General features: G+C 44.7%; 5 protein-coding genes across 7 annotated transcripts; 2 read left to right on the forward strand and 3 right to left on the reverse strand.

Moving 5' to 3' along the window:
• Positions 1-14,253: 14,253 nt before the first annotated feature.
• arl4aa (ADP-ribosylation factor-like 4aa) lies at positions 14,254-17,799 on the reverse strand. Of its 2 annotated transcripts, none has more exons than XM_034553514.1 (2): positions 17,655-17,799; positions 14,254-15,738 (listed from the first exon to the last, which is right to left on the reverse strand). In XM_034553514.1, exon 2 carries the CDS (start codon positions 15,624-15,626, stop codon positions 15,024-15,026), a length of 603 nt encoding a protein of 200 aa, XP_034409405.1. In that variant the 5' UTR covers positions 15,627-15,738; positions 17,655-17,799; the 3' UTR covers positions 14,254-15,023. The 2 variants fall into 2 exon arrangements, with proteins under 2 accessions (XP_034409405.1, XP_034409406.1); XM_034553515.1 differs by lacking the exon at positions 17,655-17,799 and adding an exon at positions 16,932-17,594.
• Positions 17,800-21,759: 3,960 nt separating this feature from the next.
• On the forward strand, positions 21,760-28,893 carry LOC117745286. 2 transcript variants are annotated; one of them, XM_034553512.1, is made up of 4 exons: positions 21,760-23,298; positions 25,376-25,782; positions 27,367-27,580; positions 28,772-28,893. In XM_034553512.1, exons 2-4 carry the CDS (start codon positions 25,380-25,382, stop codon positions 28,863-28,865), a joined length of 711 nt encoding a protein of 236 aa, XP_034409403.1. In that variant the 5' UTR covers positions 21,760-23,298; positions 25,376-25,379; the 3' UTR covers positions 28,866-28,893. The 2 variants fall into 2 exon arrangements, with proteins under 2 accessions (XP_034409403.1, XP_034409404.1); XM_034553513.1 differs by lacking the exon at positions 28,772-28,893 and having other exon boundaries at positions 23,178-23,298; positions 27,367-27,812.
• LOC117745284 (von Willebrand factor D and EGF domains) lies at positions 27,820-44,024 on the forward strand. Its single transcript, XM_034553511.1, has 29 exons — positions 27,820-29,283; positions 29,885-29,959; positions 30,985-31,211; positions 31,325-31,414; positions 31,559-31,688; positions 31,772-31,986; positions 32,412-32,485; positions 32,647-32,920; positions 33,304-33,500; positions 33,890-34,680; positions 35,058-35,194; positions 35,435-35,599; positions 36,014-36,118; positions 36,608-36,722; positions 37,260-37,516; positions 38,210-38,429; positions 38,819-38,956; positions 39,426-39,617; positions 39,734-40,090; positions 40,252-40,347; positions 40,431-40,526; positions 40,617-40,712; positions 41,373-41,468; positions 41,621-41,716; positions 42,180-42,275; positions 42,369-42,464; positions 43,152-43,247; positions 43,370-43,467; positions 43,920-44,024. Exons 1-29 carry the CDS (start codon positions 29,022-29,024, stop codon positions 43,932-43,934), a joined length of 4,902 nt encoding a protein of 1,633 aa, XP_034409402.1. The 5' UTR covers positions 27,820-29,021; the 3' UTR covers positions 43,935-44,024.
• A 770-nt stretch (positions 44,025-44,794) lies between these two features.
• LOC117745759 (von Willebrand factor D and EGF domains) lies at positions 44,795-46,716 on the reverse strand. Its single transcript, XM_034554288.1, has 5 exons — positions 46,503-46,716; positions 46,127-46,222; positions 45,708-45,809; positions 45,219-45,314; positions 44,795-44,946 (listed from the first exon to the last, which is right to left on the reverse strand). The coding sequence occupies exons 1-5, from the start codon at positions 46,714-46,716 to the stop codon at positions 44,834-44,836; spliced, it is 621 nt and encodes a 206-aa protein (XP_034410179.1). The 3' UTR covers positions 44,795-44,833.
• Positions 46,717-48,289: 1,573 nt separating this feature from the next.
• Positions 48,290-52,884, reverse strand: tmem106ba (transmembrane protein 106Ba). The gene is made up of 8 exons (XM_034553951.1): positions 52,794-52,884; positions 51,643-51,842; positions 50,836-50,899; positions 50,598-50,757; positions 50,361-50,501; positions 50,181-50,230; positions 50,027-50,080; positions 48,290-49,581 (listed from the first exon to the last, which is right to left on the reverse strand). The coding sequence occupies exons 2-8, from the start codon at positions 51,827-51,829 to the stop codon at positions 49,461-49,463; spliced, it is 777 nt and encodes a 258-aa protein (XP_034409842.1). The 5' UTR covers positions 51,830-51,842; positions 52,794-52,884; the 3' UTR covers positions 48,290-49,460.
• Between the last annotated feature and the right edge of the window lie 17,464 nt (positions 52,885-70,348).

Genomic DNA, 70,348 nt, shown 5'->3' on the forward strand with positions numbered 1-70,348 from the left:
AAGGAGAGTGAATACATTCATCAGGTGACCAGAAACACAAATAAATGCTAATATCGCTCTGCATGTGCTGCTGTTTGTTACCTGCAGCAGCTTTGTAAGGTGCAAGGCCATAAACTGATGAATGCAGCTTCAATATTATATTCATGACAAACTAAACACTCTATTGAGGGCTTTCGTGTTTTTATATATTACTTCAAGGCCACCGTAGTTCTTCGAGGGATTAGAGGAGAGGTATTCAGTTGGTTGCAGTGGACAGAAAAACAGGAAAGCCTCCCAACATTGAAATACATTTAAAACTGCCCTTAGGTAAATTCCTGTGTAAGCATAAAAGGAATCTAATATACACCGTGTTATTTTTCACTGAAGCCGTCAGGAAGTAATACGTTCATATCCCGGAGACATTTTCAACCCTTTATTACCTTTTCTAGCGCCGTGTTTTACGACCCATTCCTCTCTCCTGCGCTGCGAGTAATGACTGAATTTCCTCATTCTTCTCGTGTTTCAGGTTATCAGTCCTCGGGGGTGTTTTAGCACAAAAAAAAACGTGCTGTCAGCTCGCAAATGTAGTTGTCAAAATAAGGCTTCGCTCTGAATTTTAAAATAGCCTTATCGGCCCCGGCGAAGGAACGCCAACATGCGACGAGACAAAAAGGAGTCGAAACAGATGAGATTTAATTTTTATCGGCATTCCCAGATTGTTTTTGTTTTTTTAAAGAGAAAGCCCTTTAAAAAAAAATGTCACATTCGGTGTCACGCCACAACATGTTGCGTGAAATTATCCCGGCAGCGCCATTGAGTTAAGAGGTTTAAAAGAAAAAAAAAGATGAATAAAAAACGCTGAAATGCAGATGTTGACAATAGCTGATGAGGGATTGTTTTTCCCTTGCAAGGTTTTCCTTCCCCGGGAGTGCTTGTGTCCACGTGTTTGGCCAGCGGCGAAGGCTTCCTGCGGGACGAGGATACACCGGCTATGTTGAACCTGGCGTCATGGAGGGGGGGGGGGGGGGGCAAGGGGGGGTCGGCATTGTGCTTAAAGCTGCTGGACTTGTAGAACGACATCCAGACGTCAAGAAACACCGTCACATGCTGCTCTCTGCGTCCACGACGCACTTTTTCCTCTTCTCTCTTTGCATGTTTTGCTCTCCCAACATTTCATGCCATTTATTCCCCCCCTTGATGAATTCCCATTTGCTGAATACGTCAACGCAGTCATGATTCATATACATAGGAACCATAATCCAGATGTTGCTAGACATAAAACAGGAAGTGGGCGCTGCATCTTTCTCTCTTTCATAACCTGATGATCCCAATTTGCGTCTTCACGTTTGCTCCTAAGATGTGTCCTAACGAGTCGCTAGAGTGACATCACCGTCCTGCCGATGCTACTAAGAGGACGTGTTCAATGTGTGCAATGTTCACGACGACGGACCTTTTGTTTGTGAGCGATCCAGTCGGTCGGGGGGTTGACGTTGAAATAACAGCACAGTAAATCATATCTGTAACCCGTCTTCTTTTTCCTCCCTCTTCTTGTTTTCAATGTCCTGTTTCTGCGTCATCCACTTTTCCTCCCATTCAAGTTTTCTCGGTTTTTTTTCCCCCCAACGTCAATATGCAACGACACGCGCTGAAAACGCAGCTGGAGGAAAGGAGGAAAGAAAAACTTCCCCTGTAATCTCCAGACGAAAACTTCCTGCAGCATGTTTGACGTGCAAATAATTTAAAAAAAGGAAAAAGAAGCTTTGGACTCGTGCCATTAAACAAATGAGGTTTTCAAAATAAAAGGATTTAATAGCTTGAGATGCTCGGGGTAATCGGCGAAGTGATTTAAGGGGGGGGGGGGGGCAGGGGGGGGGTACTGATTGTTGCTGATGCTGCACAAGGCATGGTCTGTCTTCAGGTGGAGGTGGACACGGGCTACTTTTGAAGTCTCTGCTTTCAGCCCTCGCTGTGTCTCTGAGCCCCGCCGCAGCATATCAAACGCTGCCCAAAGACAAAGATACTTTGTGGGGATTTTTTTTTTTTCATGGCCGCAAAGAGAGATTGCTAATGAGGCTCCAGTCTCTGAGCTTTAGATCTGGCTTTGGGACTCTTCTCTCAGGTTTCAGAGAGAGACTTTATCAGTCTGCTCTCGTTTCTGCAACTCAAGTAGAGCTCAAAGGGACTTTAAACCTCTTTTTCTGTGATTTATGGTTTCTCGGAATATATTTAAAAAAGACGTTAGCTGACTTTTATCAACTTTAATTCAGATCTAAATTGTTATTTTTACAGACGTGATGGAAAGTGGACGATCATTTTTATGCTGCGAGTCAAATTTGTGTTGTTGAATATTGATGAGGCTTTAATTAGTTATAATGCTGGTGTTTTATTTATTAAAGATGGCTGCTGGTGTTTTCGTTTTTTTTTTCCATTTTGTATTGTATTTCAGAATAAAATGCATTGCTATTAATTAGTATTACCATAAACCATCATCACGATTCATCTAAATGTAGATTTGTGGATGTAAATTTAAACACGTTATGCCGGAATGAGTTTAAACGTGGAAACAAAAAAAAATTAAAAAAATCTGAGCGTCATCTGTTCACCTGCAAAAAGGAGACATTGTTTCCAACAGAGAGCTAAACAAAGGATTCAATGAGGGAAGGAATGTGTCTCTAAATGCAGACGGAGGAGACTAACTAGTTTGCAGAGTTGCTCGTCGGAGATCTGTCTCCAACAGACGAGAGCCGAGCGCGATAATGTGAATACCTGAGCGGTGAAGCACGATCAATACTGCAGAGAATAGCTCACACCTGGTCAAACTGTTGGTTTGACTCTGAGAATCCAATCATGTTCAGTTCAGTTTAGATTGTTCACACAAAGTACAAAAAAGGGTCCAAAAGTCTCTCAAGTTCTTATAATTATTTTATTTTTATAGTTATATAGTGTAAGAGTTCAAAGAATCTCGAGCTACCTTGTGCTTGGAAGAAGAAGCTCCGAAGCCAGAGATATATAATAATCATTATTTAATCGTAACAAACAAGAGTCATCTGTATACATACATGGTCCAGGCCCGGACGCGCTCACATGGCTTCGCTTCCACAGTCTCCTGACTTAGCCAACAGTTTCTGTCTGGCGTCACCACGTAAGAGACCAAATTCACGTCTCACAATTAGTTTTATTCGCAGTCCATTCGCTGAGCTAAGCTCCCATTGGTTAGTGGAGGTATTCATGCAAATACCTTTCAGAGACACAGCATGCTACGCTGACCAGCGAATAAGACATAAGGTTCACACCTGAAGGTTAGTTCCATTGGCCACTTCAAAGAATGCCTCAAATCGATAATCTAGCGGGGTCAAAGATCACACTTCCGGTCAAGGACAGGAAGTTCCCCTTCAGAATAAAACCCTATTATCCTGCCTACAGAATAAAAGCAACATCTCAGGTTTCAATCGGCATCCCTTTAACTACTGTCTAAACAATAAAACATCCATTCATTCCCATGCATCATACAATGAATCATTACATTTGTCATTAACAAACAGAATAATAAAACAGTGATCCTCTCTTATGCTTCATAATACATTCCTCAGAATATTCCTCAAATTAATGATCATATCTTTCTTTATGTATTAATTTAAAACATAACCTCTCTTATCTACATGTGCAAGTGTATATAAAATCCACTACAACCTAACAATAGTATTTTATATTATATTATATTTTATAGTATTAGCCTGGTTTTATAAAAATGACATACCTTTCTGTCATTTACATTTTATTTTCTCAGAATAATCTACAGAAGTCCATTTAGGGCTGAGATTGGAGGGGATCGAAGGTTCAACACAGGACTTTCACCCAGGAGACCGCTGTCTGTGTCCCGTGAGAAAACCAAAATGCAATGTTGACTTTATATATAAAATGGACATAAAAAAACGACGTATTTCAAGTCAAGCTGCCTAAACTATGAACAAAGTGGTGTTTTGTTTCCTCTCCGGCTTCAAAACTATAATCACAGGTTTAAAACTGCAACTAAGATAATACGTTTTCCCCTCCGAGCTAATTAAGAACGCAGTTAAGCTGCATGGGAACAAAACTCTGCAAACGTCAACCGTCTGTGTCCGAAATGGAAGACGGCGACGCATCCACGTGGGTCACTCGGCGTCACGAAGGACATGGCTAATTCCGCGAGAACGATAATAGAAGATTACTCCGCTTTAACTTGTCTTTTCCAAGGAGATCAGATGAATGTTCGAGGAAGACCCTTCAGCGGAGCCGCAGACTCACTTAGCGGTCCCAGTTTAACGAAGGAGGATCCGTTTGAACGCTGCACTGCAAGAAAAACTCCAATCATCTGTCCTATCAATTGATGATAACACATGACTCCAATGTGAGAGCATATCATACTCTATTTATCATACAAAGGCCTTTTTTACATGTTGAGATTGTATCTACTTCAAGCGGGGGAAATGAGAGTAACAGGAACAAAGGAGCTCTGTGGGAGAGAAAGTGATAAGAAGCTTAGCGCCGGCTCAGTGACAGTGTGGGCTACAGTGAATGTACTGCCATGTGAGACCGACTAAGGAAAAGGGAGGAGGTGCAGACAGCACTTTCTGTACTTTAACCTGATAACAATCGGTTGTTGGTGAATTGGTGCATAGCTCTCTGAAAGTACAACTGTGTAGGTACTCGATTTAGTCAAATGTGTGCAGAAATACTAATTACTCTAACGCATATTTCTCCAAGTGTGCACAGTTGCTTCCATTTTAAGGATTGTCAGTTAAGTTAAATACATGGTTTCGCCCCTTAGAAATTAAAAAAAACATTGTAAACTCATGTTACAGCTCTTGATGCTGCAGGGATTTTTTTTATAGGACATTGCTTCTGATTGGCTGTTGCTACGCAGCCTTGGTTCTAGTCAAATACCCGTGTTTTGACTGAAGCCAATGGAAAGTCGAAATTTATGCATCAAGGTACTCAACGAATCGTCATGCAATAATTTGTATCATATCTTACGAAACGGTAAACTCTTAATTTTCCGTGCTTTTTCCATGAAGGCTAGCAAAACGTGTCAATTTCCCCTCATTACATCGACAACGCCGTCTTTACGAAATATACGTCGGCCTTTACAGGAAACAACTTAGTTAGATTAAGCAATAAAACTACTTAGTTTGATTTAGGCAATACAACTACTTAGTTAGATTAAGGCAATACAACTACTTAGTTAGATTGAGGTAATACAACTACTTAGTTAGATTTAGGCAATAAAACTACTTAGTTTTATTTAGGCAATACAACTACTTAGTTAGATTAAGGCAATAAAACTACTTAGCTAGATTGAGGTAATACAAATACTTAGTTAAAAGGTTAAAATAACTACAAAAACTGTTGTTTGGACACATCCACCGTCCCACCTGTCCGCCCTGTGTGGGCTTTTGCGATATTTACACGTCCTTGTTCATTACCACGTAAATGAGTATTATTCGTAGGTGTAGCTGCGAATGGCGAACAAGAACCGCCCGAAATACTAAGTGGCAGATTATGATGAGTTAGGGATAAGATAATGTTGCACTACTAATGTTTCCTTCCAACAGAATACACATGAGGGAAGTCTTTAGTAACTACGGTACTAGTTACTTAGAACTTCACAAATACCTTGTGCGTCCCAGTCCTGGTTCAGGAAAATACTGTCGTTAAAGGGCACCATATGTGCTGTGGGGGAGCCTGACTTTAATTTATTTTTGATTTATGGCTCTGAGGGCTAAGGGGACGTAACCCAGTCCACCCCTGCACCCACTTTTCCCTCCCCATCCCCCAAAGGTTTTACACCGTGTCGAATTGGGAGTCTGGTTCTCGTAGAAAAACCTGCAACCATGATTGTACCACTCCAAGCTCAGCCTTTGATACGGCAGCAGGAGACAGACGATAAGATTTTCCTGATGGACTCAAATGTTAACTTTTTGGGGTCTTTTTTAAGATACCGGTCTAATCTTGGCAACAAGTTCTGACACCCTGCGGGTGACAAGACATAGGGCAACCTCTCCACCTTCAGAGGTGAGTGAGACGCCAACCCCCCACCCCACCCCCCCCCCCCGCCCGCCCCAGGCACCCCAGAGACTCTGATGCAGATAAGGAGTGTCCCAGGCTCCGTTAAAAAACCCAATCAATCCTCTCTTATCTGCAACTTCTGCTCCGCTGTGGGGCAGAAGGTCCAGCGCACCACCCTTAAAAAAAAATAAAAAATCTCTAATCAGTGTAACCAGGCAGAAAACTTCAGCTTCGAAAATGCTACGGGCTCCTGCGGTGAAAAGGCCAGAGCTGATTGCCATGGAAATCAAGGCAGATTGGGAAGCTCTGACCAGCGAGTCAGGGGTGTTAATCATTGAGGAGCGTCAATATAACCCCCACCCCGACCCGCCCCGCTCCTTCATCATCCCCTGCTAAAAAAAAAGGGCCCAGTTCATTATTCAGCCGCTCCTTTCTTTGCAGTTAATGAACTCCTTGTTGAGACTCCTCAAGGTTTAAATACCTCCGTCAGTGTTATTGCCAATGTCAGGGGAGTCGTGCTGCTTACACCACGAGGAGGTCAGCGGCGTCTAGCTCCGTTACTCCAGGAGATGGAGAAGAAAAACAACAACACACTAGCTGAGACATCAGATTAGATTACGGGGTCCAGTGTGATTCCAATGAGAACAATTAGATTTTGATTTAATCGATTAAAAGCAAAGTGGGTCATTGAGAGCGGCTACGTTTGGTGTCAAGGGGACAGGAACTCTTTTCAAACAAGTAACGTGAGGCTGAATGTGTAAATCCTGGAGCTGCTCATGACCTCAAGTTTAGCCCTGTTATAAATGGAGATTCACACCGTTTGGTTTAATACCGTCTGTCACACCGTTAGCTAACACCGTTAACACCGTTAGCTAACACCGTTAGCTAAACAACTGTTGGCCCAGCGGACTCAGCTGACTAAATACTGCTAGCTTGTAAATATGACCGTCTGGATGTGGGTTGACACGGTGGAGACATCAAAAAGCAATAACAAGACTCAAATAACACATCTTTATTCCAGTTACTTTAGTCTAAAGGACCACATTCAGTAGATTAGATGGTCCTAAATGGCATGAAAGTACTAACTCTACACATATTTCTTCACACATGCATATAGAAACAAATTTACACATGGTTGAATATTGTCTGACTTTTGTTTTCAGTTTTAACCCACTTTAGTAAGAGAACTAAATTAAATGTTATACCACAATATACCTTGAAATGTACAAAATGGGAAGCTTGTGAATGTAGAGAAAAGGACGACGTTACACAGATTAGGTCAGAATGTTTGGATATTTCCAACTCAATCTAAAATGCAGAAATAATTAATAAGCACGCTTGTATTTCCCCACACTTGCATCTCCAAAATACAACTACGTTTAATGTTCTTTTTACTGCACCAGGGTTAGTTTAAATATGTTATATAAGTGGTATTAATGGAAGTTATGTAACGACTCGTCTTTAGCTGAGACATTTTGTATGTAAATCACAAGTTTGAAGCTAGCTAGTAGTTATTAAGTCCTTAACACATAAACAAAACACATCCAAATGACTCAGAAGACGAGGCCCACGCTATCTACGTGCTTATGAGATGATTGAATCCCACGTTTGACCTCGGCCCGAGTTTCATCGCTCTCCCCCTCCCGACTGGACGCTATCTCTTGAGGCAGACGTGCAATTAAAATATCTAAAGAGAGAAGACATGTGTACGACCTCGGCGTGAACCCAGGCAAAGACGTCTCTCTTTCTGGTTTGGGAGTCTTTATTCACTAAAAGGCCTCTGACAAGTGCATCAACCTGCAGCAGATGCACTGATGAACGGACTCCAGAGACATTTCAACTCAAGATCTCGTTAATCATGAAAATCCCCATTAAACCTTTTTTTCCATGATGGGCTTTTATTTCCCAAAACTTTTTGTTTTGCCACGTTTAAGAGGTTTCTTGTCGCAAATGTATTGTTCCTGCAAATTGTGTTATTTTATTCCTTTTTTTTTACTGTCAGGCTGCAGCCAAACCACATGACATAACTTTCCGGTTGCGCACAGCTCTGAATCAAGGATCCTAAATCTTGAAACTATTTCGGGGGCCTCTCATCTGCTGAATGATGAAACTGCACCGAGCCCACGGCTCGCCATGACTCCCCCCCCCCCACACCACCACCACCATCAGTCAGTTGCGCTAACATAAAGCTTTGGAGACCGCAGCCTAAACTCGCCGTAATCCCTCATGCCCAAACAAGACCAAAGACAGATTTCACAGGCTTGTGCCTCCTCACAATACCCAGTCTGGAGGGGACGCGGCTCTTTGTGGACCTCATTTGTGTCTGGACATGGACAGCGCTGTGGACGTGGCGGGGGCGTAACTGCGTGGCACACAGTTCAAGGTCAAAAAACCTTGAACTGGAGAGAATGAAAAAGTAATTTCCTCATCATTTTGCACACATACAGATCCCCCCCCCCCCCTCGTCCTCGTTCCAGCTGCCGACAATCATGCTCCTCTGAGAGGTGAAAGAGCAATCATCACCTCCGAAATGAGGCTTTCACACAGGCCGAGCCGAGGAATGTCGCCGCATGAGCGCCGTCGCCCGTCCGTCCATCGCAGGAAACACTGTCGCAGACCCACAAGTGTTAACAGGCTGAACATAACAACATTTAGCTGTGCAGGTTGGTTTTGCTTGAAGGCCAAACGGTATGGTTTATCAAATGGTGGTGCCTTGTCTAATATTCAATAGTCCTGCAGACAGCGTTTCGCATGTCGACCCTGTCTTTGACACACACGCGCGTTCTGGCACTGAAAGTGTATTAAAGTGCCAGTGCAACTCTTTATCTTGAAAAGCTGAAACTTTTAGTGCTCGTGACTTTTCGCGACTCGAATCCAAAACCCTGTGAACGGACAAAGATGAGATTCAGATGCAATGTTTACCGTTGGCATGATTCCCTGTCCACCAGGTGGGCATCAGCTGGGTAGTTTAAGTCAAACGCGATGCTTTCAAAAACAGGTGCCGATGTTCCCATGTTTTTTTTTTTTGTGGCTTAAACATAACAACGCACGGGGAGACCGGACTCTGGTGTCCTGGATCGGTACTTTATACAAAAAACAACATTCCAACCTTCTCCTTGTGACTGAATAAAGAAATCATATTTCCTACTTTGAATACCTTTGAGGATATTATAACAATGGCTGTTCTTTCCACCCAACCGTTGAGACTTAATGTATTAATAGTAAGGGTACTGTAGCAGAATGGGGTCGGCGGTATGGCAAAAATATCATATCCAATCTTACCATATTTATTTTTTCAATTTTATTTCTATTTTGTAAGTTACTGACCAGTATAAACAAACTAACTTCCTCATTTCTTAAAAACAGCCCACCGGTTTCTTTAAATATTCATAATTTCAAAAACTAAATTACGACTTGTGGGTTTAACCACATGGCACGTTTATCAGCGTAACAATGTAAATGGACCTGTACTTGTAGAGCGCTTTTCTATTCTTTCGACCACTCGAAGCGCTTTAACACTACATGACATCATTCACACACTAATGGGAGGAGCTAAGGTTCCACGTGCACATCAGGAGTAACTAACATTCACACATTCACACACCGTAGGCACAGCTACGGGAGCAATTTGGGGTGAAGTGTCTTCCCCGAGGACACGTCGACATCCGAGCCGGGGATCGAACCGCCGATCCTCCGGCTGAAGGACGACCCTCACCCCCACCCACACTGAGCCACAGTCGCCCTTGTAACATTTTTAAATGGAGTCTGGCGCAGTGCTCTCTCCAGATGAAGAACAAAAAAACACACACCCTGGCTTAATCATGGAGATCAATGAGGAAACAAAACTCAAAAACCCCTGAACCCGTCAGCGTGTTGTTCAGGGCCGAACCCGTTCGCTATCTCTCCTCCGCTCCCCCGAGCGCAGAGACTAAACAGTGGCGATGTCTTGGCTGAAAGTAACGAGTTTATTGCGTTTTATAAGCTAATCGTTTAGCACGCGCTGCTGTGTGAAGGGGGGGAAACCACTGGAGCAGAAGCCATCCTACACACTTCCACGTGGACACACTTCATGAATGCGAGTGCTCGTCTTTCATGGAAATACGGTCGTTCATGTTCACATAAACTCTGCTATTTGTCATATTTCCGTGGCCAGAATATGAAATCGGTGATTGGAAAAAGGAAAAAAAAAAAGTCCCGCCGTCTCACGGCACTAGCAGCTGATGGAGGATCAGTATTCAGGTGAAGAGGGAAGGGGGGGGGGGGGCAGAAACGTCTGTTCGTGTTGCCACGGCTCACTCTCTGTCTCCATGGATCCTGAGGGATTAATGAAACCGCAGCACAGAAAACAGGAGTGCACTTCTCTAGCTCCTCAAACAGCGTCTCCCTCCTCTCTCCCCCCCCCCCCCCCCCCTCCTTCTCTCCTTGCAGGTGGCCCCGTTTGCCTGCTTTGAGCGAGGCTGCAGGGCTAAAGGGAGGAATTCACATGTAAATAGGCCACTCGCTCTTAATAGACTCGGGAGAAGAACAAATTAATCCCGTCACGATAACCTACGCATAGTAAACAGGCCAGGAGTGTGCATAGTATTGCGAAGGTCTTCTTTTTTTTTTTTTAAACCAACACAATGGGATTAATCTACAAACTCAGGAGAATAGGAGACCCCCCCCCCCCTTCTGGAGGGGGGGATTCATGGGAAAGTGAAGTCGTGCAGTTTGACACAACATTACTGTGCGTCGTGTGGCCGTGCAGTAAAAAAGAGCTTTATGGTGTGCTTTTTAAAAATTATTATTATTATGCCTCCCTTTTACAGCAGAACTTGCCTCTAACCGTTTCGAGGAAAGACTTCAGATTTCCGAGAATTCTGGCGTCTGAGCGTGCACGTGAGCGTCGGCAGTGTAGCCCGGGATGTCAAGGTCAAGAAAAGGCATGCACGCGTCGCCTCGCACGTACAAAACACACATGCATTTAGTTTCACTTTCATCTCGTACTTATTTTGAGGATCTTTTGCACGCCGCACAAATGTATTTATCTTCACAGCTTCAACATTGTACAATCCAGTACAATACTGCTGCTCGTTTATCTTTAAATAAGGACCGATTTAGGATGCCAAATACCTCGTCTGGGTAAGGCTCAGGGAACAAAGGATGCTTTGGCTACTCGCGAGACGTGGATATCAACATTCTTCGGCTTCTACTTCACAATTAGTCGCAGTTCCCCACATTACATCTGAGCGGATTGGCTTTCTAACTCCTGGCAGACAAAAAAATACACTTTAACCAGGTATTCCCTGTTAAGAGTAAGAGTCTGACCTGCTGTCTCCACACACACATCGAGGCTTTGCCTTGGAAATCCAATCTTATTCCACCTATTAGCATTTATTCATACTTGTGTCACTTTGGCTGGAAAGGGTGCTCGAGTGTGATTTGAAGGAGTGCCTTGAGTCGTTATTTTGGGCATCCAGGATTCACTCAGTTGCTTCCAAGGCATGTCTGAACATGAGATTCTCCTGGTTGAGTCACCAACACCGTGATTAAAATGTCAAAAGCCTTTGCCCTTAAAGGGCAAGTTCATCTGCGTTTCTTTTCTGGGTTGTTTTCTTTAACCCCAAATGGAAACGCCAACTCAGCCGTGTGTCGGAGCTCGTCAATAAGGTTCTGAATAATTTTCGAGTCGAAGTTAGCGGTGTTAAGATTGGAAATAACTCAAATGGTTCATTTGGATTTGGTACCCCGTCGGAAAGGACTGGAGAAAAAAAGGATTTTAGCCATAAAAAAACTGTACTTTTGACCAGATTTTCTTTAAATAATAGACCCGACCTTTAAACACAGAAGTTAACTACGACTCCCAAGAAGCATTTCCAAAAGAAACATCCAGTTAAACAACTTAAACCCCGGCAACTGGAAGCTTAACGTTATGGATTGTATCAATGTTGGTTAGATTCAGCAAATATACTGTTAAATATACTGTGTTTTATTTATTTTAACACTTATATTTGCAACATCTTGTCAGGCAACAATGGCTGAGGCTCATGGGTAATGTAGTATTTCCAGCCGTCGGTCATATGGCAAACACATTTCCTTCTAATTTAAGTTGAACCAATTGAGAGGAATAAAACGTGTGTTTTGCGTTCTCTAGGGGCGTGTCTGTGTGGACGATCACCGAGGATGTCGTTAAGCGAAAACTCCTGACGTGGGAATTTAAAGCGTCGAGAGAAATCCCCTGAGCTCTGTGAAACGTTGCACGCACGCGCGCGCGGTAGAACATTTTGTACAGTATTCAGCTTCGCGCCGCCCTTGAAAAACCTGGAAAACAACTGCCAAACTTGGTCGTGCCTGAGGCGCAACGCAGCACACTGCGATGGCAGCAATGGGAAGGAATTCCTGCGTGGATGAGCTCCTCCAAATAAGACACGGAGCATTCATGTGGGCCGGAGCGCACCGACCCCGAGGTTAGCGGGTTAATGCGTGGCCCCTGGAAACGAGATTCATGCGTCCCGAATCCACGTCTCACTGAGGACTTTGCAAGAACGAGGCCTAAAGGCCGAGAGAGAGAGGATTGGACATGAGGGAGCTCTCTCTCTCTCTCTCTCTGCATGCGAGAAATGTGATTATGTGACCCGGGGAAGTGATTTTGGTGGTTTTAGACATATTAAAAATGAGTCAGCGAGAAACAGGTAACATGCTTTTTGATTTACAGAGCCAATAAACAACAGTAAACCCCCCCTCCTGTTGAGTGCCTCAGCAGATCAAAAGACATGGCCCGAAGTACAAACAAGGGCCGAGCAGGAAATGACATATTAATTGATGTGTACACAAACACACACACACACACACACACACACACACACACACACACACACACACACACACAGAGAGAAAGCTGACATGGCTTTCTGAGAAAAAGGAAGTGTAATCTGGAAAAGGGTGAATGTGCCTTTGGCCTTGGAGTTTCCTTCCTTGGAAAATAAAAAGTTGGGAAGAAGCGACCGGGCTTCAAAAACACGAAAAAAAGAACAAAAGAAATAAAACAAAAAAAAAAGGGGGCATTCTGGAAATCAATACGCTTGGTTCGAATATCCAGCCGGGGCCCTTTGGTGTCATCTGCCTCACTCTCTTGCCATAACTCATGCCGCAACCTTTTAACTAGTCGATGAGGTCGTAAAAAAAAATAAGCCACAAGACATTCTGTTAAATTCTGCGGGAGCTACAAAGTCATACACATGTGTGAAGATTAATGCCAATGACGTGCATTTTTCTATTTTAAAAAAACGAGACACGGCATCAAAAATCCCCAAATTAAGGTCACAATTATCACATCTAACTGGAGCGGATATTTATATGGCCACAGAGTTATTTTAGAAAGCCAGCTGCGACACCGGGCTTTACGGTCATTAATTGTTCCAAAAGAAGGGAGCGGGAGGCCAAATGGCGCTGCAGACCCACCCCAGCTTAGTCCAGAGATACTGGGCGAGGCCCCCGCCGGCCTGTTGCACTGGAACCGGCCTCCAGACCGCCCCGACAACATTTTTTGAAGTCCTGATGACGGCCGGTCTGCGCTGCATCAGTGCATCTCTTAACCCTTTACACCGCAGCGGAAAGACGTTGTTGTTGTTTGTTGTTTTTTTGTTTGTTTATTTTATAAACTGCAGAGAGCGTTGTTATTTTTCTCGTTTTAGTCCTCATTGACGTGCACCAGCTTTGCCTTTTTTCTTTTAATGCCGCAAGTCGGCGCGCGTATGCTTTTCGCGAGAAATGAAAAGCTACAGTCTGATAATGAAAAAAGAGCATGTTTCAGTTTCCATTCCAAACAAGTCAGCGTCTCCTCGACTGGCACACGATCATTTAAAAGGTTTTGGGCGTGTTGCTGTGTCAACACCATGATCATTGTGCAGGTTGCCAAGAATTGAAAACGGAGGACATTTTTCAAAGTGATAATTAGAGCAAAAGGTTGACGCTTCGTTTTCAGTTTTCTTTTTCGGGAAGCCCTCGTTTCGCATTCACATGCAGAACAACTGGTTCCGTGTCGTGTGCTGTGCGGTGCGGCTCCACTGGGGGAACCGGCAGCAGAGCGGCGCCTTAACAAGACATGATTGACAGATGTTTTTACAGAACTGCTCGTCTCCACGGACCTTTAACCAGACGGCGAACAACCAAATTACAAGGTTACAAACCCGGACGACAACTTTTTAGGAAATACAAAGTGGACATAATAACACCCTCCAAACCACCATCGACATTGCTCTAACTATGTTTTATTAAGCAAAACACAATGCATAACCTGTCTCATGACAATGTGGCCAATGTGGACCAACTACAGTAGTATCTTGTATTTTTGCCCAAACAGGTCTGTAAAATACACAATATGCTCTATTTAGAAACTTTAAACTTCATACGAAGAGATACTCTAAAGTGCTTTAAAAAAAGAAAAAGATATATATATCGTAAAAAGACAGCAAGCAATTTGATAATGCAACAATGCATGTTAATACTTTTCTTTCACAGAGAAAGTCCAGTGTAAAAAAAATTAACGAGATATAACAACGTATGAAACGGTAAAGTTAAAACGGATGTATGTATGTATGTATGTATGTATGTATATATATTGTTGCTCCTCCGGTGTAACAATGATCAATCATTTATTCACCAAATAAACCTTCAACTAGTTCTCTTAAATCATGTTTTCTTGGTAATGTTGTGAAACATCCTTAACTTCCATCGCCCGTCCAGACCCCCAAACCCTCAAGTGCTTTTAAATCCATACGAACTCTTTCTAGCAGGACCACACATGTCTGAAACTTTCTCATCTTCATACTGCATTCCTTTAAAAACGTCACTTCCTGATCAACAGCATCGTCACAAGACCAAGAACCCCGGAACTGATAAAACTCAGCATTTTGTAATCTGGACCTGCAGTGGACACGCGTCCGTATCCACCCAGGAGAATATCCTTTTTGTTTCCTTCACATATAACAGCCGGCGAGTCTTTTTGTCGCCACCGAGTTTTATCTCTTTTTTTTCTGCTGCCGCATCGCCTTCCTCCTTTTCAGGATCATGTCGTGGAGTCTGTCCAGGCCCTCCCGGAGGCCATCGCCTATGATGGCGCAGGTCGGCTGCAGGTGCCAGGGAGTTGCCGGGCCCAGTTCTTTAAGCGCCAGCAATTTCTCAATCTCAGCGAGGCCCAAAGAGTTTCTCAAGTCCTGCTTGTTGGCCACCACCAGCAGGGGCACCCCTTGGTTTTCAGAGGTCTTGGCGATCTTGTGGAGCTCCGTCTTGGCCTCCTCCATGCGCTCCGCGTCCACGGAGTCCACCACGAATATGATGCCGTCCGTGCATCGCGTGTACGACTTCCACAGGGGCCGCAGCTTCTCCTGGCCCCCTACGTCCCAGAAGTGGAAGGTGGCGGTCCGGTGGCCGCCCAGGGACACTTTCACCTTCTCTGCGTTGAAGCCTCGGGTGGGCACCGTGTTCACGAACTCATTGAACTGCAGCCGGTACAGAACGGTGGTCTTCCCCGCAGAGTCCAGGCCCAGGATGGCGATGTGAAACGACTGGAAGAACGGGACGTTCGAGAGGAAGCCGGGTTGTTCAGATAATCCATTCCCCATCTTTCCTCATGGAGGAAGGATTGGCGGGTTTTTGGGGAGACGCGATCCAATTCCAGTCCGGTTGATAATCCTCAAGAGCTGCTGATATTCCAAAAATGGCTGCAGCGATTACCTGAAAGCAAACGGGTAACGAGTGTTACTCTGAAACACGGATGGCATTTAAAACAAGACTATGGAACAGCCACACGTGGCAATTACCAGATAAGAGTTGATTATTTCCTGTTTGCTTTAAAGATATGATCATCGGGAGAACAAAGGTAGAGTTACGCAACAGCACATATCTAAAGTTTGTGAACGCCGTAAAACTGCCGGTCAACTCCAAGTGCTTTAAACTTTGCATTTGTCGGAGAAAGATTGTATAACTTTTAAGAAAGGTAAACAATCTCCCTTTAAAAGCGGCACCTATTGATAGTTTTTCAAATCACTATGTGGAATGTGTCTCCATCATAAAATCTGCAACGCTAAGAGCGTGCAAAGAATAAATATAAACTTATCTTTTTATCGGAATATGTTGATTGTGAAAGTGTTGGGGTGGGGGGGGGCTTTTTTTAAGGTTGTTTACTTTATCGGACAATTTTCTAACCTAACAGTTTTTTATTTGAGGAATGAGTATTCGTGTGGGGGCGATGACCGAAACATATGGGCGTATTCATTTTTGCATGTCACTCAAATTCCACAGTAGTGCGTCACTTGCTACAAAACATCCTTTATGACCTAATAGTATACCTAGTGTGATATCACAATTAAAATATATATATATATATATATATATATATATATATATATATATATATATATATATATATATATATATATATATATATACATACACACACCAGCTGTAACAGAGCCAACCCATAATCCAATGTACCATGACAGAACATGTACTTTCATTCCAGACTTAAAGTTACACAATACTTAAAGCCACCTTAAATCCAAAATACAGTTTTCCAGCCACCGTAGTGTTTAATGAGTTTAAGTTAAATGAATTCCTCTCACAGGATGTCACCTAACATTCCTCGAGGGGGCCTATCTGCTATTTTGCAGTGTTTTACTGTCATCGTGTTAAATCCTTAATTGTAATTTAAAAAAAAAAAAGAGTTTAGTCTCCAATGGCTCAGGATATAATCTTACATTGCACTACATGGCAGGTGCATTTTTGTTTTTTAATGACCAGTCAAAAAATGTGTCTACCTACCAGTCTGAGCCATCTGTAGAGAAAACATACAACCTATTCGTCTATGAACACACACACACACGCGCACGGTCCTCTCCTGCGTCTAAACACCATGAAATGCAACTCACGGTGTATTTTCCACCCTCGTGTGTCGCAACGACGACCGGAAAAAAATAAAATCCTTCCTGAGATGCGGAGACACCCTCCCTTGTCTGTCCTCGGTGTCCCAGTGTGGCTCTGCCCGCTGATGACACTGCTGTCAGTCTGGATCAACGCCCACACGAACACTGCGGAAGCGGCGCGATTGGCGCGCGCGCTCCGTTCCCTGCCAGCCGATTGGCCGAGGCGGCTGTCCGTCACGCCGTCTTGCCCGAGAACCAGGATCACCTGTTGCTCCGTCTGTCCGTCACACCATTTTTTAATTTTATTTATTTAGCTTTTGGCATCAATCATTTATCGGTATTGATCCGAAAATAGATTTTTAAGCTATTCGATGTGTTTAAAAAAAATAAATAATAATAATAATAATTTCATTTAAAAAAGTTGCGTAATGTAAAATTTCACTTTTTACGGTTTCTTGACCGTTGGATAAGAAAAATGTGTCATAGCGCCCAAGTTTTGACCCAAAATGTCGTTCATGTCCTCGTCCACATCACCGCGCCGGTCGACAATGTCGAGGCTTCCGCATCGCGACTATAGTATTTTGTAGCCCGCATTAAAACCCCGCACACACGGACATTCCGATAGCGTTAAAAAGATTTTAAAACACACATTGAACCATTGAACGCGAGCGGACAAGCTAGCGCGCGCCGCGACCGTTGGGAACCGTTAAAGGTGAAACGTTAACATACCGTGGATTCAGCGCGGTGAGTCGGCGTGTTTTCCCTTTTCTGCCCGTTTGTGTGTGTAGAGGGGGGGTAAGAAAGTGTGTGTGTGTGTAGAGGGGGGGTAAGAAAGTGTGTGTGTGTAGAGGGGGGAAGAAAGTGTGTGTGTGTGTGTGTGTGTGTGTGCAGAAACAGCGCCGCCCCATAACATCCTCGTGTTTTTAGCTAGTTTGAAACGATTGGCCCGGAGAGGCAGGAAGAGCACCGGCTCTCTCCGCCGCCCATGACGGCTCACCGCGACCCGCCGTGCGTGAAGGATAACAAACGGGCATAAACTGGCTTTATTTCTTATCTTTTGTGGGTCGCAACCGTTTGGGTTGTTTTTCGTTTACCTTTTAACTAAAACACGAGGAAGAGGTTGTTACTAAACAGTGTAAAAATACAGCTTTTTACAGGTCTTGCACTCAAAGTGTTAGCATCAAAATGTACTTCAATAAGAGTTCTCATTATGCATAACGGCCCCAGATTAAGAATAATATTATTGTAATTGAATTATAGATGCTTTAATATGTAAATTGATTCAATATGGCAGCTATTATAGGTGGGGCTTGTTTTGTTTTTTTCTGTACTGTCAGGTAGCGAGGGATCAATAAAGTTATATCTTGATTTATTTGTTCAATATAATGTGTATTATTGATATGAAGCTGCAAAGTAATAGTAAGTAGTAGCAACATTTCGCTCCCGAGTTGTGGTGGAAGTATAAATGGAAATACTGAAAATACAAGTACCTCAATACTGTATTTAAGTGTAAATGTATTTAGTTACTTTCCACCTCTGCAAATACTACAAATACTCCATTACAAGTAAAAGTCCTAAATTCAAAAATGTCAAGTAGGAAAACAATAATAATGAAGTATTATGAGCAAAATGTACTTTCAGTATTAAAAGTATAAACCAAAATGTAAAAGTTATTATTTAGAGCATTTTATGTTATAGTTCGCAAATGTGGAGCCACATTAAAAAAATCTTTGTATACTACTGGCTAGATTAGGATACTGCATCATACCATATAAGCGTATCATTTGCTTTTATATGCAAAGAAAGTGTAGAATAATTGTAGCAGAGTAAAAAAGTACACATTTGCCTCTGAAATATAAGGGATTAGAAGTAGATACTATTAAACAAATATATAAAACAAACAATGATACAATAAAATGACCATAAAAGTAAATCTACAATAAAAACAAAACAGCTAGGCCTGTGCTAAAGTCGTATCGCTTTCTTTAAAGGGGATTTATTTGACAGACTCAGATTAAAATGATTGTTTTCCTATATATTTCTTCAATAACTCTTCTATAAATAACTTTTTGTGTCTTTCCTGTGTAGATTCTTCCCCGCTCCCACGCCACTGCAGAGAACAACACCACACCAGTAAGTAGCACCTCTATTCACCGCGCACGAGATGGAAGCTTTCATTCATTCCATTGTTTGGTATAGAGAGCAAAGGATCACATGGGATTAAAAAACACACGGCGGCCTGTGGGGGTCATGGTGGTACTCTGCAACGACTGATATTCTTTTCATTTTATATTTAGTCTGCGAAGTTATGCGCGTCGTCGTCGTCACAGATGACTGGTTGAACACATGTGTGCAGCTATTTCAGATATGCTTCCAAACACGCGCAGGCTTCACGTGTTTATAGTTCTTGGGGGTCGGGATGAGCAGCTGTCAGCGGACCAGTGGGCTTCGTGATGCGGCGCGCCGACCTCCACGACCCCCATCATCTGAATATTTAGTCCTTCTATTTAGTCCTTTTCACAACTTCACACCTTTTGTTACAACTCCACGTTAACACACTGTAACTTCTACAGTAGAGACAATGTTCATATATATATATATATATATATATATATATATATATTTAATTTCAACTGGATTGAACCCAAACCTTTTCGTGCAAGATAGTAAAAAATATAAAACACAATATGCGTCGAGAAATGTCTTTAAGTTAATATTTTGTAGATCTGAAATGTGGTAAATTGTCTAAAACATGCATTATTAATAACAACAAAAACGAAAGAGAAAAAAATGTATACAGTATATATATTTGCTGTGTCCTAAAATTCAAAACTTAAAGTTTATTTCATTCTACATCCCAACTATAGTATGTATGTTAAAATAGTATATGCTTGATGCACCGTTTGAAAGAAAGCACCAGTAAAAAAAATCTTGCTTTAAAGAGTTTAAAAAGAGAAAGTCATGATCTATTTTTCCACGATCTGGAGAGTTTCTCCTGCACGCCGTGCGCATCTCTTCTTTGACGATGTCTCTGTGAAACAGACATTGAGTGTGAGTATGGTTATATGTAATATAAACTCTAACAGATAAATAGTAGTAGTAGTTATTTAGCTCCATATAGATTTGAGAGACAAACTTATGCGTGTATAATATTATGATCTTCCTGCGTAGTTTTAAAGCATTGTACAGTAGAAGTAGCAATACCGCATTATTAAAGTATACATTCCTACATTCAACTTTGAATTGAAGTAAAAGGTTATGAATATTAGTAACACAATGTACTTGTACAGTATGTTATTGAATCATTAGATGTATCAATATGTGAGCAGTACTTTAACTACTTCATAGCGAGGTGGGGAGTTTGATCCATAACAATGCATCATAGTTCATAACACATCACCTGCTTTCTTTGTGGACAGTCTTAATTAGAAAGTAAATATATCTGTCAGATAAATATAGTGGAGTGTTCATCCAGTTAGTCATTTGTCCTCCTCCAACAAATCTTCTCTCAGCGCAGTTATTATTTTCTGTGCATGCATTTAACACAAAATGCATTTGTTTCTATAAGATTGAAACCATTCAGAATGGTAAAGTTTCAGCCAAAACAAATAAATAAAGGTTTAAGTTAACTCACTTACTTATGATCTCTTTTTTCATTTTGAAACTCCGGATCCCAGGATCTCTTTCTATGTGGTAATCATGTCTGGGAGTTCCTCATTGAGCTGCAACCAGTGATAAAAGAACATTAGGACACATCAGAAGGTTTCACTTGTGTGTTTATCGCCACCTTGTGGTCAAATCCCATATTACAACAACAGATGTTTGACATCCTCACAGCTAACGAATGAATGAGACCCTCCTCGCCTTTCAATCATCACCATGTGGTGTCCAACACACATACATATACACATATATACATATATACACATATACAGCGCGCTTTGTGTTTCTCGGACCCTTACCGGTCTGAAGTCATGTGGTCTGGGGTTCACGTAAGGACCAGGAAGGAACTTCCCGGCCTTGACGAACATCCGCTGAGAGTCCAGAGCATCGGGAGGCCGGTACGACGTCATGAACTTTGGAGACTCTTCCCTCACGCGTGCCACATTGGAGAGGAATGTTGCGGTCCTCTTCTTCGTCTCACAGAGTCCAGGCGCCTGGAGCTCTGAACGCGTCTTCCTCTCTCTCCTCCGAGGACCCGACGGGGACCTGTACGGTTTGAGAGAGGAGTCCGGTGGCTCGATGCTGCGTCTCTCGGTCTCGGGCACAGTGAACCGTTTGCTTCTTGCCAAAGAGAGACGCTGACTCGCTGAGAATCTGATTTTGTCTTCAAAGCCGACTGAGGACAGCGGCTGCAACAAATTGTACATTGTATCTCCTGATCCATACGCGTGAATCCATAGAGCGTGATCTCGTCCTGTTTGTTGATTACGGACACAATGTGTAAACAAAAAGTGCTGCTTGGCAACGAGCGGCTTCATTCTCCTTCACAACAACAATGAAGTGGGCTGAGCTCGGTGGGGACACTCAAACAAAAACAAAAACTCAGCAACTGTGCAAACAAAGTGCCCTCTAGGAGAAGAAGTCTTTGTGATCCGTGTTGTTGCAGGTGGAGAGGGCGGCCCAGGTGTGTGTGTCAGTGTTGGTGCAGGTAGAACCCTCATAATCATTCTCTCTGTCCTAAAGAAAGACATCTTTTAACATTTAGATTCATCTTTTGGATACTCTTGTATCAGAGAGACCAATCAACGGTGGAACGAGCTCCCCACTGACATCAGGACAGCAGAAAGTCTTCTGACGGAAACTAAAAACACAGACTATACCTTGAATAAAAACTGATTAGCACTTCAGTGGCACTTGAATGGCGCTTACTTGTGGTATTTTATGGTATATATGTATAGTATATGCTGGTTGTATATTTCCCACCACTGTCAGAGAAACACTTGTGAATTAATATGTAATGTCACTGGACTTCCACTAGATGGCAGCAGATCACTCTGCTAATGGTAGTCAAAGAAAAGTACTTTCTTTTTTACGGAAGCAGACTTTACTTTAGTTTCTTCCTCTATAATAAAGTTCAGACTCTAAGGAATGTCAGTTAATTAGTCTGGAGAGGAGCTTAGCTTATTGATTAGAATACAACATTTGACCTCCACAAATGGCTAAATATCTATATATACAATAAAGCATACTTATTGATAGTATAATACATTTATTCTTAAATACAGGCTACAGACAAATAGATGAGCAGACAGTACAACACAATACATAGTCCGGCAAAATAAACAGATTGTGAGCAACATGTGTTCAAAAGCACAATGTCATATGGAGTAAAAACATCTTTTACAAGTTGTTGATTGCTGTAAACTGTATTGTTCTGAGTCATTCCAGAGGTCATCAGAGGTCATGGCTGTGGTCTAGAGGAGCTCTCCTCTGCGTCCAGACAGTTGTTGCAGCGCTCACTTTGTTTGTGCCGACTCGGACAGCTGACGCACAAGACGAGGGGAACCGGAGCCGAGACCAAACGGCTCCTGTGGAGGCGCTGACCTCGTCGCCCCCTCTTCAAGTCCAGGAGGCTCCTCTCAGAACCTCTGGCCCCTCGGCTCGGTGCCTGAAGCTCCTTCCATTGTATCCAGTGACGTTCACAGTCAGTGGCTCGGCCCAAACAAGTACGGGTTTGTTGTGCCGTCGCCTCTGAAGCTCTCCCTTCCCTCTTCCTCTTCCCTTTCATGTCGGCTCAGACGCAGCAGAAGCTTTCCCGTAAATCAATGAAATGTGATGAATCAGGAAATGGATCATTTTAATGGCGCGGCGCCTTTTTTCTTTTTCCTTTTTTACAGTGGAGCTTTTCTCTGAACCTCGTCAGCTTCCTGTTTCCAGAACAAGAACATCAATGTAAACGTCCTGAAAAGACGAAAGCACATGTCATCATTTAGTCCAGTGAAATGTAGTCTACTCATATATCTCATTTTCTTCCTATGTACGTATATATCTATCCGGTGACACTGGAGGCTTGGGAGGAGAGATCTCCTCTGAGCGTCTCCTCTTAATCTTCTGCGGTTCTGCTTGTTAAAAAAAGGGTTCGGCACTAAAAAGAAAACTGCCGTTTATCGCCACTGTTTTTAGTTCCTGTAACATTTAAGACTCTCAGATTTCACGGTAAGCTCACCACTTCTCTTATGACCCTTAAAGTGAACGGTTGATATCTAGGTCTTGGGGATCTAGTTTGGGACCTGGATCAGAGACGATGATGGGAAGCTGGAGGTCGCAGGGGGGGTCAAAGCAGAAGGAGCTTGTGTCGTGACCCAGCTGCTCCGAGGTCTCCTCTGAACAAACAAACGCACACTCGGCATTTGCAGGAAGGAGCCATCAGGTACATTTATCTGAGCTACAGTACTGCAGTTCTGAGGCCCTTTTTTTTACTTTGCTTCACATTTCCTTTCCCTCTAAATGCTTCGACTCTTTCTTCTGGTCATGCTCCTCCGCTCCACCTTTCATGTTTATTTCCTCCATCAGCTGATCAGAAAGCCGAATGATTTACGTGAGCTTTTACTGGCACCTTCAGCACTTCTTCCATCACCGCTGTGGCCAAAAACCCTCCTTCACGAGCTCGCCGAGGAATGACTACGCGTCGCTGTCCAAAACCTTCTCCACAGGGTTTCCAACAGTGGCGGTGGTTAAGCCCATCGCTCCAACAAAAGCACTTTCACCCTCTGCTGATCACGAGTAGCCTCAGGTGGGCTGTAAATCAGAGGCCTGTGCACATATATTCAATTTCATCTGGTGCTTTGTTTGATTTTTGTGCAAAAAAAAAAAAAGTTCAAACTGCGAAGGGCTTTTAGAACGTTGTACTATTAGAGATGTACAATCAGCTTTCCTTCCCACGGTGGAGGGTTAAGGTGGTTTATATACATTTTGCATTTTCTGGCACCGTTTAGCCAAAAATCCCATTCCCCAGTTCTCCCCCGTCTGATTATAATGAGGCCATAATGTCCCCATTTATTTACCACAGGCGTTTTTTCTCCCTGGATGCAGCTTGAGGCCCCAGACTCATAGCTCTCATGTATTGTTCACACGGCCTCTCGACGTAGATGTTTTCCATCCGGGAGGCCGATGGAGAAGTAACTGCCAGTTGTGTAAGAGGAGGCATGAGCCAGGTTGATGGTCCAGGAGATTTACGAGGGAGGGGTTACATGTGTGTGTGTGTGTGTGTGTGTGTACCAAGACGTGTGTGTACGACCTGCACAGCTGTCGGCTTCCCATTGGTTCTCCCTCGACCTGCGGCAATGACGGCCCAAATGTTTATTCATCGTAAATCACAGAATATCGTCTTACTGACTTTATTGAAACTTAAAAGGTCCACTTTATTTCTAAACAACAACAACAACACTACAGTAGAGTTTTTACTTCTACATCAGAGTTCATTTTCTCAGCTCAAAACAGCTCTTAGATTAAGGACTCTCCTCTTCTGCAGCTGAAGCGTGAGGATGGAAAAAGAGCAGGTCGGAAAAAATAGGACCCGACGATCTGGCCGGTCCAGAGCTCCACTCCATGAAACATGGAGCATGTGGGCCATCTGTTTTATGAAATATAACTGTGGACTTCCATGATTAGACCATCAGTCTTCCTGTCCTCCTTCAGACACGGGGAGAACATGCCGATGGCTTTAGGGGCCGGAGTCCATGCAGATGAGAGTAATTAGATTCATGAGGTTGTGTCAAATCTCTAATGATTCAAGGTGATACAGAAAACAGAAGCATATTACTCATGTCAAATGTGAGCGTTTGCAGTTCAGTCAAAGTGATGCTTTTTCCCAGTGAATCAGGATTCCACAGGACATTTTGAATTTCCCAAATTGGTCATGTGACCGCGTGAAAGCAAACAAAATCACCAATGTACATCGTTTCCACTACATTACCCAGAATGATCACATTTAAGATTCAGCAATCAGTTGATTCACTCATCATCGGTAAGAGTCTAAAAGTAGCCATTAAAATAAAAGTATGAAGTATTGAAAGTAAAAGTGCTCATTATGCAGACCTGTGTTATAATGTTGTATTATTCTGTTTTCATAACTAACAAATTACATGTAAGAATGTATTTTACATGAAAGTAATACGTTTTAGATGTAGTTCAACAATGTGAAGCCATCTCTAGATACACATATACTACTAGTTTTATAGTACTGCATCGCATCAGAAAAAGCACATGTTTGTATTATGTAAAAAGTAATGTGTCATTTTTTATTATAAACATATTTCAATTAGAAATGTAATGGAGTAGCATCACATGGAAATAGACAAGTAAAGTACCCAAAAGTGTAAGTGTACAAGTTTGTGAACACGAGGCCATGTTTCAGTATTTATCAAAACATTTAATCAATTCCGTTTTTTCAGCCCTATTTTCTGATTAAAAAAACAAACAAATAAACACATGTTGATCTTTCCCAGTCAGATGCGCGGAGGTCCTGGTTCACCAGAAGCCGCACCACCGACGCCCCTCCTAACAGCCGCCGCCGCCGCCGCTGCAGTCTGCGGTCAGTCGCTGCGGTCAGTCGCTGCAGTCCGGCGTCTCGGTTCAGCCAGAGGAGGCTCTTCACTCACCGGACTCACTCCTGTCTCCGCACCTTTTTGTTTTCTTCTCTCCCCCCGGCTCGGCTCAAGGAAAAGAGGGGTACAAAAAAAAGAGACGTCTGCGCTCCGGTCGACGGAAAGAGGACCGTTCGGTACAAACGGCGCTCGTGCCCGCGCCCTGGACGCGCGCCCTGGACGCCGTAGGACCATGAGACTTGAAACCGTTTTGAAACTTGTCCCGTGCGTTGTGTTTTTACTCCCTCACGTAATGCACGCTCAGACAGGTAAGCCCCCCCCCCTCACACACACACACACACACACACACACACACACACACAAACAAACAACATATTTGTTGTTTTGCATTTGAGTCACTGTCTACCAAAGAGCTCCAAAGCAGCTGACACCTCATCATCCATCATGTGGCTGTCATCCAAGGCCTCATACCTCCAGGTCTCATGGTCTGCAGGGGGGTCTTCTCTCTCAGGGGGTCTTGATCTTGTGGTCTTATCGTTATGCTTTTATCATTGTGTTACGACTTCAGTGTTCACACACTATAAACCTTGAGCCCCCCCCCCCCCTCTCTCTCTCTCTCCACCTCCTTTCAGTCACCTGAGTTCTTTTCCTGATGGCGACCGGGGGTTTCAGGGCCGGTTCTTATCGAGTGCAACAGGCTGCCGTGTCACTACCGGCTCTTGAAAAGCGCCCCGAATTCTCTGTCTTTTGCTCCATTCATCCAGCCTCAAACAACCAGAGTGACGACTTTAAACTTGACTTCGAAGACTTCGCATGGGAAAAAAAGTTGGAAAGATGTTCTGGTTTTATTTTTATTGTCCGCTTTAATGATCCCCGAGTGCTTAACACCCACTTGTTTAAGAGTCCTCCTTTAACCTTTTGACCTGCCGACCTTTCCTTTCTTTGTAGCAGTTTTAGGACGACCTTTAGGACTCCGGCAAGGTTTTAACGTTAAGAGAATTTCTTTTATTTAGATTCAATTGCTTTTTTTTCTTCTTTTTTTTTTCCCTGAAACACACTGAGGATTTACTTTGGAACGATGCACAGAAATAGTTTGACCGGCCTTTCTGCTTTATACCAACTCTGGGAAAACCTAAAATTCTCTCTGGCTTTGAACTAATTACCATTTAGTGTCACTCCGGTCCGCCTACAGCAGATTGACCAGCTGTCACTCTTTTCCCATCAGGGCAGGTGTCTCCATTGTCGTCCATCGTCGGTATCGAGACCCAGACTGACCTTTTTCCAGGTTTCTTCCGTCACGTAAAAACACGATTTATTTTAGACGCCGTCGACTCGAGAGGAGGCTCATGGCAGGAGGTGACGGCAGTTATTTCTGTGGAGCAACATCATCACACGTGATGAGTGTTTTCATGAGGTGGCAACAGCTGGAATTTGAAGCATCGAAAACATTAAAAGTGAACGCACGTTTATTTACAGCCTCAAGTTTGTCATTTTGTCCATCACGTCTTGTGTTTTGGGAGGTAGCCATCTTGGTATTTGTCCATCTCTATCTTGTTTTTTTTTGGGCCTCATAGCCATCTTATGTTTTGGACGTGGCCATCTTGGTTTTTGGAACCAGAAGTTATCCTAGAGGTTGAAGCTAAGACATTTTTAGGCGACCAAAATGCGTCTCTGCTCCTGTTCTCGTCATATTTCCCTCTGACTGAAACCGACCCGTTGCAGCAAAGGGAAATGTATTCACAGATACAATCTAACTCCGTCTCTCTCATGCATTTCAAAGTCTGTTTTGAAAAGCTTTAAAATTCAATTTGAAATGTTTACCTTGAAAGCCGAGCCACCATGCGTCCCGTGCGTCGGCTCAATGGTATTGACCGTCTCGGTGTCCCATGCAGTGCCCCCTCCAGAGTGTGCGCCGGGCGGCCACTCCGTCCTCCAGGAGCCCTACCGCAGCGCCACCTTCAGCTCCAGCTGGCTGCAGCAGTCGGGCCTGCAGGACTTCATCTGCGACCACTCCCTCGCTCCGGGCTGGTACCAGTTCCAGATCTTTGAGAAGCCGGCCAGCATGCCCACCCAGTGTGTGGAGGTAGACGATCGGCATGCCACACGGTATCTTAACTGGTATTTGGTAAACATGGTAAAGGTCCTTTTGAGGCTCACATGCCTGATATGGTCCTTTTTAATATTATCTTTTACTAACATTGTGATCATTGTGAGTCTTCAAAGTAGTTTGACAATTTGGGAAATCCACGTATTTGCTTTTTGTGCCAAAGAGTTAAAAGAGAAGATTAAGAACACTCTCGTGTCTGAGAGTATGAACATAGAGCCAGCGGGCTATTAGATTAATTTAGCATAAGCTTCTTCGTTTTATTTGTACAGGAAATGAAGAATAAAAAGAACACGTTGGTAGTATTAACGGGGATTCATGCCAGAACTTCGTATCAGATATTCATTATTCACAACTTCACCCTCCTCCTCCTCCACGTCAGCCAAAATCTATTGTAGAATATACCGTCATACTGCCCTGAATAAGGATATTAATGCCAAACATGGATCATTCAGTCAGTTTCTTTTTCTGCAGGCTGCTTAAAGACACTTAGTCAGGGACTTCAAACTCTGACCTCCAAGGTCACCCTCTGACCTCAGATGCTTCCTGATTTAGGATGTGCTCAATGTTCAAACTAAAAGTCTATATTTTATGATGTGACCCCTGCAAACAATTTTTTTTATCACCGGTGCTTTGGAGAGAGATTTGGGAATTTCTTTTGCAGAAAACCTTTTATTTACATGACATAAAAAAAAAGATTTGGCAGCCGAGTCACACTTCAGGTGTCCCAGTGTTTGAAGGTCGTAAAATCCACATGATTCCCCCCCCACCCCCCACACATTTAAATTAGTATCACATCAGTCACTTTTTTACTTTCTATTTCACATATGTTGAGGGCGTGTTGATATATTTCAAATGTTGGATTTAGCTTCTTTTTTTTTTTTATCACAAACATTAGTCTCTCAATTCTCTCGCCACCCCATCTGTGAGCTCATGTGGAGAAGCTCCGAGGTGGCCTCTCTTTCCGAACCCCGACTCTTTTATTTCAAAACATAACAAATATGAACTTGTGGACACAGTTATCAGTCTGTGTGTGTGTGTGTGTGTGTGTGTGTGTGTGTGTGTGTGTGTGTGTGCGAGTACATATTTATAAAGGAGAGGAGAGCAGGAACAGGCCTCATTTCCTGCGGGCGTCATGCTGCGCGGAGCCTGCAGGATCCATCTGAAGTGTCACCCTCCCTCTGCCTTCCCAGGGCATCGCGCTCTCCCTGGGGTGAAAGATATCCACAGGAGTGGGCGGTGGAAGGAAGAGAGGATGCGTTACGTAATAAGGCGACGTCTCTATGATGATGGCGGATGAATGGCTGGATTTATCAAACCAAGGGGAATAAGCTGTGACAACTAGTGTTAAAGTTACTGCGAGGAACTTTTAACTGCTTATGAGACTCAATGTGATACTGATGCCTCTGTATGACCCTTTATGAGTAAACAAGACCATCGGCGATGTTCTCCTCCCTCTTTCCAAACATCCAGGTGAACCACTGTGGGACCCAGGCTCCCGTGTGGCTGTCCCTGGGGGACGGGGAGTCCCTGCCGGGGCCCCTGGAGGTGAGGCCGCTGACGGCCTGCGCCGCCTGGCAGCTCTTCTCGGGCACCGGCGTCGACTGCTGCATGTTCCGCATCCCGGTCACCGTGCGCAACTGTGGAGACTTCTACGTCTACCTGCTGCAGCCCACGCAGGGATGCATGGGATACTGCGCTCAGGGTAAGTCACAGCGGAAAGATCCATATTCCTAATAATCCTCATTTAATTATGTTACACGGCTGAAGGTCAGATGCACTTTTTCTAAACGACGTGCTGTTAACCGTTAAAAGCCACAGTTAATTACCAGCAGGGAAAAAAAATAGTTCAGAGTGTGTGTTCACCCCTGAGCTTGTAAACATAATACAGCTCAAAGCAGAATCACTGTTGCCATGGCTACCTGCGGTTTAATGTACAATTAAACTGCTGATTGGAGAGTCCTGTCATGCGACTCTAAAAGACGAATGGAGACGTTTTGCTCACATCTGCTTCATGTAAACACGAGGATGTGGAACAAAATGTCACTCTTTAGAACAAGACTGCAACACAGTAGTGAACCTGAGGCTTCCCACTACTTTCTCGGGTACACGTTAACACTTTGTTTAGATATAGATATTCAGAGACGTCCTCCTCTGCGTATGCGTACGCGTACATCAGGTGCCTTTAGGGTTTGTTTGAAAAGAGTCTCTCTCTCTCTCTCTCTCTCTCTCTCTGCTGTGCAATAGTATCTGTTGTTATGTGAATGAATAGTGATGTGTAACCGCTCTCCCGTCTGTCTTAACAGAGATGTCGGACGCTTCTCCAGCCGCGCCGCCGCGCTGCGGCCCCGACGGGGTGGCCGTCGACGGCACGTGTAAAAGTGAGGACCCCGCTCACGCTCGTCTCCTCGTGTCAGGTCAAAAACGCCGCGACTATCAGGAGGTCGGGGAGCTGCCATGCGGTTCAGGAATGCACCGTCGGCCCCCTCGCCGCTCCCCTTAATGAGCTGAGCATATGTCCCTTCGGGCGTCCGCTGGGCCTCGTCTCCATGGCGATGGCCCTCGGCCAGGTCGTGAATTACGCTTTAGGAAGCTGGCAGAGGTGGAGAGGAAGCAGGGAGGACGTTGACATATCTCTGAACAACAACAACTAGAATTCAGTTTCATTTTGTATTCTTTTTTTTTAATGCCTTGCTGAACATTTTGTGGCTAAACTGCTCACACACACATGAATTCATGTTACCCAGTATAAGAGATCTGTTGCCAGTGAAGTTAGGGTTACAGTGCACAGGGCCACTGTGGTGGAAACAGGGAAGGGCCTTTCCCAAACTGATGTCGCAAAGGTTTCCATTAATCGGAAGTAAGAGTCCTCGCCTGAACCACAAAGAAACAGCTGTAGATGGAAAGTACAAGGAGTAGGGAGACATCATTTTACAGCTGAGGACCCTGATTTCTTAAAGGGCCGGTACGTACGATTTGGCGGCATCTAGCAGGGAGGTTGCAGATTGCAACCGACCCGAAACTTCTCCCGCGTGCCGAGCGTGTAGAAGAACTACGGAGGAACACGTGAAAGCCCCTCTGGTTTGTCCTTCCTGGGCTACTGTAGAAACATGGCAGCCGGCTCTGTGAAGATACCCAATGAAGATGAAGGCTTTTCGCAAGCTAACAAAAACTTCTTATTTTTAGATGACAAATTAAAGAAAATGCATTCCATTTCTGCCAATAGGACCCCCTAAATGCTACACATTGACTCAAAAACTGCTGTATTGGCTTCCTTTTCCTCCTCTGTTTTGGTTCCTCCGCCACCAACATGCGGAGAATTAATCGCACAAATATCATCTCATCTGAAAATACGCGTCAGCCTCCACTAATCTAGCCACTCCTCCTGCTTCTCACCTGTCAGCAGCGCCGCCTCCCACTCCACCTGCACCGGTGATTGTCCCGCAGGTGACGGGGAACTCCGTCTACCTGAAGTGCAGCTTCGGGAGCGGCACCAACAGCTCTCTGGGTTACGTGGTGGCCTGGTCCCGCCTCTCTCTGGAGGGCAGGAAGGAGGAGCTCAAACAGGAGACCACCATCCAGACCTCCGCCTACATCGAGCTGGACGGCTTCAACCTCCGTCTGGGGGACAAGGTGTGTCCTTCTTTCTTTCTCTCTCTCTCTCTCTCTTTTCAATTTCGGCAAAACTATTTATATTTGTACTTTTCCTTAAAAAGAAGTTCAACCCATCTCTCTCCCTCTCTCAGATTTACTGCTCCACCTCCAGCTTCTTGTTGGACTCGCCCAACGTTCATGGTGCTTCAGTGCAAAGTCCCGAGTTCTTTGCTGGGATTATGGTATGTCACAGCAATTTTGAAGTTGTATAACTATTTCTATGTGTCTTCGTGAACAGCATGCGTGTAACCGTCGTTGGTGGCGTTCTATGTTCCATGCAATAAAGGGGCTCACCCTTTGTTATGTCACATGTCATCTTCGTGCAGCTGAGACCGGAGGAGAGCAGCATATCCGAGGACGGGAGGCTGTATGAGCTGGTGGTCGAGAGCACAGTTCCCGTCCCGTGTCTGGAGGCGCCGTGCACTCTGTCTCTGCAGCTCAGCACCAGCGGTCCAGGTGAGGCCTCGCGGCTCCGTCATCACGGCCCGTGTGCCGCCGACCAGACGTTCACGGTGCCTCGTTCCTTCCTGTGTTCACAGAGGAGGATTTGTTGGGTGCAGATCTGTCTCTGTCCTCCTGCGTGGTGGATCTGCCCCGGGGTCCCTGTAGGGATGGGGTTTGCAGCCGAGCCCTGATCCACTTCAGCCCCGTCACTGACTTTGTGACCGATGGCAACAGGACCACCCGGATCTCCGTGAAATCCATCGTCACGCAGGATTCTCTCTGGAACGGATACTCACCAGAACCAGTCGAGGTAAACGGGTTATTATTCATATTTAACCCTCTTTTTCTTAAAAACACTTTTTAATAGCTTGTTTCAAACTATATCATCATTGTTGTTGTTTTTTAAAGAGTAGGATTCGTAAGCACAACATTAAAGTTGGCATTAAGAGGGTTATGGTGCTCGCCGACCCGAGATTCACTACGTCTGGATTCGTTTGGCACCGTGTCCGCCATTTTTGTAGTTTCCTGGGATTTGGGTGGGACCTTTTTTTCGAGAGGTTGACGTTCCGAACACAGCAAAATAATAGAAAACGGGAGCAGATACAAACACTTTGAGAGGGATTACTTGTCTATACTTTTAATTAGAAACTTTTTAAAAATGAAAATCCTCAGGACACGTGATTGCAGTCCAGTATACACTAATATATTTGAATAGGAATGAAACTGTCATTCCAGATAACAGTGAAAGATGTCCCCTCCGCCTACTGCTACTCCTTCACTGATCCTCACATCATCACATTTGATGGCAGGTACTTATTCAGTTCATCAGGAAACATGCTTTATATGTCTCATTTTTTTATGCGTGGTCATTTAAAAGGTTTTTTTCTGCCATATGATAATGTCTAATGGTCTATAAAAAAAAAAAAAAGGCGAACAATTCTGTGAATGCGTTTCCTTTGTTTTCGAACAGGCACTACGACAACTACCAAGTGGGCACCTTTGTTCTCTATAAGAGCACCGGGAGGCCGTTCGAGGTCCACGTTCGTCAGTGGGAGTGCGGCAGCGTGGTGCACGCCGCCTCGTGCGCGTGCGGCTTCGTGGCGAAGGACGCCGGCGACGTCATCGCTTTCGACATGTGCAACGGGGAGATGGGTGAGGCCAAACCTCACCTGTCTGTGAGGAACGGAGACCCGAGCCGCGGCGGCGTCCGCATCACCGAGTCCTACCAGGGACGCAAAGTCACGGTGAGAATGCACTTAGACTCTTTATAATACACACTGCAGCATTACAGTACATTATTTAGAACAAACGACACCAATGTATCATTCAGTTAATTCACTTCATTCAGCATGTTTTTATTACATCTTCACCAACACATACAAAAATCTAAAATATTCCACGTTTAGGAGGAAAAACAATAATATTTCAATGGATTATGAGAGTTTGTTTTTCATACATCACACACTATAAAACATACAACTTAAAGTCAAAAAGACAGAGGTTGTTGAGCGATGATTTGACAAATGTGCCCATAATTGGATAAAAGACCTCCTCGGTATCTGAACGTGACATTTAAACGTGCTCAGCTGCTCTCGGTCTTCACGCGATCGTCTTTGGCCGTTCGCAGGTGACCTTCTCGTCGGGAGCGTTCGTTCGCGCCGACGTGTCCGACTGGGGAATGAGTCTGACGCTGAGAGCTCCCGGGTCAGACCGGGGCCGCACCGAGGGCCTCTGCGGGACCTTCGACGGCCGGCCGGACAACGACTTCCACTCGGCAGGGGGCGCCACACTGGAGCACCTGCACGCTTTCATCTCTGAATGGAGGTCAGTGGGCGTCAACGTGTCTCTTGTCCCGCCAAAGGAGGAGCCTTTGGTCACATGTCAGACCAACAGCGTCCCTCGGTTAAGAACAATTTGATGGGTAACTCTCTTGTAGGCCTATAAAAGGGGTCTTTCTAGATCCCAGGCATCTTCTCCAAAGCTTTGTTATAGTTTACACAAACGCCAAAGAGGAACCAGATCCCAGCGGCCATAAAGGTTCACTATGTCAATTGGATGTATGTAATAATTCATTTATTTCTTTAGGAATTTACTCCGCTATTCACAATACCAACTCCGGTAGCACAGGGCCCCCTACCAGGCCATGCAAAGACCCTCCTGTCAAACCCTGGTTCCTCCTCACTGACGCCTCCTCCCCTCCTCTCCTCTGTCAGGCTCCCTCCAGGCAGCAGCCTGTTTGACACCGTGCCGTCCCACCTGAGCGCGCCGAGCCCCCGCAAGTACTGCAACTGTCAGGCCGGGCCCCGCCTCGCACCCCCCAGAGCCCGCTCTGAACCCGACTCCGCCTGCTCCCATCACGGCAACGTGCGCCTGCCCAGCGTCATCCCCACTCTGGACGTCACGGCGGAGTACGTCGGCTCGGTGGAGCTGCTCAAAGGCGAGGGAGGCGTCGGGCGGCCGCTGCCTCCGGGTCGAGGCGGGGATGGCGCTTCCACCTCGGCTCACAGCCAGCGTCAGAACCGCCGCTTCATTTCTAACTCTCCGCATCGAAGCCTCAGCCAGTCGGATCTGGAGGGCTTCACCTACTTTTTCCCAGAGGACCACGAAGCCACCGTCCCACCGGACTCCTCCCCCAAGTGGCCCACACCGTCTGGCCTGACCGAGCAGCAGGCCAGGGCCCGGTGCCAGCAGGCCGTGGCGGACTCCAGCGTGGCGCTGGGTTGCAGGCGGCTGTTAGCGGAGTCGATCATCGGCGGCGCGGCGGCTATGTGCGTCGCCGACCTGCAGCTGAAGGACGAGCAGTCGTGGCTGAACGCGACCGTCCCGCTGCTGGAAAACGAGTGCGAGAGGAGACTCGCGGAGGAGAGGAGGAGTGAAAAGGAGTACCGGGATGTTCTGGCCGTCCTCAAGTGTCCCAATCTGTGCAACGGGAACGGCCAGTGCTCAGACTGGGGCTGCGTCTGCTTCCCAGGATTTGGGTCCTATGACTGCAGCGTGCTTTCTGGTAACACACCTAATAAACACACGCCCGCACAGACGGACCGTATTCACTTATTGCGGACACATCGGTAGAAATGCACAGAGTTTGTCCAACGGCGTGCACTGACAACTTTATTTTTTAACTGTAAAATATCAAAAAATCTTTAAAAAAACGATAACAAAAGTGACAACACAAAGAAAAACTACTTATAATGTCATTAAAACACAACAAAAGAGCATTCTCTGTGCTGTCAATTCTAATTGTCGCACATCAAGCGGTCACTTACACACCGGACCTTTATGAAGACAGATGGGGGGGCGGAGGGGGGGGGACACGTGCAATAAATCCTCAGGTCCTAACAGTCAAATGCTCTTTTTGTTGTTGTTGTGGACATTGTGAAGACCAGATCCCAGAGATCACGGAGCTGGAGAAGGAGGGTCTGTGTGATGTCCGACAGGGAGACTGCTCCGCCGTCCAGGTCCACGGTCAGGGCTTCAAGGACTCCTACGAGCTCAAGTGTGAGTTTGTGAAAGAAAAGGTACTTTGGTTCTGCTTCTTGTTTGTGCTCCTTTTATGTTTCTTCTCGGCATGACGTCTTGGTGACAGGAAAGAGAGGGCACAGGTAGAGGGAGTGCATGCAGGTCTCACCCAGACCAAAAACTGGACGGGTAGCGCACCAGCGTGGGTCGGTTCTGTTGGAAGTGTTTTTTAGGTTTTGTCCATGTCTCCCTCTCTCCCTCTCTCTCTCTCTCTCTCTCCCTCTGTGTCTCTCGCCAAGTTCGAGGATGGGGACTGGGTCCTGGACGAGCCCCACTTCATCCTGGCCGTCTTTCTGTCCGTGACGGCTCTGGAGTGCCAGCTCCCCCTGGTGGACAGCCGTGCACCTGCGGGCCTGGACCCGGAGACGGAGACCAACAGGCCGCTGGCTCGCTGGCAGATCAAAGTTAGTCACGTCTCCAAGATAGATTGTCATCATCAAGCCTTCTTTAAAAAAATAAGTGATTGAATATAAGATCATACAGCAAATCCGCACTGACGTAATGAAAAGCAGACGCGTGCTATGTTTACAGATGTTTTTTCTCCAGCCGCGACGGGGTTTAGGAGAACAAATTAATTTAGTAGTTTGAAATATTAAAGATGTGTTTATGTACTCGACTGCAAAGTGTAGGAATACTTGTTCACAGCAGTTAGATTTGGAAGTTTATCACTGAGGAGAAACCAGCATGTTGTCCACAGGTGAGATTGTACACAAGTTAACATTGTCAGATTGTACAATGAGCTGTGACCCTCCAGTTCACCTCGCTGCTGCACAGTTCAGTGTCTTGAGTCACAGTAACGGAGCTTCTGCTCATGGCAGGTTTCCAATGACGGCTACAGCTTCAGCAACGCCAAGGTTCTGACTCTGTACGACGGAGCCTGCCAGCTCTGCAGCCTCGACGCTGAAGTCCTCTGCACCCTGAGGGTAAGGCGGCTTATTAATGACGGTGGTATTAATTTACTACGGGGATCCAAGAGGAGCAAACGTCTCCGGCGTCCCTTCGTCCTCTCACTGTCACGTCTCTTCAGCCTCTCAGCCCCCAAAACTCTGCAGCATGTTTCAGAGTCTTTATTTCTGTTTCAGGTTATTCACAACACAGTTAAAATACAATTTTAATTTTGCTTAATGTTATGCTTTTCTCTCTCTCGTTCATCAGACAAATCTTTTCAGCTCTTCTCTGAGTGAGAAAGACCATGTTTTCTCCAGTAAACATTCATCATGCGACTGTAACTCATAACGGTGCATAACACCCCCTGATGTTAGTGTTGCTGAATGACGGAGGGCCTGAAACACAGGAAACTATTAGGTTATGTTTTACATAAACCGACGTGCCTCGCTGAGGCCGGTCGGGGTGGAGCTGGTTTTGTTTCAAAGAGAAAATATTTCATATTTATTGTCCTTTTTGCTTCCCAGGAGAAAACCTGCAGCATCGACGGCGTGTGTTACAGCGAGGGCTCGTCCAATCCCAGCAGCCCTTGCCTCACGTGTCGCCCGGACTCGTCCAAACACACGTGGGCCATCGCGGAGAGTACGTGGACGGTCGAGTTCTCCTGGTCGGGCTCAGGAGGTCGAGACGAGACGATCTTTTTTTAAGGCCCAAAAGTTAAACATGAAATAAACATTTCAAGCGAGAAACGGCAAATAACTTAAATTATAAACACTCGAGATCAAAGGAAATGAGTAATCAGGTTGTTGTTGAGGACGATATGCTCGTCATATCCTCTCTGTCGTATCATTTCCAATAGTAGTATCAATAAAAACTATAAACAACAACAACAAATACTATAAATAAGTTTCTAAGCTCCAGACTACAAATAAATCAAAACAATTTAGCTATTATAAAAGTGAAGTAACCTTGTGGAGTAAGAAAGGACATTAAATTCCTTTTTTTTAATATTTCAAATATTTGTAATCTTTTTGTTTGCATTTCTTGTCATTTCTTGGCCAATAAGAGCCGATACAGACACGTTATTGATAGGCTATAATCAATGACTCACTCGTTGGTTGTTGTTGTTGTTGTTGTTGTTGTTGTTCTCTCACTGACCTCCTTCGTGTCTCACGCCAGAGAACGAGCCTCCGGAGCTCCGGTCGTTGCCGTTCCGTCTCCGGTCCTTCCAGGGAGAGAGTTTCACCTACCAGCTACAGGCCCGGGACCCCGAGGGCTCAGCGGTGCTCTTCACCCTTGAATCGGGTCCCGAGGGTGCGTCTCTGTCTCCGGCCGGCCTGCTGACGTGGAAGGCGTCGGCTGAAGCTACGGACACGCCCACTTTCAGGTTTACCGTGACGGACGACTGTCACGAGGAAACCGGAGCCTCCGTACAGGTAATAATGGGTGTAATAAACATAAACAGTCAAATCTAAATACACTAAATGAATACATAAATAGCTATTGTATGTTTGCAAAGGAGTAGGCACTTCAAAGGTCCTACCGCTCTCAATAACTGAAATAATACGGTTACATTATTGATTATTATAATCATATATGTACACAATAACAATATATCTCTTTTTAAATATTTCTCTTGATAGTTTTACTTTTACGCACCAATGTTTGTTTGTTTTTATATTTTGTCAAGTTTGAACAGACTCTTTTACAGTTTCACTGCAACCCTAATATCTTGTTAAACAGCAACTTATTAGTGTATCTAGAGGGAGTCATTACATAAGCCTTGGCTTCTTCCTCCCACTAGAGGGCGCTACTGTGGCGAGGTTCTCTGCTCACACTGATCCACTCCAGCATTTCTAAACAGGTTGTGTAAAATGAAATTAACCAAGTAAATTTGCTTGTCGATTAAATTGGTTTTATGCTGTTTTTTCTCCCCCACAATGCAATGCACACAGGAAATAAAAGAGCTGCAAAACTGTTCCAGATTCAGTTGCAGAAAGAAACAAACAAAAAATTAAATCCCATATTTGTATCTAATCATCCAATGTGTCGCTGTGCACTCACTTTCTCGTGTATATTTTCCTAAACCTCCTCGAGTGAGAATAAAGAACGTCTAAAGCCTCCTGCAGGTGTCGGTGCTCTCCTGTGAATGTCTGAACGGAGCGTCCTGTGTGACCAACGCCAACCTGCCCCCCGGCAGCGGAGAATACCTGTGTGCGTGTCCCGGGGGCTTCAAAGGGGAAAGGTGCGAGGTGGACGTCGACGACTGCAAGCCGAACCCCTGCAGGCTGGGCCGCTGCATCGACGGAGCCGACTCCTTCTCCTGTGTCTGCCCGCCTGGAATGACGGGTAGGGGTCCACCTGCAGAGCTGCAGTGTGAACAAGATGTGTGACCTTATTGACCTTTATCGATGGCCAGAGGCATTTTAAAAAAACATTGATTCCTCTTCACCCTACAGAGGGTTTTTTATCTTCTTCTTTTTTAACACAACAATTCCATCGTGGTCCTTGTTGTAGTTTCGATGTTGTGTGCGTGTGCATGCACGTACATAAATAAATGGCATGTAAAAGCAGAAAAAGGTCAAGTGAGGTCAAACTCACCGCTTGTGCCACGTATCCTCTTTCAACAATCCTTCTTAACAACAAGCACAGAGCCAAACATGCAGTGTCAGTGGTACTTAAATGGTGGCCTTTCCCCTCCAAGCCCCTCTCATGCCCGGCGCTTCACGTGCTTTCAGGCCCCACGTGTCGAGAAGACATCGACGAGTGTGTCTCTCGGCCTTGTTTCCCCGGAGTCGGCTGCAACAACACGCTTGGCTCCTTCGTCTGTGGATTCTGCCTCCGAGGGTACAGAGGCGACGGGAAGGTCTGCTCACGTAAGTCCTCCTCTCAGGAAAACACTGTTTTAAGGGACGAGGTCGGAGATATTTAATTCAATGTGTTTTTTCTTGTCTTTTTATGGTATTCGTCATTAGTAAGACGAAATATAGAATGTCAACAATGTCTAATCCTTCAAAGGGTTCTTTGCGTTATCTTACGGCCACCGTAGTTCTCCGAGTGCGTGGAGCAACCTGCAACCTGCAACCTGCAACCTGCAACCTGCAACCTGCAACAACATCACGATGCCACAAAATCATAAACACTGTCTCTTTAAATATTGCTTATCAAACGCTAATTCACCTTCAGAGGCAGTGAGAGCAGCTTAAAATATATTATTATATTATTGTCTCTTTTATAGGCCACATCTTAAGAAGTACATCTGTCTAGTGTTCCTCTTGGTTTCGTGAATTCTTACATTAAAGAAAACTAATAGTTCATCCCAAACCCACGACCCTCCGGTCAAAGCAATGGCCGCCGCACCAGCACGAGTCCCGCAGGTTTCCCCGAGGCTCAAACCCTCGGGCTCGTCGGCGTGCACCAGGCGGCCGTGTCACACGGGGGTTCATTGTTTCGAGAGCGCCCACGTCTCCGCGGGCTTCATCTGCGGACCCTGTCCAGCCGGTCTCCATGGAAACGGACGAACGTGCACAGCGACAGGTGAGAGGGAGGCGACGCAATCCGCAATTAATTCGTTAATTACTGTTGTTTTAAAAACATTGTGTGGTCATCTAAGATGTTTTAAGTCATGTCCTCTAACTTCCAGTATTTTACAGGTCAGGAGAAAGTCGCCGGTGGAGCAGAGGGTCATATTTACGTCCCCAAATCAAACACCAGTAAGGAAACGACTCCCACCTCCTCTTCATCGTCTTCATCGTCTCCCAGGCGACCGGCTGACAGGCGGACGAGACTAGAAGCCACCGTCCCCAGTGTGAGGAGAGCTCTGTCCACAGACGTCCCGGCGGGGGCGGAGCTGCACCCCGACCTCGCCACCGGGGTCAAGCGGGGGTCGCACTTGACCTGCGCCCACTCACCTTGCTTTCCAGGCGTTCCCTGCGAGCCTGCCGCCGCCGGGTCCTTCAGGTGTGGACGCTGCCCGTACGGCTACACCGGAGACGGAGTCACATGTAAAGGTACCGAAAAAACCCACTTCCTGTTTAGGTTTGATTAGATCAATCCTTCATTACCTTTAAGCCAATCCATCTATGCTCTCTTCAAATGTGTTTTTATTGCAGGATACATTACATGATGCGTCTGGGGGGATTTTTCTCCAAGTAAACTGGTGATTTTTCAGCTGTGTGCAGGCACCAGTGTGGGAGGAACATGGAGTGCACCGCGCCCAACGCCTGCGCCTGCAAGGAAGGCTACACCGGATACGGCTGTCATATCGGTGAGAGGGGAAACAATTGTTTACTTTTCCACGTTTGTTACATTGAATCGTTCTCGATATCCCGCTTTTCTCCCCCTTCTCAGCCGTGTGTCGACCCGACTGCAGGAACCAGGGGAAGTGTGTGAGACCGGATGTGTGTGAGTGTACCGCGGGCTACAGCGGGCCCACCTGTGAGGAAGGTAACCCAAGCTCTTATTCACACCTGTCTAACACACACACACACACACACACACGCAGAATACTGATGACTGTGTTGTCGGCGTGTGTAGCGAGCTGCGAGCCGCCCTGTGAACACGGAGGCACCTGCCTGGACAGAAACCTGTGCACCTGCCCGTACGGCTACGTGGGACCGCGATGTGAAATCAGTGAGATGTCGCCGAACTACTTTGACCGGGTGAAACCGTTTCTGATGTGTTTTTACGATTTTGTGTCAACGTCTGTGAGGTTTACAGCGCTGTGTGTGTGTGTGTGTGAGTGAGTAGGAGGACAGTGACACGGACTCTGAGGTGAAAGTGCTGACTTCAAAGGAATCGTTGAACATTTATTTGGACATAACGATTAGACGAGAAGCTCGATTAGCTTAGCTTAGCATACGGAATCTGGGGGAAATAGCTGGCCTAGCAAAGACCTCCGAAAACTCACTAATTATCACAATGGATCGTGTTGGTGTTGATTTATTTGTTGTGCTATCTGAAGCTATATTTGCAAGCTTCAGACATGCTGGTCAGCTGACTTGCAGTTTCCCTTTTGGGCGCAAAAAGAGACACTTTGAACTAATATGACAAATGTTTTTTCTTTTTTTACTTAATGTTACCGACTGTAGCTCCGAGGCTGAATTTCAGCACCCAAACCCCAGTCACTGTTCTATTTCTAATTAAAAGTAGCCAAAATAATGAAATGTGTCCCTCGCCTCCGAGACCTTTCGACTGCCCTGTGCATCCTCACGTCTGTCCTGGTTCAAATCATCTTCGATGTCGTTCTCTACACATTAAGAAGTGTGCGTGACGACTAATGATCCGTTTCAGTGGTGTGTAACCGGCACTGTGAACACGGAGGCGAATGCCTTTCCCCCGACGTCTGCGAATGCAAAGCCGGCTGGTACGGACCGACGTGCAACTCGGGTACGTCACAACGCCCGGAATCACACACGTGATGTTTCCACCTAAACGGTTTTTTCTTCACATCTAATATTTCACGCTGCGTGTCACAACATTTGCATACAAACGTGAAACGTGTGAGATGTATAAACGTGGCTCCCGTTGTCTTCCCGCAGCTCTCTGCAGCCCCGTGTGTCTGAATGGAGGAACGTGCACGAAGCCCAACGTCTGCGCCTGTCCCGGAGGCTTCTACGGCTCTCAGTGTCAAATCGGTAACAACTGGGATGGATATTTATTTATATTTATTCGTGAATGCGATGTCTCAGGAGCGACCAGGAGGGAATTCAGATGGGCCTTTCTTTGTTGGGGCTAAATGGGGGGGGTCAAACTTCCTCTGGTGAATTACTTAACCATTTAAAAGCATCATGTTCCCTTTAACATTTATTCAATTAAGAGTTTTATGGAGAGAATAAGAGGCAAGATTCATTGATCCCACATTTCACTGGAGCCCAGAGTCGGCTACACAGACCTCGCCGAGGGGCTTTCGGTCTTATCCAACGCACCAGTTTTAAAGATTGGAGATGCATTTTCACATTTGCGTCCCGACTTCCAGATGTGTGACATAAAACATGCCCAGAGGTTGGAGGTTCCGTCCGTGTTCATACGTCTGATAAACGTTTTCTCGGATGCCTCCTGACGTTCTCTCACAGCGTTGCGTACCGTTGTGTTTTCCAGCCGTGTGCAGCCCTCCTTGTAAGAACGGAGGTCGGTGCAGGAGGAACAACGTGTGCTCCTGCCCCGAAGGCTACACAGGAAAGAGGTGTCAGAAGAGTGAGTCCACACACACACACACACACTGACTTATCTCAAGTGAACACCCACGACCCCATGTGTTAATGTGACGCGTCACCCAACGTGTTCCAGGTGTGTGTGAGCCCACGTGCATGAACAGAGGCAAGTGCGTGGGACCCAACGCGTGCTCCTGTGCGTCGGGATGGAGAGGCAAGAGGTGCAACATACGTGAGTGGCTCCCATGCGTTAACGCACTAATACATCTCAGGTCATGCGGAGATAGATCTCTAGAGTCATAGGGTTGTGTCAGCGGAGGATGGGGGTTCACACACTTTGCATTCCCAAGAATAGGATGTGAGATGGGAAAAGCATCTCGTGCTCCACAGATTCAAAACACATTCAGTAAGAAACCACAGGAAGTAGTTCCTCAGATGCACTTGAAGCTAAAATGATTTTTGGCACATGCTTTTCTTTCTCCTCCCCGGCTACCATTGAATCAATCGCTCGACAGATTCGTCTCGACAACGGCCCGAAAAAAGAGTCAAACATTATGTCATCGTAATCTCCCACACAGCTCAAGGAAAACGTGATCGTACGGCTTGTTTTATTCAAACATTGCCAGTGGATTTTCTGTCAATCAACCAGTTGTTGCACGTGTAATCATGTAATTATAAAGGCCCAACACTCAACTATCTATAAAGTGGAGCATTTGACTGGTAGAGCTCGGAGTGGGTCATTTAACATTAGTCTCCTTTCCACTTTGGTGAATTAGGCCTCAATAATTATCTTTAAGCTAATATTTCTTGTCACAAAGAGTCCAGGGATGCAGTTGTGGGCAGATGTTGTTGTTGTTGTTGTTGTTGTTGTTTTTGCCCGCCGTACTCATCACCTCCCTCTCCGTTTCCTCTCCGTTAGCCGTCTGTCTGCAGAAGTGTAAAAATGGCGGCGAGTGTTTGGGACCAAACACCTGCCACTGTCCCTCCGGCTGGGAGGGGCTGCAGTGTCAAACGCGTGAGTTCATTCGTGATGAGTAGAGACACACACACACACACACACACACACACACACCACGATGAATGTACTGTGTATCACTCGGTAACGTTTCCATGTGTTTGTGACGGCGACTCCCTCAGCGGTCTGTCAGCAGCGGTGCCTGAACGGAGGGAGGTGTGTCCTCCCTGACTACTGCCACTGCCGGAGGGGCTACAACGGCCTCACCTGCGCCACTAAGGTCAGCATAGTCTAGCATTTCTTACACCTTCAGTGGGCGTAATCACTCGTTGTGTTTCTTGAATCTTCCCGGTGTATTTAGTGTGTGCGCCCTCTGGTGTTTCTGGAGAGCACTGCAGCGTATGACCGCCTCTGTTTCGTAGAAACTTAAGTTTTAAAGATGCACGATCTGAGATTTGGAGCATTTCCACTCTCAACATGTCGACGGCTGTGTTTACCTGAACTCGACGTTATTACGCGCACGCTCACGTGCACGCTCACGTGCACTAAAGCTGTGCACGTCCAGCTCGGCCGAGAGCAACTTCCTGCTCAGACAGACGTCACCTTAACGATACCTTTTAAGTTGTTTGCTGCTGTGTTATTGTAGAGAATGAAAAATACAGCATCATATTGGATAGAATGCAAAGTATATGATGTTTTATTTTGAATTAATTAATGTTTGCACTTTCACAGGCGTCGCAAGGTTGAAGAAAATGAGAAATGGGATGCTCCGACATGCAAGAAGAGAGCATCGTGTGTGTGTGTGTGTGTGTGTGTGTGTGTGTGTGTGTGTGTGTGTGTGTGTGTGTGTGTGTGTGTGTGTGTGTGTGTGTGTGTGTGTGTGTGTGTGTGTGTGTGTGTGTGTGTGTGTGTGTGTGTGTGTGTGTGTGTGTGTGTGTGTGTGTGTGTGTGTGTGTGTGTGTGTGTGTGTGTGTGTGTGTGTGTGTGACTACCTCAAGGCTCACAGTAACACACATCTGGTAAATGCATCAGACTTTCCACAGATGTGAATGTTACTGCAGTTTTATGTGAAATAAGTCAAATGACAACTTAATCTGTTTCAGGTTATGTCATGTATTACATCGAGCTTTTAGTTTTAGTCTTTTCACAATTAAGCCAAATTATAGCCTTTTTACCAAACTGATGCGCACTGTTTGTTGATTTATGGGAAAAATAATGCAAGGACGCTATATTAGTTATGCCTGGACTAGATGTTACACGTGTCTTAGATTAAATACATTGACAAATGTTGCTATTCAACAAAATCGTAATTTCTTTCTTTCTTTCTTTCGTTAATATATTTTTTGGATTGGGTAAAGTAATTAACAGAATAAAGAAAATGTACTATCTATATGCTTTTGCTTTGGTTAAATGAGCTTTAATAATTAATGCAATTCACTCTTTTATTCATTTATTGACATTATAAAACAGTACATGTTTACACAGTCACATGGGAACGATACACTGGTTCAAGGTTTAAAAAAACAAACAAACATAAAAACTGTAAAAGCTACAAAATGTTTCAGCTTTAAAAGAAGAAGAAATGTCCTCGTCGGCATGACGTCCCTTATTGCTCCTCATTGACCTCTGACCCCAGCGGGGTCGCATTAGTCGTACCTCGTTATCCGCTCGCACAGAGGGCCGGAGAACGCGGCGCGACATCGGCATTTGTCTGGAGAAATGCACTTCCCCCCGTTCCAGCAGGACTTGGTGCACACGGCTGCAGGCGAGAAAAACAAGACGGCGTTAATCTCACCGTCGGGGGAACCCGAGAAGCGAGTTAATGACTCCGAAGAGCTCGCGAAGCAGAGCGCCACAAATCCACGAACGGAGGTGAAAAGTGTTTCCACGTGTGTCACATCTGGAAAAATACGCATCATCCGATACGCATCACCTCAGCGGTTTTTGGCAGATATCTGCATTGAGCCTGAGGAAAGCGCCGACTGCGTGGAAGTGCTCGGCCTCTCGGGGGTTGCCAGTTTGAAAACTCACCGACGTGGCAGGCGCCGCCCAGCCATCCCTCCGGACAGCTGCAGACCCCCGGAGCCACGCAGGTTCCCCCGTTCGTACAGCCTTGGGGACAGATCGCTGCGGGGAGAAGACGTCGTTAGCCGGAGGCGGAAATAACTACGACTGAAAGGGAAGCAGACAATTAGCTTAGCTTAGCATAAAGACTGGAAATGGCTAGCTCGGCCCAGAGGTTCCAAAAACTAAAGCTCAACGATTTAACATATTATACCACTATTTCTTGTGGCTCGCCGTTTTATTTGTTATGCTAAGCTACGAGGCGGCTAGCTGTAGCTCCACGTTAAGCGTACAGACACGAGAGTGGTGTCGATCTTCTCTTCCAACGCTGTCGTCCTGCACACGAAGAAAGCCTTTTTAAATGTCTTTAGCGTGCCGAGAGGCCGGCTTCCATTTGCCGACTTTGACCTCTGGGGTCAAGACGCGGGCCATAAACCATAAACCATAAAAGCTCACCCTCCTGGCACTTTGAGCCGGTCCAGCTCGAGGAGCAGATACACTTGGCCACTCCGTTGACGGCGACGCATTCCCCGTTCCAGCATCCGCCGTCACACGTCACTGCCAAAAGACAAGACACCCGTCAGCAGTGGAGAGATGCTCTGACCCGTCGGGCCTGATTACCAACAATGCATTTATTAAATCAACCGTTTAGTTATATAGTCTGTGTATGGTATCGCTCTGCAACAAGTACATCGTCTAAATCAGAGCTTCCCAACCTTTTAAAATAGCTGCTCTAGTTTAACTGGAGGTTGGAAGGAATCTGGTGTGTGTCTGATAAGAGAGAGACAGCTGTGTGGACATAGATATATTTCTACTGCAATGAAAATACAGGACACGTACTGTATTATATTTAACACACACTTCAACCCGCTCACCTTTTTGACAAAATCTTCCTCCAAATCCCGCAGGACATCTGCATTTCCCAGGGCGAAGGCACGTCCCTCCATTCTTACACTTGGGATAACAGTGGGCTGCAGTTTGGACACACACACATTTTGACATTACTCTTAATAAAAAGACACGTTTTGAACAAGGGAAATAAGTTATTACGGAGAAGAATGGGGTCTTTTGTGGCGTTTAAAACAAAAATAAGATGCACGTTAATGTAAACTATTCATTGTATTATCCATATGTAGAGGCATTGGTTCCTCTACAGGAGGACACATACTATACTGACAGGTTACAACTAAATACATGTTACACTTTAAATGCATTAAATACTAATTAATATTAAAGGGTGTGTGACATCACCATACTGGCAGCTCTCTCCTTCGTAGCCCTTGGAGCAGTAGCACGTGTCGTTGCGGATGCAGATCCCTCCGTGGGTGCACTGCGGCTCGCACCTCGCCTTCGGGTCAAACACGAATCCGACCGCGACTCCCCGGGGCGCGTCCGAGCGCGCCGCCGAGCACAGCGCGACCAGGGCGGCCACGAGCGCGGCTGAAGCGAGACCCGCGACACCCATGTTCGCTTGTTGTTGTTGTTGTTGTTGTTGTTGTTGTTTGTGTCTCAAGCGGGGAAGAGTTCGGAAGCAGCAGCCGGTGCAAGGTCGACGGAGATGGAGGAGAAAGTACCGGGACCTCCCTCTCAAGTCGTGGCCGCGGACGCACACCGGGGGCCCGGTTAGTGTCGGGGAAGGGGGCGGGGCGACTTGGAAGACTCTTACACTTTGTATTATACCTCAAACATTGCAGATAGATTTTATGTTTTTGTGTGTCTGGGGCAAATTACACTAATGGAAAGTGAGAAAATATTCAGATTATGGTCTGTTTCTAATCTGACCATCCAAAGAAGTTAATCGTTCATCATGTGAACACACAGTCATGATGTCATCCGCCTCCAATGGACCAGGTTTTCGAGGTTATTGTGTGTGTGTGTGTGTGTGTGTGTGTGTGCGTGTGTGTGTGTGTGTGTGTGTGTGTGTGTGTGTGTGTGTGTTCTCGTGCAGACGACATGTGGGGAAGCCATCTCCTTGTACCTGGTGAGATGAAGTGCTGGGGGAAGGTTTGCTGTAATGGCAAAAACACAACCACATCCGTCTCTGTCGGGCCTTTTTGGACATTGGAGCCCCGAGCGAAGGCTCGCAGGAAGGAAGGAGATTTCCATATGAAAAATAACTTTTTACCATTTACCCAATTGAAAGGCCGTGTGACCTTCATGACCAAAGCTGTGACCTTTTTGTCGACTAATCGATTAGTTGATTCTGTAAAACGGTGTTTGAATCTTGTGTTTGCCATGAGTTTCCTGGAAATAAGTCATTCAGCATGAAAAAGCATCAACAAAATAACTAGTCGACTAAATAAATCTTAATCGACCTAAATAAAACATCAATTTAGGTACTGTACTTTATTTTATGGCCCACTAACATACCGGCTCAGTACAGGGAGGAAACTGAAAGTGTGTGTGTGTGTGTGTGTGTGTGTTTGTTGGCGACATGCATCCCAGTAAAGCTCTGGTCCAAACCAGTGACCCGGATCTCACAGAGGAAGTGAGCTGATGTTTGCAACAGATGTGAACACAGCGCGAGACGCTGTTGGAGTCCGAGAGCCTCAAACTGAGCAACGTGCTCACGGGCGCCCTCTGGTGGCGGCGCCAATGAATGACGTAAGATTTAGGTGTCTGAAAATGTTTTAATTAGTTCTCAATACATACAACAAATTGAATGATTTAAATTGCTTTGAAGTCTGATAATCATATTTATGCTCTCAAATAATTTAAACTAGTTCCCTATCATAAATACGAATGCATTTTAACCGACTAACAATTAGTAAGAGAAATAAATGACCAACTATTTTGAAAGTTTGACGAAATACAATATAAAATACTTTTTTTGTCTTCCATTATCCTCAAAATGAATATCACTATTGTTTTGTTGCCATTTCACAAATGTTTACACGTTCATTTTTCATAATTTAAAAGTATTTTTAATTCAAACAGTGAAATAACAGCATGGTGAGAGATGAGCGGACCACTCGGCGCCACCCGGTGTGTACAGAGAATATTACAAGCCTACAAAAAAACAAAATAAATCAAAGAACTTTCAAAATAAAACAGGATATTTTTATTTCCAGCTTCATGCACGAGAAACAGAAAATCTGGAAGAAGAATTATGGAAGAGTTGTATGAGGAGGAGCAGAATTAATACGCTTGGTTGTTGTTGTTGGACGAGGATGTGAGAAACTCTCGTCCAATCAAACTTCAAATGAGGCATAACGGCAACAGAACGGCGTTCAAATCCTCAACTATCACGAAGGGTCGGAGCTCAGATCTGTTTCCCTTATGACGACGTTAAAAATTGTATAAATGGTCCCACCAAAAAAAAGATTTTTTAAATGCAACAATGTAATATTGTAGTGTTTGGACAATTTGAGGCGTTTTGATGTCTCAAAGAGGAAGTTTATATTTATTTTTAAAACCCAAGAACACCAGTTACCTCGTGGCACGAGCTCTAGATGCAGAGTGGGTTAAAATAGACCCAAAAAAAACTGTTATTGCAAATGACCCCGAAGAGGAGAACGTTTTGAAGCGAGCCGTAAAGTGTTACATTCACACACACACGTCTGCATCTTAAATCCTTCTTTTTTTTTTTTTTAAACGTCGTCACGTCTGCTTTAAAACCACTCGAGCTAAACATGAGAAAAGACCTAAACTACCGGAACTCAAAAATACAAATAAAAAGACAAATAAAGAGATAAAACTCTCCATTGCTCTAATATCAAGAATCATATTTTCGATGAAACAAAAATCAAAAGAGAGAGAGAGGAAAGAGCAGGACGGGGGTTTTTTTTTTCTCCCCCTCGTGAACTTTAGCCGTCGTAGTTTTTTTATTTAAAAAGTGGCATCGAGTAGTACTCGACTGTCATCTTTAATATCTGTGGTTATAGATCACGTTAAAAGTGCTTCGTATCAGTAGTGTTCATGTTATTGACCGTGTGAGTGTCTACTACGGATGTGGATATTACATCATGTTTGTTTTGTTGGCACCAGAACAACTACAACCCGTCGGTTAGATAAGTTACCAAGAGGAAAGTGGTTTGAGGGGAATTAATAATGAATGAGCCACTGACTAGTTTAAGAAAAGTTAAGCCCCTCCCATCATTCCATTATTTACAAAGACTTCCTCCCTGGAAGTCAGACGTTTTTTCTTTATTTCTCCGCAGTGTTTTTGACGCCTTTGGATCTTTTTTTGTCGATTTTTTTCATTTTTTTTTACTGGTAGACCTGCACGCCCCCGTGCAAGGAGGTGGTGTTCCCCCCGCAGTCCACATACTGGTACATCTCCTGGGAGACCTGCTCCACATGGCCGAAGTACGACGTGGTCACCGTCACCCTGAGAGGACAAAAACAACAACGCTGAGTCAACAGTTCATCGGACAACAAGGTGAGACGCCAACTGTCACACATCTGCCTCAAAGGGCTTCAGATCGGGGAGAAACTCCCCAAAACGCCTTTTTACAGGGGTAAGAAATGAAAATGACGGAGAGTTTTCTTCTCACATCACAACACTGATAACTTATATTATATCTCGGTGTGTGTGTGTGTGTGTGTGTGAGCTTAGTGTACTTTTTGAGCTTTTGTGTGGCTTTCTGTTTTTTCCGATTCATTCTCCAGAGATGTTAAATGTTCGTCGGGTAAAGAACCGCGTTGTTGAGACTGAAGATATTAAATCAGTGTGAATAACGACAGTAGAATCTCACGCACTATATTTACGTCAAAGCACCAGGATGTGCGGGAAGAAATGCGTTAAAAAAACCAAAAACACGGGCCGTACTCACTGCATCATGACCACGATGTTGTGGACTTTAATGGTCGGCAAGGTGCAGTAGTCACTGTAAGGAAGGAAGGAAGGAAAGGAAAGGAGTGGTGATGACTCAAATGCTCAAAGTGCAGACGGTTCATTTTCTACGACTTCCAGAAAAAGATACTCACAACATGTAACTCATCTCGTCAGCAATGGTGGTGGGAACCGTGTAGTCCAGCTGCAAAGGAACGCGGTTATAAAACGGCATCAGACGTGGACAGAAGAGAATATAATTCTCTACTTTTTTTTACGGTTTAATTGGTGAAAAGTCGCCCTGTAATAATATATAAACTATAGGCTCCGCCCACCTGGCGCTCGTCCAGCGGGATGATCACCGAGCTGTTGCTGAACTTGGCCTTGCCGATCACCGTCTTGGAGAACTGCACCTGGGCCGTGATGTTGGTCACGGACACGGCGTAGTAGTTGTTGTTGGTGATGTTCAGGGTGCTCTGGACGGGGAGAAGAAAACAATGCAAACTGAACCCCCCGGGGGGGGGGGGAAGGGAAGTATTTGTCTGTCTAGCTGCTAAATAAAAACGCCTCACCGTGATGTTGAGGTAGACGATTCGCTTGCCCAGGTCGTAGGAGACGTAGGCCGACTTCACGCCCACGTAGGAGACGTCGATGGAGCGAGGGAAGAGGAAGAAAACCGCCAGGCAAGACAGCAGCAGGCAGAGCGCCACGGAGATGGTGACGTAGAGCTTCCTGCGCGAGGCAGGAGAAGAGGGAAGTTAGACCGGAGAGACTCTCACGCCACTCATGTTATTAAAAAAGGAGACTCACGTCCTGCTCGGCCTCAGCCGCTGGTCGCTGTACGGGATCAGAGCCACCAGTTGATTCTCTTGACCTGGTGGAGAGGTGTCATTGTTAGTGTGTGTGCGAGGGATTGATGATTGATTTATTCTTAAAGGGTATTTCTCAACCTGGACTCCTATTTTTCCACGTTTTCCTGCATGCAGGCGACTCCTCGCTGGATGAAAGTCCACTTAAAAGTTCATGATTTAGTATTTTAAGGTTTATTATTATTATTATAATAAAAGCCTTTCAGGTCCTTTTCCAGACACCTGGAATGACAATCTGAGCGCGTCGGGTGACAAAATAAACAAGCGGCGTCGCCCCCGAGCGATGACGTCACATCCTGTTTATCCATCTTTAGACACAAACTCATGGGGAACATCGTGTCCCAAGTTACCCTTTAACCCCCCCAAAACAAACAACAGGTCATGAGAGTGTTTACACTTCATGCACCAATGAAATGGTTCCTCCCATTGAATTACACGTGTTTAGTGACACGTTGACTAATTCAGCGGCTCTATATTTAACTTTAAGAGCGTCAATCTGTCATGAGACATCCAGAAGAGATCGATCAACCGGGACGTCTTTAAGTTGAGTAACTTAAAGACGTCCCGCACAATTTTATTTTGTCTTTCTCTTGCACATTATTATGCATTTGCTCCATCTGTGGTTTATGAATTTAGATAAAACTAAGACTTCTGCGTGCACCGGTACTCTAGATCTGGTACATGAACATCCTCACTACAGAGGTGCTCTTCGTTACCCACGATGCTCGGCGGGGGGGCGACGCTTTACCTCGCGGTATCCGGCCGGTGCCCTGGCACGTCGGGCAGGTGACGCTGTCCCGTCCGGTGAACTCCACGTAGGGGAACTGAGACACGTCTCCGTTCTTTCCGTCCTCCTCGCCGCCCTCTCCGGAGGCCGTCAGCGCGTCCTGACTCTCGTCTTTGGGGTTGGCGAACAGGGAGTGGAACTTCCCCATAGCTGCAGCCGTTCTGTAGGCACCACACAGGAAGGTAGCGTGAGCCTGTGTGTGTGTGTGTGTGTGTGTGTGTGTGTGTGTGTGTGTGTGTGTGTGTGTGTGTGTGTGTGTGTGTGTGTGTGTGTGTGTGTGTGTGTGTGTGTGTGTGTGTGTGTGTGTGTGTGTGTGTGTGTGTGTGTGTGTGTGTGTGTGTCAACACAGAGTGCATAAGAGTGTTTCCATTCTCTTGCCAGTTAGGCCTCAACTGAAAACACATTTGATAAACTCACGATAACATTCATAAACAAACCTAATGTTCAACATTAATGCAGATTACTGGTTATCCTGTTAAAACGTATTGTAACTATTTAATAACTCCAAGTTATATTCTACATTATGAGCTTTTCAACGGAAATAATACACACGTGTGTGTATGTATTGAAACACGTTTTGTAAACACTAACATTGTGCACGTCTTTTGTCAACAGCCGTCCATCAGGGACTACATTACGTAACACGGGTCCGTCCTAAAAACGCACCGCAGTCAGTCGGGGGAGCCCATTGTCTGCTGCTCGCGTTGCAATGTGCACATTGCACACATTGCACGGGACGACCAGGAGTTCACGCAACAGAGTGATGCAAACACGGTGACGCGCAGAACCCGACGGGCCGCCATGCGAGTCTCGATCCGCATGAAGAACACGACGTACCGGCGGAGGGATACACCCGCTTTAACGTCGTGGTTCTCACCAGCAAACGAGATTTATTATTGTTGGCCCTTTTTTTTTTTTTTTCAATGACTATTTCAACGCAATACGCAAAAAAAAAAACGGCGTTTCGTGTCGTGTCGTCGCGTATTTGACATTTTTTAATCCACTTAACGGGTCCTGACGCAGTCACGCGCAGTCACGTCACTACAGCCGGTAAAACGTCTCCACGGGCCGGTAAACTAGTGCGGGCCAAAATGTTACTTTGACGTCCTTACCCGGTTCCGTTTTTCACTTGTTTGACAGTCGTCGTATCCTCGATGTTTGTTGTGCTCGGAAGACCGAGAGGGAATGACGTAGACGGGTAAGCCCCGCCCCCCTCTCCCCCATTGGACAGCCTCGTGCCGGGGAGGGTGGCCATTGGTGGAACAGACGGGCATCTCTACTGCCAATGCAGTCACATTATTTAGTAGAACTACAAATCCCATTATACAATAAAACTATATGACAAGTTCCGCATTAAAAGTGTTTCTAAATTGAAAGTCAAAGCAGCCCATAATTACCTGTTTTTAATATTAATAAACAAGTATTCATCGTTATATTATATCATTTGGATTTGTATAATGGATTATCATTTAACAAGCATTTTCTTTTTTTATTAGTGCTTCGGTATTTGAGTAAATGCACTTTACTTGTTACATTCCTCCACCGACTGTTATGCATATGTAATATATCTTATTGGATTGTTATTACTGATGCATTATTATTTAATCAGCGTGTTTATATTGTAAATTGTTCCAGTGAAGAAAATTGAACATATCTTTATGCCTCAAATTTGTAAGTATTTGATCAAATGTACTGCGTTATTTAGATCCCCGATCTCTATAATATTTAGTTAAAATATTACGGTGTCCAAAATTAGACGAGCGTCGCAGCATTTGGAAACTTCTTCCCCCTCAAATAGAGTGAATCAGAGTCCCTCCTGATGGGGGACGGCTGCAGTTCCTGGAAACACTGGAAACACTGGTCAGCTGACAGAAACCAGTCAAAGAAGTTGCTGGTTTGAGTCCCACCCCCCATTATCCCATTCTTCCATTAAGATATACTTTAATCAAATGTTTCCCAGTGGCGCCTGAAAATCAGAATATTTTAGCAATCTATATTTTCTAAAAAAACATTAAAAATATATATTTAGTTTGACCCTTTTATTTATTATTAAAGGGTCCATGCGAGGAGCAATATTAATATTATAAAATACTGCATTTAAAGGTGCTAGGAACATTTTATTCAGGATTATTTTCTAATGAATTGACAGTTAAACACTAAGAATACTACGAAATTACAAAACGCAACTCCAAAAGTCCTTATTGTACCCATAGGTCAAAATCATATATCAATTACTTCTTGTGAGATCTTGTATTTTAACAATCGTTCTTTTTAATAATTAAGTCTGGAGGCCTCAGATGTATCTGAAATGACTGCACTCCTCCGTCCCTGCACTGTAAAAAAACAACGTATCAGACATTACGTTTTAATTAACAGTGATTACTGATCGGGCTGGTATACCTAGATACTCCTGATATAACCTAGCTGGATTTAACGGTCTCTTACTGTTGTGATTTAACAGTGTTTCACTGTAAAATACACCAACTCTTTTTTTACAGTGTGTTAGTGTTTGGGTGTGATGTGCTTGAGCCAGAGGATGGCAGTGTGCTGCCATGCGTGAATGTATGACTCAGCAGCACTCAAGGACAATGACGACAACAACAACAACAACAACAACAACAACAACGTGGTCATTAGTGAGCAATTGGTGAGCAAACATAAAACTATACTTGTTTTAATCTGTTTAATCTATGTCTGATTTCAGAGGAAGCACTCTGAATGATGCACAATCTGGCCCGCTGAGGGAACAGCTCTCACACCTGCAGTCGTACTTACAGGTGTGAGTGTCCTGTGCACCTGTGTGCTGAGAACTGCCCCCGGGGTTAAGTCAACAGACAGGTCTGTTTTAACGATTCTGTTTCCTGTGATTGCAAACACGCAGTAACTCAGCGACACTTCATTGAGTCTTTTGGACCGTGTGCAGAATCCATCTGGAAGTCGCATTAGCAATGTGCTTAAAAATTTTTTTTAAAAAGAAGCTACGTGACACATGGCCGCCTTCGACAACGACCCACTTGGCATCGTGGACAAGTTTGTCATAAAGCCATGTGCTAAATGACAGAAATCAGGATCAGCGGCGGCCCTGAATATCCCCTTAAATACAGATTTGCTGCTCAAGAGAAAATATGCTCTCAATGACGTGCATTCGCGCCATTTTTCTTTCTTCTTTTTCTTTTTCATGTTCTAAAAGCCCTCTTGACTGTGCTTTCCCCTTCAGTTTCACTATAATTAAAGGATGGATGTCCAGTAAGAAGCAACTATAAGGCAGATCTGCTGCTGCTGATACTAGAGTTCCTCTTCTTCTATCATTAACTGGGTTGGAGCTTTACCACCACGAGATTCGACCTGACCCAGAGGAAGGAAACGAGCCGTCGACACGCTTGTTATACACCTAAAGTCTGTCTCTCCAATAACCTCTTGAATCCTCTCCCCTCACTCACAGAGAGGACCGGTGCATTTTTTTTTTTTGGAGAGTCGGCCGATTATTATAAAAGGCCTCGGCGCTCTAGTCTGAGGAGGCGGGTTTTAGAAGTGGCGGCTCTGGACCAGTCTGCAGCTGTGTGAGGAAGCCGCCTGTGTGCCCCCGATAAGAGCCAGAGCCCACTTCAGGTGTCAGCACTTCAGAGGGAATGTGCAAAGCTCTCTATGGTGCAGAGGTGAAGTGGAGGATATTCTGAGTTTTGTGGTTAGTCTAGAGTCAACTTGTTCTCAACCGACAAGAAATATCTTTTTATGGACGCTGTTGTATATATATATATATATATTTATTTATGTATATGTATATATATATTTATTTATATATATATATATTTATTTATATATATGTATATGTATATATATTTATTTATACATTTATATATATATATATATTTATATGTATATATATATATATTTATATATATATATATATATATTTATATATATATATATTTATATGTATATATATTTATATATATATTTATATGTATATATATTTATATGTGTATATATATATATTTATTTATATATATATATATTTATTTATATATATATATATATTTATGTATATATATTTATTTATATATATACATATATATTTATATATATACAAATGCACTTCATTTGTTTTAATCCACCAGCCTTTTGCTGCATTGCAGTGTGAAGGACACTTGAGTTATCAGGCGTGATCAAATATATGATGGCATATATATATATATATATATATATATATATATATATATATATATATATATATATATATATATATATATATATACTGCCATGGCCTTTTCCAAATTACTGCGCATCACTGAGAGGTGTGCACCTGTCAGTCAGTCATAAGCTGCTGGAAGAGGGAGGTGGGGGGGGGGGGGGGGGGGGGGGGGGGGGGTCTGATCCACTGACAGTGAAAATAAACAGCAATGACTGAGCTCGACAACTCCAAGTGAATTACAATTAATTTGTTCTTTATTGCTCAGTAATAAGTGAATGATTTGACTTTAATGAAGCGAAATAAGGATCACAGCATTAATGACAGAATCAATATCATTCATCTCTGTGTGTTTGAGTCCCGATCATTATTATAAAAGTGGGATTACCCAACGCAAAGTCCTGATGATTTAAAAAATGGATTCTCAGCATAGGAACCAGATAAAAGACCACGTAACAAATGTAAAAGAAAAAGCACATTGAAGGGAATTCCACAGTGTAACTCAACAGTAGAAGGGTTTATGTTTCTCACCAGACATTCTACGCAGAAGGAGAGCGAGCGCAAAAACAAAAAAAAAAGAAAAGGTCCGTGGGACTGTACATAATGTCTGATTCCGCTAAACGAGGAGAACGAATTTAATCCATAAAATGTGCAAAACGAGGGACGCGTGTCGACTGAAATGAGCAGAACGTGGCGATGAGAGTTTTCACAGCTTTACGTTTCACGATGGCGTCAAACACGAGCACGCGGACGGTTTCCACGGGAGGAAATGGTTGAGGGCTAATTTTTTGCAAGTACATCATTTTTTTTACAAGACTGCATTTAAATAGACGTTCGCTGACTGTCCATTTTTCCCGGCGTGGCACTGTTGATGCTTTTGTGTACCATCAGATTTCTTTAGACACACAAAAAGCTCCTTTTTCCTTTTTTTAAAAACTGTAATATATAATATTTTCTCTATCACGAGACATGAGGCAGCTACAGAAGAACATAATCAGAGGGGTTTGAGATCCAGCACTTAGCCAGCACTTTACCCAACACTCCTCTCGGGCGGTGGGGTGACACTTCAGGGACCGGGTGGACCCCAGCAGGGAGTCTGTCCAGTAATCCCGAGCTGATCCACCGTGCCCGGGCAGTTCAGGATCCTCTAGTTGTCTCGTGCAGCTGACCTGTGATTCAACTCATGGTCAGTTCAGCCTGCGGAGCTTCCTGGAAAACCTGGAGAAAAAAAAGCCATTTATAGGAAAATATGTTTCCTCTTTTAAAGGTTATTTTAGAGGCTTTTTGGGGGGGGGGGGGGGGGGGGGGGGACTGGGTGACACGCAGCAAAGCGCCGTGGGTCAGATTCCGACCTCGGCCGCTGCAGTAAGGACTCCTGGAAAGAGCTGCGTGGGGCCGCCTGCTCTTCCAGGTGAGCTCCCAGGGACAGTTAACGATGCCAAGGTTATTTAGTGTTGCATCTCGCTCTCTCTCTCTCTCTTTCTTCCTTTGTTTATTGCCCGGTCTAATAAACACAAAAAAGTGCAACTTGGAGCAGTGCGAGCTTCCTAAAGCTTTCCATACTCAGTTGTGCAGACATTATTCTGCTTGTCTCCGACTCAGAAAGAAGGTAAACAAAGAATTCCCTGGGTTGGAATGTAGTTAACTGCATGGGACCTACTTCTTGGGGGAGGGAGGAAGATTTATGAGGCTGCAACGGAGGCGGCGAGCGCGTCGTTAGCATCGCTCACCGTCAGAAGGGTCACATTCATCGGGAGAAGACCCCGTTTGAAACGAGTTTAGTAGTTTCAGAGTCAGTCGATCAGCGAGCTCCTAACTGGTCATCTAGGATCACTGGTTAGTGAAACCAGTTGGCTCCAATACAGGACACGGGCCCCAGAGTGGGTAGGGGGGGGGCGACTCATTGATCAGCATGCCTGTCAACCCTTCCTGTAGATGTATTAGGGTCATTACGTGCTTTGGGACTGGATTAAATTCCTCTATGGAAAAAAAATATATATGAAAATGTCCTAAATTGCTGTGATGAGGGTTTCTTGAGCTTAAGTGCCACACACACGCACCAGCCTCGTAACCTTGTGCGTTTGGTCTCCAGTCCCGTTTGCGTTGAAGTCTCGGCTAAGAAGCGTGACGACGAGTTAATGAGCTTTACGTACACAAACACAGACGAGCGCGCACAAGGAAGCGCGCCCACCGAAGCCGAGAAAAGTATATACTCTGGATAAAACACACGCCCACACACACACACACACATGCACACATGCACATTCTTGCCTGTCAAATCATATTAACGTCAGGTCAGGCGGCTTTTTCTTTTCTTTTTTTTTTTTAGCTGGTTGCTATGGCAGCAGCGGGAGAGGAAAAAAATAAAAGATGTCCGTCTCTGGGCGCCGTTCCTGCAGGCGTCTCCCACAACGGGGCTGCAGGAGTAAGATTGGTGTAAACGACCAGAGATTGCTTCCCTTCATGTAATATGAAAAAATGCATGAAATGTTGAATCGCTGTTGATATAAATGAAAACGTCTGCAATTTGTCATCGTAAAAAAAATTAAAGAAAGAAAGAAGGGGTCAAAAACTTCCCGGCCCACCAAATTTATCCATTAAAAGTATTGGAGAAGCTACAGAACATTGTTTATTCTTTAGAATTCTAGGTTATCTAGGGGATTTGACCGTCTTTCTAATTCATTATTTAACTTAATATTCATTTATTTATGTGATTTGCTTTCATCTCATCGTGACCTGAAAACAACTTTTGGAGCCTCCGATGTCAAACCCCCGAAAAAACACCCAACTGTGATTATTTAAGAGACTAAATTCAACCCTGCACCCCTTTAGCTCCCTGGACACGCCCCACCGTGCACACGCCCCACCCTGGACACGCCCCACCGTGCACACGCCCCACCCTGAACACGCCCCACCCTGGACACGCCCCACCGTGCACACGCCCCACCCTGGACACGCCCCACCGTGCACACGCCCCACCCTGGACACGCCCCACCCTGGACACGCCCCACCGTGCACACGCCCCACCCTGGACACGCCCCACCCTGGACACGCCCCACCGTGCACAAGCCCCACCCTGGACACGCCCCACCCTGGACACGCCCCACCGTGCACAAGCCCCACCCTGGACACGCCCCACCCTGGACACGCCCCACCGTGCACACGCCCCACCCTGGACACGCCCCACCCTGGACACGCCCCACCGTGCACAAGCCCCACCCTGGACACGCCCCCACCCTGGACACGCCCCACCGTGCACACGCCCCACCCTGGACACGCCCCACCGTGCACAAGCCCCACCCTGAACACGCCCCACCCTGGACACGCCCCACCCTGGACTCGCCCCACCGTGCACACGCCCCACCCTGGACACGCCCCACCGTGCACACGCCCCACCCTGGACACGCCCCACCGTGCACACGCCCCACCCTGGACACGCCCCACCGTGCACACGCCCCACCCTGGACACGCCCCACCATGCACACGCCCCACCCTGGACATGCCCCACCGTGCACACGCCCCACCCTGGACACGCCCCAAGTGCACTTAGACCATAGTCTGGTATCAATGTGCTCTCAGAAATCCTCAAGTCTAATTTCATTAGTTTTATCTGGCAGATGTTACAATTGTGAATATCTATCTGGATCAAATTTGACAAACTTTTATATTTTTTTTATTCTGCTGCCTCGTGATTTGCAGGACCTTTTTTTTCGTCATAGCCTGAAAGTACAAAAATAAATGTCATCAAGTCCAATAAACATTGTGTTGTGCACTTCCTGTGGGCAGAATCAAGTTTATTTGTACTGCACATTTCAACAACAAGGCCTTTCAAAGTGCTTCACATAAAACCATTAAAGCATCAAAAGAAAACAAGATTTGAAAACAATTAAAAACATTCATTAAAACAGTTAAAAAGCAAGAAATATAATAAAAGTTAAAGAAATAAAATGCATTCGTGAGATGCAGACGTTGATTGATATCCTTGAATCTGGTTCAATTAAAGGCGACAGCACACAGAGAAGTCTTCAATCTGGATTTAAAGGAGCTGAGAGACTCTGAGGGTCTCTGAGGGTCTCTGAGGGTCCCTGAGGGTCTCAGCAGACCTGCAGCTTTCAGGGACCTCGCTCCAAACTGAATGTTGCTTCTCCGTGTTTAGTTCAGGGTCAGGTTTTTCAATGTTTTTTTAAAATTTCCTGTATCTACAGTGGCTTTGCAGAGCGGCCGGCTTCAAAACATCTTTTTAAAAAGCATCCTCATCGGGCCTGGTTCCGCTTCGGCCCCCTTTCAGTGGCTTTCCGATAACCACGCTGACCCATATTTGCCGTGATTTGGCTGCAGAAAAAGTGCTTTTGTTTGTTTCCAAAATGAAATGTTTTATCCAAACGTGTCCAGAGGGATTGAAGAGGAAACAGCCTCCACACACACACACACACACACACACACACACACACGAAAACCACATCTCTAATTTCATTCAATATTCTGCTTCTTATTTAGACCATCACAACAACCGTCAATTAACACTCCAAATAACCCGCTCTTTAATTATAACAATTAACACAAATGCATTTATTGTGATGCAGTTTTGCAGTTTTCTGATTCTTTTTCTTCATTTACCACATTATATATATATATATATATACATCTCAACACCTCAAATCATTCGACTGGTGAAGTGGGGGAAGGTTAACAGCTTGCAGGCTGTAATTGCAGATTACTGCAAATAGATGAGATGTGCTTTGTGATTGTCAGAGACGGCGGTGGGCTTCGTGGTGGTCGACGGGGGTTTGCTTTGCACCCACATGAAGCCGTTTTAGAAAGTGTTTGTTTGCATTTCAACCGGAATAAACATCGTTGAACGTCATTTAATTCATTGCGGGAAATATTGCACAAGCATTTCATTCTTTTGTTTCTATTTTTTACCCATCATGCCTGCATTCTCTCTCCTGACCACCAGGGGGCGACTCCTCTGGTTGTATAGAAGTCTATGCTTCATGTGTTAAAGCTGCATTCTCTCTACTGACCACCAGGGGGGACTCCTCTGGTTGTATAGAAGTTTATGCTTCATGTGTTAAAGCTGCATTCTCTCTCCTGACCACCAGGGGGCGACTCCTCTGGTTGTATAGAAGTCTATGCTTCACTGTGTTAAAGCTGCATTCTCTCTCCTGACCACCAGGGGGGCGACTCCTCTGGTTGTATAGAAGTCTATGCTTCATGTGTTAAAGCTGCATTCTCTCTCCTGACCACCAGGTGGCGACTCCTCTGGTTGTATAGAAGTCTATATAAATGATTCTACTTCTCTTGATTTATTCCCTCAGTAAACATTGTAAACATTAGTTTTTGGTCTCAATCTCTAGTTTCAAGTCTTCTTCAATACAGCGTGATGTTCATTCAGTACATTATGGTCATTTAAAGTCAAACAGACCATAATGCAGGGTATGCTTTAGAGGCGGGGCCAGACAGAGACTACAAAACTGCAATCACATTAAACACGTTAAATTTCGTGCACCTTCGACATTACAACCAGAACTTTCATGTGTTTATTGTGGAGATGCAGATGTCTTTTCCACATTACCAAATCCATGCTGTGGATCCAAACTTTAAACTTTAGGAATGACGTGCACATAATACATGCACCGCTGTTAGCCTGGCCCCGTCCCATATTTATACAAGTCTACACAAAGGGAACAAACATTTTTTAGTTAAACGTCTTCAAATGAATGATTCCTTTAATGCACGCTGTAACGTATTAATCAAGGGGTTCATTAGTTAATTACATCGCTGGGTCCCAAAGTGGAGGCTGAACGTCTGACAATTAATCAATGGTGAGCTAAATATGGTAGCATCCCCCTCCCCCCTGTGAAACCCCCTCAGATGCTAATGGATGGTGTTCCTGTGTGTCATCGGACTAATTGGCTTTCCGGTGACCACTGGAAGAGGTCGACTGGGTCAGTCCGAGTAAAGCCTTCATCTTGTTGCCTCTCAAAAGGTTTTCACCCGAGTTTCAACTAAATGCTAAGATGTTAAAATCCAGTTAAACCACCTGAGCTAATGTTGACATCATCTCGCTCGTATAATGTTTAATTATATAACGCGTGCCGAAGGAAGTCGGCCAAGTGGAAAACGTCGGAGGACGTATTTTTTATTTATTTTTTTGCACACTTTCCCAACACGAGCGGCTCCTTCGTTCCCACTGCGAGTTGGAGTGTCCGTCCACATCGCCCTCTCTTTCTAAGTACACTTCATTCTTCTTCCCGGTGGGATCGTCCTTCAGGGTCGGGGATAATGTATGCAACGGGAACGCTGCTCGTGTCCGCCGGGTTTTGCATGAAACAGTCGGCCCACTTAGCGGAATTAAATACGGGCCGGCCCCGTCCTTTAAAATGTGAGTCATGTGTTCAAGCTGCTGTGGACCTCAACGTCTCCTTGATCTTTAAGGTGCAGAGTGTGACGGAGGCTCCTTTTTAAGCTAGATTCACAGTTGTGTGTTTTATGAAAGAGAAGAGAAAACCAACAAAAAATACAGCTGCTACGGGCTCAGAGCCCCGGACCATGAATAAAGTATTAATGCTCTACTTCTTCGTCCTCTCGTGTTGGACTGAGGTCAGACTGCACGCTACGGTGACTGACTATCGCCTCTCCGGGAACCAGTGGTATTACAGGACGGGCCGCGGCTAGTCAGTTAGCGTGCTCTAGTCAGTCAGCGTGCTCTAGTCAGTTAGCGTGCTCTAGTCAGTTAGCGCGCTCTAGTCGGTTAGCGCGCTCTAGTCGGTTAGCGCGATCTAGTCGGTTAGCGCGCTCTAGTCGGTTAGCGCGCTCTAGTCAGTTAGCGCGATCTAGTCAGTTAGCTCGCTCTAGTCAGTTAGCGCGATCTAGTCAGTTAGCGCGCTCTAGTCAGTTAGCGCGCTCTAGTCAGTTAGCGCGCTCTAGTCAGTTAGAGCGCTCTTGTCAGTTAGCGTGCTCTAGTCAGTTAGCGCGCTCTTGTCAGTTAGCGCGCTCTAGTCAGTTAGCGCGCACGCTCTAGTCAGTTAGCACGCTTAGTTAGTTAGCGTGCTCTAGTTAGTAGAAAGCTCTGAATACGCGGACGTGTCTTTTTAATGTTTTAAACTAAACTCCCCTCTAAACGTTCTCCACCGCCTATAAACGCAGTCTTTAAATGTCCTCTCAGCCTCTAGAGGGAGCTTTGTTAAGCCCGAGGAAATCCCCCGATGAAGTTGTTGGCATTAACCAGACGTGGATTTGGATATTGCAACGTCTTATTCTTTGATTCCGACTTAGAGACCACAGCGAGGGAAGTGACGAAGAAGCTTTAGTTCACTGAATGAACAACATGTTTTATATCAGCAGGACTTAATTGTGTTGATATTCATAGTGTCAAATTAATGTGGCTTTATATAGCCGCATGATGAAATCCCAGTGTGCCTAAAATAAATATGAATATGTCTCTACTGATCTGCGGTATAAATGTAATTTATGTACGATTCAAATCATTTCAAGCATTTTAATAATCAAAATTGCTGTTTGAACACCACGGGTTTGCACTTGTTCTGTTGTTGCTCTTCTTCTACACTTTTAAAACAAAAAGACACAGAGGGTTTTTCTTTTTTAAAGACCATGCATACACGGCAGGAGGCTATTTGTGTTCGTATTGAATGAGTATGAATTGTGTAATTGCGATGGCAAACGAAAAGCACAGGGAGGGAGCAGAGGAAAGGCGCTCTCTTTCTCTGAGCCGCTATAAATTGGCGGAATCAAACATGCTGATGTGTGCTCTGTTGAGGTTCATACATGTTGTAAATCTGACTCTGAGTCAGTGCCTCACCAGCCACGTACGAGCATATAATAAACTCAGCTGCTCTCAATACAAGAGTGAGTGTGTGTGTGTGTGTGTGTAGACACACATTCTTGTTCTTGTTCTTCTTTGTCTTGTTCCTGGTGTTTGTTTTTTTCTTCTTCTTCTTCTTCTTCTTCTTCTTCTTCTTCTTCTTGTTTTTCTCCTTGTTCTTGTTTTTGTTTTTCTTCTTGTTCTTGTTCTTGTTTTTCTTCTTGTTTTTGTTCTTCTTTGTCTTGTTCCTGGTGTTTGTTTTTTTTCTTCTTCTTCTTCTTCTTCTTCTTGTTTTTCTTCTTGTTCTTGTTCTTGTTTTTCTTCTTGTTCTTGTTCTTGTTTTTCTTCTTGTTTTTGTTCTTCTTTGTCTTGTTCCTGGTGTTTTTTTTTCTTCTTCTTGTTCTTCTTGTTCTTGTTTTTCTTCTTGTTCTTGTTCTTGTTTTTCTTCTTGTTCTTGTTCTTGTTTTTCTTCTTGTTCTTGTTTTTCTTGTTCTTCTTGTTTTTCTTCTTGTTGTTCTTCTTGTTTTTCTTCTTGTTCTTCTTCTTGTTTTTCTACTTGTTTTTGTTCTTCTTTGTCTTGTTCCTGTTGGTTTTCTTCTTCTTCTTCTTCTTCTTGTTTTTCTTCTTGTTCTTGTTTTTGTTCTTCTTTGTCTTGTTCCTGTTGTTTTTCTTCTTCTTCTTCTTCTTGTTCTTGTTTTTCTTTGTCTTGTTCCTGTTCTTTTTCTTCTTACCTTTCACAATAAAAGCCCAAGACGTAGACACTGCCACACTGTGTGTGTGTGTGTGTGTGTGTGTGTGTACGTGTGCGTGTGAGAGAGACATGCATAGATTCAAGGTGCCTTAACGCACATACATATTGCAGGCGTGGGAGGGAGAGAGATAATCAGTGTTCACATCGAGCTCGCTGTGCATGTTTTTTACTACAGATGCTTTCTGTGTATGCGTCTGAACCCAAAGTAAATATTTATCTCTCCATATGGCTTTCAGTCAAATGTTTAGAAGTTTCTGCAGCTCCTTCTCCCCCGTCGGCACGCCACAGCCTCAGGAGACTTAAACGCAGTCCGACCTCACGGTTGATCTCATAAATCCATTATCTACCTCGTGCTGGAGATTGTTTCCTGGAGGGCTCGCAGGTCACATGCTCGGGGATCGAAGCGTCCAAATGTTTGGTAGAGCTCAGATTAAGAGAATGAAATATAGAGGATGTTGGACTTTCTGCTGGTTTGAAAATGGACGCCATGGCACGGGGTAGAAAACCAGGGCCGGGTGGGTGGAGCTTAAGACACCTTTACTGCCCCTTGTAGATCAGAGCGATGTGGGTCCAACAAGTTCAGATTTGTATTTCCAGAAGTTTCTGGTACTCTTTGCTTTAACTTGGAAGGCGACTCCTTTGTCTCTGGTTCCCTTTTCTTTTTTAAACCAAATTATGCTGCATTTGCAAATAAGCCCAGTTCTGCTGAATCATCTCGGGCTCGTTGTATTTTGTTCTAATCTTAATGTACTTCACTGTGGAACTGTACCCAGTGACTTTGGTGCTTTTAAAAATGTTTTTTTTTTATTTATTTTTTTTTACCCGAGGCAATCACTCCAGCAGCAGCTCGGTCTGAGGAGAGATGAATGGGGGCCATTTCACAGAATGTAGCATTTAATCAATTCAACAACGTTGTGGTCAACGAATCAAGCGTCCCCCCCCCCCCCTCTTTTTTTCCCTCTGGCTGCCACGGGAGCATCGTAGTATTACATCCATTTGGTCGGCCAATGGCGTGTGTAACTGGAATTTATGTTCGCTTCCTGGGAGGAACTTGGGATGTGATGTAGAGATGCAGCAGGGAGGGGGGGGGCACTAATGTCATTAACCACGACTTCTTTTGGTTAATTTACACACACTTTATGGTGTTATGTCGCCCACAGACAACGTCACGGTGTGGACGTGCTTTGGCGTAGGCGGAGAAGACGTTACGTCCCAAAATAAGCCTACAAAACGTTTCATTTTCCAGGTTTTGGATTTTATTTGCCCATCAACCCGGTGGAGCACTTTGAGACGTATTTGAGAAGGTCGGATTGGAAAGGTCAGATTGATTGGCCAACTGTTTGACTATTGTGCGTGGTGCCAAATGTTTTTATTTTTATTTTCATGAAAATACGAATGCAAAAAACAAAAACGCGGGGGTGGGGGGCGGGGGGGAGACAATATGAAGGAGCATCACGAGATTTTATAGAGGCCCTTTAATCAACGACAACTTCACGCAGTACAAGAAGCACAGGTGTCAGGGTCGGAGAGTGTGTGTGTACGTGTGTGTGTGTGTGTGTGTGTGTGTCTCTCGCTCTCTCTCTCTCGCCCCGGATGAATAATGCATTCCCTTCTCATGAAAGTAACCCCGACAACGAGCCTACTGACCGACCACAAAGCTCTAAAATAAACGGGGTAACGTGACGTCGTTAGCGACCGCGGTCTCTCCTCGCGTCTTTAACACGGACCGCGCTCCAAAGAGCTCGCGGTGGCCTCTAGTAGCGCATGATGTCCGCTTCTTGACCTTCTCCCCGCGAGCACATCGCACGTTGTCGAAGGTTCACTTCAAAGGTCGCGGCGGGCGGTTAAGTATTCAGCGGAGGGAAAAAGAATATAAAGGGCACGAAACGTGAATGATTACTTGTTAGGGTTTCGGCTCGATTCCTGATTTTGAATGCTGGACGTGTGTGTGTGTGTGTGTGTGTGTGTGTGTGTGTGTGTGTCCGGGTTCTGCACGTGAGCTGCAAACACCCCCGAGTATCATCCACTTGTAGGCCTTGTTTTTCATGGTCACTCCCAAGTCGTGGGAGTGACTTTGTGTATATATTCTTTGACCAATATGTCGGACTCTAAGCACAATTTTGCTCCACACGAGGCTCCGAATCCACCCTGTCCCTCACAACATGTTGATACGGCTAAGTTCATATTCTGATCTTATTGCCAAATGCAAAAACATTTTTTATGTAGGGGTGGCGTGCAGCACGCCGCCATTGGTGCTCTGCGAGATGCCCAAAGTCATCGGTATCGCTTCACTTCAGTGTCTTCGTAAAAAAAAACTTGCTCACTCAAAACAAAGTTAAGAATAGTCTACGGGGCACATCCCAGAGCTCTGTTCTCTGTTGCATAAGTGTGTGTGTGTGTGTGTGTGTGTGTGTGTGTGTGTGTGTGTGTGTGTGTGTGTGTGGGGGTGGGGGGGGGGGGGGGGGTGAAGGGTGAAGAAGCACACTGATCCCATTGTGTCACATGGGGTGCTCGGTCAACAGATCCACGAGACGCGGGGCGTCGGGCCGTGTTGTGACTCGAGTGCTGCTGCAGCATCGCTTCCCCCCCCCCCCCCCCCCGTCCCCCGTCCTCTCCCCCCCCCCCCACACATGAGTCACTCTCCAGAGACCCAGTTTCACGGGCATCCTAGGGGGGGGGGGGGTTGCTGTCCATTGGCCACTGTCATTGTGTGTTTTTCTTTGAGTCGTGCTGCAAGCCTGCAGTGGACAACAATCAGAACAGTAATAATAATCCATGTGTCGTGCATACTGATTCATTAAAAACACTGTTCTCCAAACTTAAAGCTGGAATACTGGACTCGGGTTCATAACCAGGGAGCCACCATGTCGTTCCAGCATGTACAGAATATGAGTTATTGGTTATTGCACGTCTAAAAAGCATCATTAGTGGTCTTCAGGCTGCAGCTAGCCTCGTTTGTGCTAACAATGTTTGTGAGGTTCTGCTGTTCGTCCTCTCGTCGCAGGAATTGTTGTTCTAGTTTTTCATTCATAAAAGTGCTCATGGTCAGTTGACCTTGAAATGTCTCGTGATGACTTCGCTCACCTTCGCTCGTGTGTTTAATAAACTTCAGCAACGCGCGGCACTGCCTCTGGTAAACAGGTAGTGGGTATGTCTCGTGCTTTTATTGTGAAAGGTCAGAACAGAAGGTACGACTCTTAACAGTGTACGTTCTGAATATGACCGTTCTGCACATTGTGATTGGTTGATGCCTTTATTCCTTTAAAAATGCCTTTTAAAAAAAATGAATAAAGCTTGTTCCAAAACACAATTCCGCCACTTTTTCAGCATGTAATATTCAATATATTGATGCTTTATCGATATCGTGATATGAGACAAGATGCACACGGCAACAAAAAATGAAACACAATTAACCGACAATGAAGAAAATTAGGGATACAACAGATTTAGTCTACGACGTTGTTCAACGCTGAGGCTCCGCCCACCGAGTAGTTCAACGCTGAGGCTCCGCCCACCGAGTTGTTCAACACTGAGGCTCCGCCCACCGAGTCCTGCAGCGAACGCCGCCGCGTGCTGCATGTCGAGGAGCGCGAGGTCAACAGGAAGTTGGAGCGATGTCACCTTCTGACGAACCCCCTTGTGATAAATAAATATAATATGAGAGACATACATTATGGATGTCGAGCATATCATTTCTAGACTTTCGGAAAACTCACTTTGATTTCTTTGCTCTGTTGAGTCTGAATGAAAGAGAGGAGCGTTGTATTAACTCTCTTTGTTAGCCAATAACTACACACATCTCCCGTTGTCAATCATCTGTGTGTGTGTGTGTGTGTGTGTGTGTTATAACCATTAACCTTCAGGCGAGAATCAGCTTCAGTCGCGGGTTCCAAAAAGCTTTCTTATTATAGAGACAAAACAAATAAATATGTCAGGAGGTGATATTAATATCTCTAATATCAACTCGTGACTTTTCTTTATTTTTGATGTTCAGTATCGCCGAGACAACAAAGACGTCTCCGTCTGTAAGCGCCTCACCACTCCGACAGCTGGTGTGTGTGTGTGTGTGTGTGTGTGTGTGTGTGTGTGTGTTTGGGGGGGGGGGGCTGTAATGTGTTGCAATTTCCTGCCCGCCATCAATCATTTTCAAAGTGTGACAGATTTATGAAAGGGTGGATAAAGAAAATAAAAAGTGTTTTTTTTAAACAAAGTCATCACAAATTTAGGTTTTTTATTTTTATTTTTTTGATTGATAACAAAAGTCTTTTCAAGTTCTTGATTATCAAAATAATTGTTAAAGAATATCAAACTCTTCCTGGTTTTCAGCTTCTCGATTTGTTGTTGTTGTTGTTGCTTCTCCTCTCTCTCCTTCAGCAAAAGAGAAATAAACGGCAACAAGAGGCCGACTTGGAGGCGGCGAGAGGTTATCACGGTCGCTCTGATTACCAAATAAACAAATAAACAAATAAACAAATAAACAAATAAACAAATAAACAAATAAACAAATAACGTGCTGATGCTGATTTATAATATTTACGACAAGCAGAGCAATGATGTTTTTCTTTTGTTGATTCGCTGAGTTTCATTAATCAATATTTAACAGTTGTGATCTCTTGTTGAGTGATTGTTGTGTTTTCTTTATCATCATCATCTTCATCCTCCTCTTCATCATCTATCTTCTCCTCGTGGACCGTTTGTCAAACAGCTGTTTAGAAAACGACTCGATGGAATAAAGTCATCATGAAGCTGCAGTTAAAGATTTACACTGTTGACATAACATCCCCGAAAAAAAACCTTTTTAATATCTCAATAATTTAAATAATATATAATAACAATTTGATACATTTTCATAAAAAAAAAGGCTTCGAACGCAAGCCGAGGGGCTCGTTTCCTCTGTCGCGCACATTATTATTATTATTTATTCATGATTTAAATTTTAACGTGTCCACGACTTTCATATTGCCAAACTTAAATATATGTCGCTACGGCAACCATCCCACATGTTGTGACTGTGGACCACGGGAGGACGACAGCCCTGCGATGGGATGCTTTTGTTTAATTATATAACAACGCAATGAGATTTTCATTTGAAAGTCGAGTAAAAAGTATTTTTTTAGGCGATATAATGCGCCCCTCAGAATATTATCTTCTTTTATTATTAAGTCAAGAAACCCCAAATCCCTGATAAGCAACCGCTCAGAGGAACAAAGCAGCATAGAGGACCACTTTTAATTAAACATGGCGGATTAAATAACAGGAACAAGTCTTATGATAATGTATAATGAAGCTTGAATGATTAAAAAAAACACAGCATTAACACCATTTGACCTGGATTTACTTGTGCTATACAGCAAAGAGTCTGAATTATTCACAATTATGCATCGGAGGTAATTGTTTCTTTTCATTCCCGGCATGTCTCAAAGGACTCGACATGCCGGGTCTAAAATATAATCAATGAAATGATATAAAATCATATAAAATGCAGCAAAAATACAACAAAATACAGTGAACCAAGTCTACGGTCAAAGAACCCAGAACGGATTTGTGCTAAACACACTAATTATCGTCCAATACCACAGATATTGTCTGAGTTTCTCATTATTTTAACATCATCAAAAGTGCACAGTATGCAGTAGAACGTTGTATTTGTGCTGAATAATTAGCTGTCTGTGTGTGTGTCTGTGTGTGTGTGTGTCTGTCTGTCTGTCTGTCTGTGTGTGTGTGTCTGTATGTCTGTCTGTGTGTCTGTGTGTGTGTCTGTATGTGTGTGTCCGTGTGTCTGTGTGTTTGTGTGTGTATGTGTGTGTCTACCTGTCTGTCTGCCTGTGTGGATCCAGTGAGCTTCACACTGTTGACGTTACATCGTCAGCCGACACTCATTATTACTTATTATCACTTATTA

The sequence above is a fragment of the Cyclopterus lumpus genome, chromosome 16, assembly GCF_009769545.1.
Source record: "Cyclopterus lumpus isolate fCycLum1 chromosome 16, fCycLum1.pri, whole genome shotgun sequence".
Taxonomy (NCBI): Eukaryota; Metazoa; Chordata; class Actinopteri; order Perciformes; family Cyclopteridae; genus Cyclopterus; species Cyclopterus lumpus.

Coding starts and splice junctions, on each gene's coding strand:
- arl4aa (XM_034553514.1), bottom strand. CDS start 15,626: ATGGGGAATGGATTATCTGAACAACCCGGCTTCCTCTCGAACGTCCCG.
- LOC117745286 (XM_034553513.1), top strand. CDS start 25,380: ATGCGCGGAGGTCCTGGTTCACCAGAAGCCGCACCACCGACGCCCCTC. Junction 25,783..27,366: donor CGTAATGCACGCTCAGACAG/GTAAGCCCCCCC, acceptor TGTCCCATGCAG/TGCCCCCTCCAGAGTGTGCG.
- LOC117745284 (XM_034553511.1), top strand. CDS start 29,022: ATGTTCTCCTCCCTCTTTCCAAACATCCAGGTGAACCACTGTGGGACC. Junction 40,527..40,616: donor CGGGCCCACCTGTGAGGAAG/GTAACCCAAGCT, acceptor CGGCGTGTGTAG/CGAGCTGCGAGCCGCCCTGT. Junction 42,276..42,368: donor AGGAAAGAGGTGTCAGAAGA/GTGAGTCCACAC, acceptor AACGTGTTCCAG/GTGTGTGTGAGCCCACGTGC.
- LOC117745759 (XM_034554288.1), bottom strand. CDS start 46,716: ATGGGTGTCGCGGGTCTCGCTTCAGCCGCGCTCGTGGCCGCCCTGGTC. Junction 45,810..46,126: donor AGGAAGATTTTGTCAAAAAG/GTGAGCGGGTTG, acceptor GTCTTTTGGCAG/TGACGTGTGACGGCGGATGC. Junction 44,947..45,218: donor GGGCGGCGCCTGCCACGTCG/GTGAGTTTTCAA, acceptor TCTCGCCTGCAG/CCGTGTGCACCAAGTCCTGC.
- tmem106ba (XM_034553951.1), bottom strand. CDS start 51,829: ATGGGGAAGTTCCACTCCCTGTTCGCCAACCCCAAAGACGAGAGTCAG. Junction 50,900..51,642: donor CACCGGCCGGATACCGCGAG/GTAAAGCGTCGC, acceptor CCTCTCCACCAG/GTCAAGAGAATCAACTGGTG. Junction 50,502..50,597: donor TCGTCTACCTCAACATCACG/GTGAGGCGTTTT, acceptor CTCCCCGTCCAG/AGCACCCTGAACATCACCAA.